The sequence below is a fragment of the Vicugna pacos genome, chromosome 10, assembly GCF_048564905.1.
Source record: "Vicugna pacos chromosome 10, VicPac4, whole genome shotgun sequence".
Classification (NCBI taxonomy): Eukaryota; Metazoa; Chordata; class Mammalia; order Artiodactyla; family Camelidae; genus Vicugna; species Vicugna pacos.
In genome coordinates this window covers 3905052-3977140 of record NC_132996.1, presented here as the reverse complement: position 1 = coordinate 3977140, position 72089 = coordinate 3905052, and the positions used below count along the sequence as shown (strand labels likewise).

General features: G+C 38.7%; 1 protein-coding gene and 1 non-coding gene across 2 annotated transcripts; both read right to left on the bottom strand.

Moving 5' to 3' along the window:
- Positions 1 to 14009: 14009 nt before the first annotated feature.
- Positions 14010 to 43374, bottom strand: LOC102539634 (uncharacterized). Its single transcript, XM_072968890.1, has 19 exons — positions 43301 to 43374; positions 42371 to 42637; positions 40224 to 40286; positions 37202 to 37317; positions 36358 to 36531; positions 35727 to 35961; positions 34652 to 34795; positions 32197 to 32306; positions 31636 to 31731; positions 30015 to 30127; positions 29143 to 29255; positions 25716 to 25952; positions 22315 to 22418; positions 21338 to 21511; positions 19885 to 20119; positions 18838 to 18984; positions 17573 to 17682; positions 15939 to 16042; positions 14010 to 14184 (listed from the first exon to the last, which is right to left on the bottom strand). Exons 1-18 carry the CDS (start codon positions 43305 to 43307, stop codon positions 15944 to 15946), a joined length of 2544 nt encoding a protein of 847 aa, XP_072824991.1. The 5' UTR covers positions 43308 to 43374; the 3' UTR covers positions 14010 to 14184; positions 15939 to 15943.
- A 14164-nt stretch (positions 43375 to 57538) lies between these two features.
- Positions 57539 to 57645, bottom strand: LOC116279327 (U6 spliceosomal RNA). Its single transcript, XR_004188690.2, has one exon. It is a non-coding gene; the product is annotated as a U6 spliceosomal RNA (small nuclear RNA).
- Between the last annotated feature and the right edge of the window lie 14444 nt (positions 57646 to 72089).

The following is a 72089-nucleotide window of genomic DNA, read 5'->3' as shown; positions in this document are numbered from 1 at the left end:
AGCTTCTCTCCTTTGGAAAACAGGAAGCAGATACTGTCTTGTCGTCTTACTGTGACAAATTCCGGAGGATGAAAAGCACACACACACACACGCATGCACGTTTCTTTGTTCTATTTTCCAAGCTTTTTTTTTTAACATAGTAGGTCAAATTGACCCTTATTTGTCTCTGTGTCACCCCTTAGGGACTGAATGGTAGAGGTGCCTCACTTAACTGTCTGCTCAACCCAGGAAATGAAGTGTGAATATGGAAGCCTTGATGGGAGTGTGAAACTGACTGAAAACTGCCAAACAATTTTAAAAAAAGAACAAAAAACAAGATGAAGACTCTGTTTTCATCTTTCCTCTTCTGCTATTTGTCAATTTTGGTTATTGTTTATCCTTGAGATTCATGTGTATATTTTATTTGTTAAATGCACAAGGAACTCTCACTTAAAAAATTTCCTATAATAATAGATAATTGTTTGCCATTAAAATGAAACAATAGAAAATTTTGTGAAATGAAGTAAGATCTTCCAGCTTCTTTAATTGCACACTACAAAGTAACCACAATTAAATGTTTAGCTTGCATCTTTGTGATTTTTTTTCTTATGTGTTTAAAAAACACAATACAATACTGATTTTATTGATGGACGCTGTCATTGGCCTCCTGTATCCAGGCCCTTTGCTCTGACTACAGACTGGCCTTATAACTTGGTTTTGTGACACAGTAGAGGGACATTGTGCAATTCTGAGCCCAGGTCTTTGGAAGCACTGTGCGCTCCTCCCTCCTGGATACCCAAACCTCCATGTGAGTGAGCCTGGGCTAGGCTGCTAGAAGAGTAAGAGACACCACAGAAAGGAAGGGAAGTCCAGTTGTCTCAGCCAAGGTCACGCTAGACCAGCTTTAAGCTTTCCAAAGCCAGATGCTTTCCAAATATGTGAGAGAACTTAGTACTGTCAGTAGAAATGCTTCCCCTACATGCAGGTACCCTTAGACACATGGATAATCCCAGAGACAAGGAGAAACGCCCAGCTAACTGGTCGACTTGTGAATAACAGTAAGTGCTTATTGTTTTAAGCCACTGAGTTTAGAGGTAGTTTGTTACTCAGCAAGAGATAACTGACAAATACATATTTACCTATAACTTCTTTCTTGTATTATTGATAATTTGCTTTTTAAAAATTTGGCAATGTACAACAAACATTTATAAAAGTCAACACATTAAGAACTATCTCATTTTTATGACTATATATTAAAGTTTTGCTAGATTACAATTTAAAAATCTTTGTCAAATTAAAGCATACATATGGCAACTAATCCAGTAGTACAGAAAAATGTATGATTAAAAACCACATTCTCCATTACATCTCTCCCCATCTTCTCTCCCATATCCTACATATCATTTCCCTAAATTATGTATGTTTTTATTTTCTGGTGATGATAATCTTCAGAACTCTCAATAACATGCCCATTTTATTCCTTTATTTTCTGATATATCAAATGCAATGTTGTTGATTACCGCATATGAAAAATGAGATGCAGTTCATTTATACTGCCTCATTTAAATCCTATTCTACCTAATATTTGATGATACCATAGTTTAAAATTTTGATTAATTTTTAAATATTAAATAACCTATTAACCATTTCTTCTTCCATCTGTGTTGCTCAGTAGTTTAATTCTCTATGTAAGCTGATTTTAGTCGCCCCAACACAATTTCTTCCATCTTTACTCACCTCCAATTATGCCATCACTTTTAATCTATATTTTTATTTTACTTTGTCAGCTTATTAAAATTTACATCCACTCCTGCATCTACAGCCAAGTCTACCGTGCTTGTCTGTAAAATAACTAAAGTTAAAGAGCCAATGCAAAACCATTTACAGTATTTTTGGCCATGTATATATTGCAATCTGTCTAGCAAAGTGATACGTTGGGATTAAATTTCCTTCCCATTGGTCCCAAATCTCCCAAATAATTTTCCATTCGAAGAGAATATTTCTAGCCTCAGTATCTACTAACTTACAGTTACCTGGTCTCATATTGTTGGCCTTCACTCCTCCAGCTCCATCTAAGGCTAAGCCATCACTCTTTTCATTTGATTTATTCACTTTCACCTACTCAAGGACATTATTTAACAGTATTCCCCTTGTGCTCTTAACATCGTTAATTTTCCCACTTAATCATATCATTGCTATAACATAAAAGCACATTATAATATCCCATATTAAAAAATAAACTCTTGATCCCACTTCCCCACAACTCAGAAGCATTGTCTGTCCTTTCTGTCTCCAAATGTGGTTTATTCTCTCTTGAGCCAGCTCGTCACCCTTTTCTCTTTACCCCTCAACCAGAACAACTCTTGTTAATGTAACCAGCGACTTCCACGTTGTTAAATTAAATGTTATACCTCAATTGTTATTCTGACCTATAGAAGCATTTCACACTGATATTTGCACTTCTCCCTGAAACCCTTCATTCTAAATCACAGCCCTGTCTTGACTCCCCTGTTACTTCACCGGCTGCTTCTTCTAGTAACCCTTGCCAGTTAATTCACATCTTTCGTCTTTGCTCTAGTTTTTCTCACTTATTTAGCAGCCTCATCCAGTATTTTGATTTTCAGTACTGTTTATTTATAAGAAAGCAAATAAAAATGCTAATCTCTAGCCTAGGCCTGTTCCCTGAGTACCATATTCATACAGCCAGTATCAACTGGGCACCTATTGAAATGTCTGGTAGACATCTCAATTTTGATATCTCAAACCCTACCCCACCAATATACTACCTTCCAAGAATTCAGAGTAGAACACTTTTTTCCCCCTTTCTCAAAACTTTATGCAATCTGTTGGCTTTACCTTCAAAACATGAAGCTTGCTCAAAACCCTTCCTTCTAAGCTATTCTGACTGTATTACCTTCCAAACAAGCAGTATAAACAAACTGTCAGGTTCAAGAAGATACCCTGTTAGGTTTTCTTTGGGATTTTGTTGGGTTTATAGATTAATTTGAGTGGAAAATGGAAATCTTTTCATGTATTTATCTTCTCATCAATAATGGAGGTATAGCCCTTATTTTAGTTAAATCTTCTTTTATGTCACCCAATATTAAAAAAAATTTTTTTCCATGTATAGTCTGCAAATATTTGTTTAGAATTTTCTTTAAGTGTCTTATGATATCTTTTGCTTCTACAAAGAGAGGCTTTAAAGTACCAAAATAACAAAAAACAATACTTCCTAATAAATTGTCTTTCAAATACAAGAATGATATTGAATGTTGTATATTGATTTGATTTCTTGCAAATGTGGGAACTTTATTATTCATTCTAAGAAATTTTTAATGAATAAAAGCATATTTTCCAGGAATAGTGACGGTTTTGTTTCTTGTGTTCCAAACATTTTTGCCTTTGGTCTTATTGTCTTAGAAGTCTAGTGCAAAATTGAATAAGATTATTATTTTTTTATTGAAGTATAGTTAATTTACAACGTTGCATTATTTTCTGCTGTACCATATAGTGGTTCAGTCATACATATGTACATATACATTTTCTTTTTCACATTCTTTTTTTATAGATTATTTCAAGAGGTTGAGTATAGTTCCCTGTGCTATACCATAGGAACTTGTTTATTTTATATATAGTAGTTCGTGTCTGCCAATCCCAAACTTCTAATTTATGCCCCCTCCTTTCTACTTTGGTAACTATAAATTTGTTTTCTATGTCTGTGAGTCTGTTTCTATTTTGTAAGTGAATTCATTTATCTCATGTTTTAGAGATAACACAATTATTTTTATTTAACATTTATTTAAAGACAATGCTTAAGTAGTTTTGCACAAGAGGGCTATAAATTTCCTCACATTTAGTGTTTTTCCTCTGCTGCTATTTTCCTGGTAGGCTTTTATTAGATGCATCCTGTTAGATTAAGGAATTATTTTTGTCTCTGTTTTTCTAAGACTTTTTATGTCATAAATGAGTTCTGAATACTATCGAATGACTTCTAAACCTCTTAAAATGTTACAGTTTTCCCTTTAATCTCTTATTTGAGGAACGCTATCATAAATATTTTATTATTAAACTATAGCTGGATTCCCAGAGTAAATACTAGTTGGTTACAAATAATAATAATGTTTCATACATAGCTGGAATTTCTTTGCTAACTTCTTATTTAGAATGTTTTCATCAATATTTCTGAGAAATAATCCTATATTTTTCTAAATTTACCTCTATTTCTCTAGTTTATGTTTTTAATCAGTTTTGCACTAGCTTTGTATAAAAATTTAAGGAGTATAATATTTTTACTATTTAGAAGTGTTGAAGCAAAATTGAACTCATCAATTTCTTAAAAGTTTAGTAAGATATTTCTTTACAATCATTTGGGTTTATTAAATATTTTTGCACTAGATATGACAAAGAAAAATTAATTTAATGTTTATTGATCCCAGTTAGCTTTTTATTTTTTTATGTATTAATTTTGTTAGCTTCCTTTTTCTAGAATCTCATTTATGTTATAAATGATGTTCTCTTATGTTTTTTCTGTATTTATGTTTATCTATATTTATTGTATCTTCCTATCTCTAATATTCTCTTTGTGCTAATTTTATTATTTAATATCACTCTTGCTGAATATCTACTATTTGACCAGTCTCTTTTGAAGGACTAGCTTTTTTTTTTGGTTTTTCTTTTTTTACTATCTCAATAATGTTTTGTATTTTAATCTTTACTGTTTTCTCTTTTCTATTCTTAGTGGTTTATTATTTTTCTGACTTCTCAAGTTGAATGCTTAGTTCATATGTTTTTCCTTGTTTTTCTATCTGTGTATGCATAAGTTTTAAGTTATATGTTGGTATATGTACATATACACATGTATGTACATGTTTGTATATGTGTACTTTTTAATTTCCAACTGTGTGTAGATGTATGGCTGTCTTTGTGTAACTGGCTTTCTATTATGATCATACAGTAGTCAGAGAATGAGGTCTCTATTTTTTCTCTCACAAATTTAAATTTTAATTTTTATTATTTTTCACTTAAATATCATCAGTTTACAATGCTGTGTGAATTTCTGTACAGTATATTGATTCAGTTACACACATATATATATATTTCTTTTCATATTCTTTTTCATTGCAGGCTATTTCAATATATTGAATATAGTTCCCTGTGCTATTCAGTAAGACCTCGTTGTTAGTCTATCTTATATATAGTAGTTAGAATCTGCAAACCACAAACTCCCAATGTATCCCTCCACCACCCCTTTCCCCTATGGTAACCGTAAGTTTGGTCTCAATGTCTTTGAACCTGTTTCTGTTTTGTAAATCAGTTCATTTGAGTCATTTTTTTAGATTCCATACATAAGTGGTATCATATGGTATTTTTCTCTTTCTGGCTTACTTCACTTAGTATGAAAATCTCTAGATTTATCCATGTTAATTAAAATTGCATAATTTTATTTCTTTTATGGCTAAGTAGTTTTCCACTGTGTGTGTGTGTGTGTGTGTATATGTGTGTGTATGTGTGTGTATGTGTGTGTATATATATATTCCATATATAGGTGATATCATGTGGTATTTTTCTTTCTCTTTCTGGCTTACTTCACTTAGTGTGACAATCTCCAGGTCCATCCATGTTGCTGCAAATGGCATTATTTTATTCTTTTTTATGTCTGAGTAGAATTTATATATATATATATATATATATATATATATATATATATACACACACAATTTTTATTTTATGTATATACACATACGTGTGTGTGTGTGTATACCACTCTTCTTTATTAAACATCTGTTGATGAACATTTAGGCTGTCTCCATGTATTGGCTGTTGTAAATAGTGCTACTATGAACATTGGGGTGCAGGTGTTTTTTGAATTAGAGTCTCCTCTGAATGTGTGCCCAAGAGTGGGATTTCTGGATCATAGGATAAGTCTATTTTTAGTTTTTTAGGAAATCTCCAAACTATGTTTTCCATAGTGGCTGCACCAAACTGCATTCCCACCAGCAGTGTAGGAGGGTTTCCCTTTCTCCACAGCCTCTCCAGCATTTGTCATTTGTGGACTTTTGAATGACGGCCATTCTGACTGGTGTGAGGTGATACCTCATTGTAGTTTTGATTTGCATTTCTCTGATAACTAGCAATATCGAGCATCTTTTCATGTGCCTGTTGGACGTTTGTATATCTTCATTGCAAAGATTTTTTTAGGTCTTCTGCAATTTTTTGATTGGGTTGTTTGTTTTCTGTGATTGAGTTGGATGATCTGTTTGTGTATCCTGGAAATTAAGCCCTTGTCAGTAGCATCTTTTGTAAATATTTTTTCCAGTTTTGTAGATTCTTGTTTTGTTTTACGTATGGTTTCCTTTGCTGTGCAAAAACTTATAAATTTAACTAGGTTCTATTTGTTTATTTTTGCTTTTATTCCTATTGCCTGGGTAGACTGCCCTAGGAGAACATTGCTAAGATTTATGTCAGATAATGTTTTGCCTATGTTTTCTTCTAGGAAGTTTATAGTGTCTTGTCTTACATTTAAGTCTTTAAGCCATTTAAAAAATTTTGTGTATGTTTTGAGGGAGTGGTCTGACTTCATGGATGTATATATAGCTATCCAGTTTTGTCAACACCAATTGCTGAAGAGGCTGTCTTTTCTCTATTGTATATTCTCTCTCCTTTGTCAAAGATTAATTGGCTGTAGGTGTGTGGCTGTATTTCTGGGCTCTCTGTTTTGTTCCATTCATCCATATGTTTGTTTTTGTGCCAATACTAAGCCGTTCTGCTTATCATAGCTCTGTAGTATTGTCTGAAGTCTGGGAGGGCTAATTACTCCAGCTTTGTTCCTTTTCCTCAGTATTGACTTGGGTCTTTTGGGATTCCATATACATTTTAAGATTATTTCTTCTAGTTTGTGAAAAACATGATGGCAATTTGATAAAGTTTGCATTAAATCTGTAGATTGCTTTGGGTAGTACAGCCATTTTAACAATATTAATTCTTCCAATTTAAGAGTCATGGGATATGTTTCCCTTTTTTTAAATCATTTTTAATTTTTTTAATCAGTGTTTTACAGTTCTCCCCATATGACTTTCACCTCCTTGGTAAAGGTTTATTCTTAAGTATTTTATTTTTTGATGTGATTTTAAAAGGATTTTTTTTTGGTAGTTTCTTTTTCTTATATTTCGTTGTTAGTGTAAAGAAATGCAGCAGATTCCTGTATGTTAATCTTGTCTCCTGCTCTCTTACTGAATTGGTTTGTTAGCTCTAGTGGTTTTTGTGTAGAGTCTTTAGAGTTGTCTATAAATATATATATATATACAGAATTATGTCATCTGTTTATAGTGACAATTTTACTTCTCTTCCAACTTGGATCCATTTTATTCCTTTTTCTTATCTGATTGCTTTATCTAGGACTTCCAGTACTATGTTGAATAGAAGTGATGATTGTAGGCATCGTTGCTCCAGATTTCAGTGGGAAGGCTGTCAACTTTTCATCATTGGGTATTATGTTCACTGTGAGTTTGTCATAAATAGCTTTTATTATGTTGAGAAATGTTCCCTTTATAACCCATTTTGACAAGAGTTTTTATCATAAATGGGTGTTAAGTTTTATCAAAAGCTTTTTCTGCATCAGTTGAGATGATCATGTGATTTTTGTCCTTTCTCATGTTGATGTGGTGTATCACATTGATTGACTTACATATGTTGAGCCATCCTTGTGTCCCTGGGATGAATCCAACTTGATCATGGTGTACAATCTTTTTTATATACTGTTAGATTCTGTTTCCTAATATTTTGTTGAGAATTTTTGCATCTGTGTTTATCAGTGATATTGACCTGTAAATTTATTTTTTGGTAGTTTTATTGTCAGATTTTGGTATCAGAGTGATTGTGGCTTCATAGAATGAGTTTGTGAGTGTTCCCTTCTCTTCAACTTTTTTGTAAGTTTGAGAAGTTTTGGTATAAGTTCTTCCTTGTATGTTTACTCAAATTCCCCAATGAAGCCATCTGGCTCTGGACTTTTATTTGCAGGGAGGTTTTTTATTGCTGATTCTGTTTCACTTCTAGTGATTGGTCTGTTTAGATGATCTATTTCTTCTTGATTCAGTTTTTGGGGGGCTGTATGTTTCTAGAAACTTGTGTATTTCTTCTAGATTGTCCAGTTCATTGCCGTGTAGTTGTTCATAGTATGGTTTGTTGTATTTCTGTGTTGTTGGCTGTAATTTCTCTACTTTCACATCTTGTCTTGTTTATTTGTATCCTTTCCCTTTTCTTCTTGGTAATCCTGACCAGAGGTTTGTTGATTTTGTTTACTCTTTCAAAAAAATAGCTTTTGGTTTTTGATTGATTTTTCTATTGTTATGTAAATCTCTGTTTTACTTATTTCTTCCCTCATTTTTATTATTTCTTTCCTTCTGCTGACTTTTGGGTTTTCTTAAATCTTCTTTTCCTAATTGTTTTAAATAGTAGGTTAGGTTGTTTATTTGAGATTGCTCTTATTTTGTGAGGAAGGCCTGGATCACCATAAACTTTCCTCTTAGGACTGCTTGTGCTGCATCCTCTAAATTTTATGTGGTTGTGCTTTCATTGTAATTTGTCTCAAGGTAATTATTTTTAATTTATCCTTTGATTTCATTATTGGCTCATTGGTTTTTTAGCCTGTTTTTAGGCTCCATGCAGTCGTTTTGTTTGTTTGTTTGTTAGTCTTTTCTCATTTGTTTTTTCGTAGTTGATTTCTAGCTTCATGCCCTTGTGATCAGAAAAGATGCTTGAAATATTTTCTACCCCCTTAATTTTGTAGAGGCTTGTTTTGCATCCAAATATATTGTCTGTCTTAGAGACTATCCCCTGTGCACTTGAAAAGAATATATATTCTGGTTTGTTTTTTTTTTTAATAATGTCCTGAAAATATCAATTAAGTCTAAGTGTCCTGTGTCATGTAGTATCTCTGTTATTTTGTTGATTTTCTGTCTGGAAGATCAGTCCAATGATGTTAGTGGAGTTTTAAAGTCTTTAATATTATTGTGTTCCCTTTAATTTCTCCCTATTAGTATTTATTTCATGTATTTAGGTGCTCATTTAATTGGTTCATATATGTTAATGAACATAATATCCTCTTCTTGTATTACTCCACTTATAATTATATAGTGTCCTTCTTTATCTTTCTTTATGACCCTTATTTTAAAGTTTATTTGTTCTGTTATAAGTACTGCTACCTCTGCTTTCTTGTCATTTCCATTTGCATGAAATATCCTTTTCCATCCTTTCACTTGTAATCTATGTGTGTCCTTTGCCTTTAAGTGGGTCTCTTGTAGGCAGCATATTGTAGGCTCTTGTTTTAGTATCTAATCCTCCACTCTGTCTTTTAATTGGAGCATTAATTCCATCGACATTTATGGTAATTATTGATAGATGTGTGTTTATTGTCATTTCTAACCTTATTTTCTAGTTGATTTCATATTTCTTCTTTGTTCCTTTGTTTTCCTTTTCCTTTTTTATTTTTTCTTTTGTGCTTATATAATTTTCTTTTGTATTCACTTGCTTTCTATTCTTTTTGGTTTTTGTGACTGTACTGCATGTTTTTGATTTGTGCTTACAGTGTTTTTCATGTATGTTAACTCTTTACCATGTGTATTCCCTTTAGACTGGTAATCATATAAGCTCAAATACATCCTAAAAAGGATGAAAATAAATCTACACTTTCTTACTCTCCTCTCCTACATTTTATGATTTTGATGTCCTCTTTTACATCTTCATGTTTATTCTTTTGCAGCTCATTGTAATTATCACATTTCCAATTGTGTGGTTTTTTTTTTCTTTTCTATAGATTCCTGCTTTTTTTCTATTTAGAGACTATCTTTCAACATTTCTTTTAGGATAGGTTTAGTATTGATATTTTCTTTTAGTTTTTGCTTGTTTGAGAAATTCTTTATCTCTCCTTCTATTCTAAATGACAGTATGGCTGGGTAAAATATCCTAGGATGCAAGTTGTTTTTCTCTTTCAAGACTTTAAATATATCTTGCCGCTCCTTTCTGGCCAGCATCATTCCTGTAGAGAATTCATCTGATAGCCTTATGGGAGTTCTCTTGGAACACACTGCTTTGCTTCTGCTTCCTTTAGAATCTATTTTTATCTCTAAATTGGACATCTTAATTAGAATAATATATCCTGGTGCAGATCTGTTTGGGTTCATCTTGTTTGGGACCTTCTACACTTCCTGTATTTGGATATCTGTTTCCATCTACAAGTTTTAGATGTTTTCAGTCATAATTTATTCAAATATATTTTTGATCCCATTTTCAACTTCCTCTTCTGCAACTTCTATTATTATTTTTAGATTGTCATATTTTATATTATCCCATAGGTCCTTACATTATTTTAATATTTTTCATTTGTTTTCCTGCTGTTCTGATTGGGTCATTTCCATTATTCTATCTTCTAAAGCACTCATTCTTTCTTCTGCATAATTAAATCTGCTATGAATTTCCTCTACCTTGTTTTTTATCTCAGCAATTGAGTTTTCCATTTTTAATTGGCCCCTCTTTATAATTTCTATTTCCTCTTTATAGTATTTGATATTTCTATTGATCACCTCTTATTTTCCTCAGTTTTTTATCTTTTCCTTTTTGAACTTAAGTTCTGGTAGAATCTAGAAGTCTATTTAATTGTTCATTTTTTAGGGGACCTCTTTGTTCTTTTAATTTTGAGTTGTTCCTCAGCCTCTTCATTTCATTTATATTTCTCTAAATCTGTGAATTTAAGAGTAACTTGCATCTACTTGAAGGGCAGTTTTGATGTCTAAATGTCCCTTTGTCAACTGTGTGCATCTAAAAATTTTGTTGCAAGGGCTGGTTTTAGTATGGCTGGCTGCTACGTCTTTCTCCTGTATGTGCTGACTATTATTCTCTTGATTGGGAGTGTGTTTGGTTTTGTGGTGACTGGAGTCTTCCCTGAATGTTGAGTGAGACCTCCTGTTTGCTCTGTGGTTATCACAGCCCTGTCCAGGCTCATGTCTGCACCCCTGTGTTGGAATAGGTGCCCCTAGCTCCATTTCTGAGCTGTGATGTGTGATGGGTGGGACTGGATAGCTTCCGCTAGGAAAGGAGCTGCGGAGTCTTCCTCCACAGCCAATGTCCACTGGGAAGTGCCCTCTGTGGTGCCACCTGTCACTCATTGTGCTAGCTTACAAAGCAGTTTGTTGATGCTGCCTTTTCCCAGTCACAGCTGTGGGAATGCTGGCATCTTGCCCTTTGGTCACCAGGCTCCACACCGACAAAGCCAACAGTGTAGGTCCACAGACCTCAGGGACCAGGACCAGCCATAGTGCATGTGCCATCATGTGCCATGATCCACTCTGGGCCACAAGGTCAACCCTGTGCCCAGCCCCACATCCGCATGTGCACACCTGCCGCTACACAACTCCTGACCCCACCATGCACCAGTACTATTCTTGGATGTCCCAGTCCACCAAGGCACCAGTGGAGCAAGTCCACCACAGTTGCCTGGGTCTTGACCAAATTCTCGTCCCACCTGTGAAGTCATGCAATTCCTGAAAATGGGTTCAGATTTCAGCCCCGCCTTTGCCTGGGATCCTCCCACCAGTGAATATGCCCCAGCAGAGCAAGCTGAGAAGACTGCTGTGTCTGGATCTGGCCCCTCCCTCTGCAAGATGACATGAGTGATGAGCAATATCTGGGCTAACAGAGAAGTCCGCTGTGGTCAGCCACCTTTCACCCAGCCCCAGGAGCATGCCAGGAGTGGAGATTTCTATGGTAGACTCAGGTTATTTTATGCACACTCCCAACCTCAGCCTGTACTACACTCCCTGAGGCTGCCTCTACACAGTCAACCCGAGTTGACTGGGGCTTGACTCAAATCTCAGTCCCATCTGCAAAGCTGTGCTATCCCTGGGGATGTGTTCATGTTTTAGCCCCTCCTCCTCCTCCTGGAAGCTGTCTGTCAGCCACTGTGCTCCTCCAGGGCAAGCCCAGAAGTCTGTTATGCCTGGATCCCACCCTTTCCTCCACAAGAGTGCTTTAAGAATGGTGAAATATCCTCTGGGCTAGTAGAGAAGGTGGCTATGGCCAGGCTGCATTGTGGCCCTCCCTCCTCGTGCACCAACAGTGAAGCTTTCTAAGGTAGACCCAGGCTCTTCTGCAAACACTCCAGCCCCCTGAGGATGCTTCCGCACAGTCAGCCCCAGTCCCCTCCCCAAGTCCATCCTCTGAAGCCCCAGCTCCAGCACCCAGTCCCGGCCTGCACCAGCCAGCTCGCGTCGTGGGCTAGGAATTGCACATAACCTCTATTCCAGTGCCTCTCTGTTCCCTCTGCCCAGAGGCTGCTGCTTCCTCCTCCGAATCTCTGAAGCCTCCTTTCTGACCCAGCTGACCACCCCAGCGGAGAGGGGGCTTCCAAGGGTGAGGGCACTTTTCCTCCTCCCTGTTCCCTCCCCAGGTGGCAGGTCCAGCCCAGATTTCCTTGCGATTTTTTTGCCTTCTCCCTGGTTTCGTGAATATTTCCCCGGCAGTTCCAATTGTACGAGTTATTCTGCCAAAGTTCCGTAGGTATACTGTGAGAACTGTTCCACATGTAGATGGAGTTTTGATGTATTCATGGGAGAGAGTGAGCTTTGCTTTCTTTTCAGCCATTTTGAACCTCCTCTGTATTTTTGGATCTTTGTGGTGTGCCTTGTGTTTCCATGCGGACAAGCAAAGTCCAGGAAAATAAACATCATAAATCTTTGTAATGTTAGTTAACCCTTACAATTAAAAATTCAACTAACCCTTAGAATTTAAAAGGCATACAATTTCAGTCTCTCCTTTCTTTGGAGAAGCAATGCAGTGCAGTGGTTAATAATGCAGATTCCAGAGCAGGTAAGGTTGCATTCAAATCCTGGTGTGGTCATCTATTAACTGTGTGACTTTGGACACATCACTTTAGCTCCATTTCCTTTTGTTTCTCCCCTTTCCATGAGCATTAGCCCTTGTAGGGCTGGTGTGAGCCTGAAGCCACCAGGAGCCATTGTGGGGAACCTGATAACAGAGGCATCAAAGAGGACAACAAGATACATAAGAGAGAGATTTCCGGTCAAGATGGAGGGGTGGTAGGACCACGAGCGTCCCTCTCCTCAGGGCTATAACAAATCCACAACTGAATGCTAAACAACCATCGAAAAAGACTAGAACCTACTTCCTTTTATCTCATTATCTGTAAAATGGGGATATTAATAGTAATTACATGGCTTTTGTGAGGTTTAAAGTAGTTATTTATATATAAAAAACCCTTAAAATAATCAAAATCTTAAAAATAATCCTGACATACAGTAATAAATATTAACTATTATTGTTTATGTTTGACAACTAGAACATCTTTAATTTTTTTAATTCAGTTCAGTGTGCACTAAAATACTTATTCAGCATTCTGCGTGTATGTAGCAAAAGTGGTACATCCCCTTACTTCGTAGCTCAGGTGTGTATGTTGGCAAAATTCCTTTGCCAACATTCATCCTTCCAGAAATTTTAACATTCATTCTTCCAGTGCTGACACTCCCCATCCTCTCTGTTGTGCTTTTTCTAATGACATTTTTATTTATATACAAATACACTCAGGTTACACCATCTTAAACCAAAATCTCAATTTATTTCAAACAATAACCAAGTGTTTGTTAAGTAATACAATTTTGCTGAAGCTTGGAAGTCTAAAAAGAGATAATCAGCAAGAAAGTGAATTAACTTATAGGCAAGAAGAAAGAAAGATACATAGGTACAATTTGCTAAAATCATAATAACTTGCTGAAGAAAAATAAATGAGTTCATTATGATTTGGGCTAAAGGATAAATTAGAAAGCTTCTTCTGGACCATTCTAGAGTCAGGATTTGATGGATGTGCAAAAAAGAAGCTGACCAGTTTATAGTTCTCATATCCAGATGGGCACCAACTTTTTCACTCTGTTGCTGACACCAAATCATGGTCAGTTTCCTTCACTCAATAAAGTGCAAATATGATATGAGTCATAAAGCTAGAAAATCCAGTTTACTTCTTCCACTTCATTTCCACTCATCTGCCATTTGAGTTGAAATTCTATTCTGTCTTAGAAGACCCCCAAAACACAGTTCACTTGTTTTCATTTTTACTGAAAGCCAGAAGTTAAACATGTGTAATGTACTGGTAATAAATGGTGCTTCTTGAAGTTGATAAAGGGCCAGACTGCCTGTGATTTTCTGCAGAAGAGGAAAAGAACAGAAAGTTAAAGTAGTAATCTCTGGTAGCTTTCAATCCGTACCTTATCATGATGCTTCTCTGATCTTATTCTGTACACTTTTGCTGTTTCCCTTGGCATCTATGTCTTAACCTTTATACTCTATTCACCAAAAAGTACTCAGAGGGATCTTTGCAAAATCTGCCTTAGATTCTGTCATTTCTCTGTTTGAAAGCATTTGAAGGATTTCCTACATGACTCAGGATAAAATATTTTAAAACATTTGCCTTTTGAGCACCATGGCTCATGTGATCAAGCTTCCCACCATTTTTCTGAATGTTACTCTGCCATGTTCCCCACTCTCATTCTCCTTCAGCTCACTGCCTTCTTGCAGTTCTTTAAACATCTTAAACACATTTCTTCCTCAGGGCATTTGCACGTCCTGTCTCCTGTGCTGAGATACTTTTCCTGCATAGAATCACAGGCTCACTCTCCTGCTCTGCCTGTTCTCTGTTCTGGTTTCATCATTTCATCACTGTAAAACAGCCTTTCCTGAATAATGTATCTATAACAATACAGTATCCACCTTTTTGTGTCCCTTTGGCCTTTTTTTAAATTTTTTTCCTTAACTCTTACCACTCTCTGACATATAATATATTTACTTGTTGTGTATTTAGAGTCTGTCTTCACTCTCTAGAGTATGAGCTTTCTGAGAGCAAGGATTCCATTAATTTTGTTCATTGGCATATTCCAAGTATCTAGAATAGAACCTGGAACATACAAAGTGCTTGATAAATATTAGTCAAATAAATAATTCAATCCCTAAATTTGGGTCTATTGGACTAATTAGGCACTAAAAGCTGTTCTTTTGAAGTATCTTTGCACTTATGCAACCAAGGTGTCAGAAACCAGGGGTAGCAGATGATGGGTACATATTTAAAGTATTGAGATAGAGTTTACTATGATGTACAATTTAATTATGCTTCTGAGAGGGAAATTCACAATATTCTTGTAAGATTGTGTGATATAAAGCTGTTACAAGTGAGTCAAGTAATTGTTGGGTCAAAACTTGACATACTCATTCTAAAATATTTTGACCAAAAAGTTGTTTAAATGTTAACATGGGTGATTGAAAAGGTTTCTGGGTGGTAATTAAGAATCTGAGAACTGGCACTGAATGTTCTGTGGTCTACACTGTGAGAAGAGTCAGAGAACCAGAGTTAGCACTGACACAAAATTTGCAGCCCAGGGTGTGTTTGATATTGTATGGTAATGGTAGTCAGTGTCAGTAATGCGACACCTGTACTAAGAGGACCACAGTCCTGCTTTCTCCGGAGTCATCTTCTCTGGTTTCTGTATTTTTAGGATCTGAGGCAATATTTGGTAACTCAGTGTGTGTGTGTGTGTGTGTGAGAGAGAGAGAGAGAGAGAGAAAGAGAGATGAATATAAGTAATAAGAGAAGTCTGAGTACCTCTCTATTTTAATAGCTGCTACCCTTGTCCTTCATTGCTTATTACTTCCTATCTTGGTTTGGCTTGCCTGACTGATTGATTGATTGACTGATTGATAATTATGGAGAAGGAGAGATATCCAAATGCATATAAGTAGAGTGAAAAATAGCAACTAATCACCCAACTACATCAACAAGGAACACAAATCTGATCACGCGAGAAATGGGCTGTCATTGGCCATTGGACCTCAGACCTCATCCTTAATATATATTATATTAAATCTCCCATTTATTTTACCTGCCAGCAACAACGTTTGATACTTACTATTTTCAATTGCCAGGAAAGAGGTAGAAATATCTTGTCATAGACAGTCGTTCAATGGTGGGCATCTGGGCTTTAACATTTGGTTTTTCAAATGACTGTTGTACCTAGAGACAAAAAGAGGTTCTAGATGACACATACTTCGTATGCACTCTCAGGAAACGTTCTGCACAATGAGCCAGAAAATTATTGGAATGAAAGATGTTCCTAATATTGATGGAACCAAGCTCATGGACGTTCTAACTCCCTGTCACTGCCACCTTACCTATTAGAAGTGACACTGAATGTCAGAATATATTCTTTATCTCAGAATGGATGCACTTTATGCCTAATCCAATCTTTTCCAACTGCATTTCCTCTACTTTCCATATCTGATGACTGCTTATCCATTGGTGTCCATTCTTGATAACTGGACCTCAAAGATTCTCTCTCTTCGACCTCCAGCAAGGCTTACTTCTCAACTCAAAAAGGCTTAAGCCCCAGGATTTTGTCCTTAAGGCCTGAACAATGAACAATTTTCACATCCCCACCACCATGCTGACCTTGGAAATCTTTTGCTATAGACTGATCAGTAAGATCCTACTTACCCTAGATCCACTATTTCCAATATTTTCCTAAGAATTCCCTTGAAATTACAATGTCTAAATACTATTTATCCAATAGGACTAAGTTCCTACTCACAGAGACCCTGACTTCTGTTACAGTGTAATCTTCTCCAACTCACTTAAGGTACATCCCTCCTTTCCCACGGGAGTGCTATTCTTCTCTATGGGTTTAGTTTAAGAATAAACACCCTTCCCCACGTTCTTAATACTAATCCCCTCCTCTCTAAAAAAGAGAGAGGGCATCTACCCATTCATTCATGCATTGACTTAGTCAATGAATATTAATTCCCATGTGGCGGCATATTGTGGTGTTGAACAAATCCCTGCTTCATGAAACTTGCATTCAAGTGAGTAAATGCAGGTAAAAAACAAACAAACAGAGTATATATTGGGTGGGTGGTGGTAAAAGCCATGGAGGAAGATGAACTAGGAAGGAAGGGGGAGGTAAGGGATGTCCTGAGTTGGGGCAGGAGAAGCAAGTCTTTCCTTCTGGACCACTCCATTCAAAACATGTTTTCTCCTGTATCCTCTTGCACGTGTCCTGGGTCTTTTTCTTCATGGCTCCTATCACAATCTGCATCACACATTTTTTGTTGCTGTTGATCTACTTGTTCAGTATCCATCTCTCACAAGCATGTTGGTTCTACACAGACTTAGGTCACATATGTCTAATTTAACCCTGTGTGACTGGGATCGAAGTCATTACCAATAGACCACCCAATATATATTTATTTCATAAATAAATCAATGAAACTTAATTCAAGATACTTCCAATTCTTTGAATTTTAAGGACTTATAGTCCATGACATACAAGTTCATATGTTATAATATTTTGTTCTATTTTGATCTTCTGCTGTGGGGCATTGACATCATTTTTTTCTTCCTAAATCAGAATTTGAACACCTGTATTACAGAAACTGGGTACAACTCTTCTGTTTGCCTTACAAAGTCTGTTACTTTCACCTGAAAGGTGAATGATAGTAGAGCCATCCTGAACAAAGTAATTGATTAGAAGAGGAAAGAGAAGCTTACCTTCCTGAATACTTCCTCTAGGTGACAGCGCCAAGCGTATTTTTGGAAGCATGTGATAAGTCGTGTAATGAAGAGAGAACCCTTTGTGATATCTCTCCAGGACACATTATCTATGAAGATAAGGAGTGATAAGCCTTGAGTTGTGGCCTTCACCATTATTTTTTTCCACTTTTTTTTTTTCTCTTTTTAAGCATAGCTTGGGAATTTTCTTGACATGTTTAGGGGAAGAATCTTCCATGAACTCAATTTCCATGAGAACGTTCCATGAACTAAAGGGGCAGCTCACAAAAACTGCAGAACATTACATAGTGATTGCATTGTATTTTGGGGATTGACTTTCTAGTATGTCACTAATATTTATTCACTTTGCTCTGAAAGGAGGCTTGAGAGATAACTGTAATTACCTCATTTTACAGAGGAAGGAATAGGAGCTCAGAAGGATTAAGAAATTCCCCATGTTCACACAAGCAGTTGTTTACAGATTGCATATCATGCTGTCTTTTGCAACACAGTAAACAAAATAAAAGGACAGGTCTAGACTAAACTTTTGGAGGGGAGGAATGTATTTTTGGCATAGATAGTGGTAATGGTTTCACAGGTATGTACTTATCTCCAAACTCATTAACATATATATATATTAAAAACATACAGCTTTTTATATATTATTTATACCTTTATAAAGTGGTAAAAGGACTTAAAATAAAATTTGCAAGTTGGAAACACTCCAATGTAAGTCTTCTTAAGATGATTACCTAGAGGTCAAGGACTAAGCACTGCTCCCTGTTATCAGGTCTAATACCCCCATTGTATCATTTTCTTCCTCTTTTTAAAGAGCATCTCCCTTCTTGCTGACACTCTATGACACTACTCTAACTGGCATCCAGATGGGAAATACGGTAAAAAAAGATGCCTTATAGATGACAATTTTTCAGAAAGAACAGTCAGTCCCTAGGTCCATACAAATTCTACTCAAAACCTTAAATGAAGTTAACTGACAACTGATCATTTGTTTTTAACTGTTGTGATGGTGAAGGGGTTTCCTTGTATTCAGTTGTTCTAATGTTTGCTATACCTTTGGCTCTAAAGTGCAACCAACGTATAATCAAAGTCAATTTTTAAAAGTGGGAAGAAAAGTAGAATATTTTGATAGCACTCAAAATTGTTACTAAATTGTTGCTGCACTGAGACTATCTTGATTTTCCAGAATCAAGCAGGGGTAGCTTCAGACCCACAGATCACTGTCGGCAACTGAGAGACACACGTACGTGGGGTTGAGGAGCAGAAAGCAATGAAGTCCTTCTCCACATGCGTCTTGTAAACGGCATCTTCCTCCAGGTTGTCAAGAGGCTCTGAAGAGCTGTCTGTCAAGCATGCTGGAGGGGCGTCACTGACCCACAATTCCCCACGATTTGCTGTAGAGACATCAACATTCTGTGCATTGTGCCTCCCTCAGCGTGATTATTACAACTGTCTACCTCATTCTTTTACAATGTTTATTCTAACTAGTTTCATACACACACACACACACACGCGCGCGTGGTTGCATCTCCACCCCACCCGCATCTTGCCTCTCTCTAGTGCTGTTGAGCAATGTGCCAATTCATAGTGACGGCGCCATGTCAGTAAATAGTGGCAGTGTGGTAAAAGAACCCACTTGCCAAGAATAACAAAGGAGTTAAAGCCTTATCTGCATAGTCTCAGAGCATAGTTATCACTTTATAGCTGAATTATTTCTGCTTTTCCTCTTTGAACGCTGCACCGAAAAGTGAAAAGGCAACTGGGAGTCAGAAAAAAAAAAAAAAAAAGAAAGAAAGAAAAGAAAAGAAAGAAAAATTTAACTGCAACCCCAAGTTCCCTCATCTCCCTACTCACTTCCCTTTCAATAATGTATGAGGAAAAAACAAAAAAAAAACAGTGCTGCTGTTGCATAATAGCCCCACTTTCAAATGAAATTCTTTTCAAGCCAGAGATCGTCAAAATGTCTGTAAAACATTTACAAGTTTACAAGTAAAGCTGTCAATAAAAGAACTTCATTCCAAGGTCAGCCTATTTGTGTTTAACTTTGATTTGAGGATTCTGGTCTCCTTCACCACTTACCTTGGATTAAATTGAGTGGAAATTTCTCAGCTGTCAAGACAAATTCTTATGATACCAGCCCCCTGGATGGAATTTCCTAATAATTCAGTTCAGATTTTTTTTTTTTTTTTGCACTGGATGGGGTCTAAGATGGTTTCTCCTAGAAATGAAATCTACGTTACAGTCCTCTGTGTGAGTACCTTTATGGCCTCTGAACTTTTCATCTCAGGACTCACCACCTCTGCAGGCCTGGACAATGATGACCTTGGGTTTGTCCTTCAGACTGAGGCAGTTGCGGTTGTTGAAGATGCGGAAGATGGTATCGTAAGGCAGCACATCTGGTTTCTCATCACTGTGCGTCTTTCCGCAGATGCCATCCAGGATGCCGTGAGACATGAGCACCAAGAACATGCTGTCTGAAGACTTGTGCTCTGGGCGGGCAGCAAACCTCCGCAGCACTGATTCCATGTCCTGAAAAAGCCCACAGAGTCTTACTGCAGCAGGACAAGCATTAAAACTAACCCGACCTCCTCCTCTTTACCATGAGCAGTGTCAGAGACGTCTGTGAGTTCCAATCATGGTGCGTCACGCAGTGGTCGCTCTTTCATTTCTCTTTCTATAATGGATCAGTGGGTTCCACTTTCTGTTGTTGATGACATGATGTAGCCTGTCCTTTTGATATATTTTTACCATTGCTTGTTGTCATTAATATATTTTCCCTTCCATCTCTGTTTTTTCTCTCAATACTTAATAAGAACCTTGAATAATAAATGTATCATAATCACCTCCCTTCTAAAACACTTCCCACTGTACTTAGAATAAAATAAAACTTCTGACATATGCATACTTCTTCCTGCTGCCTACCTTCCTCCTTCTCTAGGCTCTAGTCACACTGGTTTTTCTGTACTTTTCACAATGCTAGTTTCATGTGCAGTTCACACTTCTCACTTGTAGTCATCCCTGCTTGGAATGTATTTCATTCATGTCTTTCCAGAGCTAGCTTGTCTCTGATAGTCATATGACAGCTCCTATATTATCTCCTCAAATCTGTTCTCACTGGCCATCTCATCAAATGCTATTACTTCCCGCACACCGGTTTGTTCTTATGTTTCCTTTTTTCCTTTTCACTTGCTTTTCACTTTCTGTTCAATCTTAGAGACACATAGACACATCAAATCTCTGAAATTTTCTGTTTTGTTATAGTTTGATCATCCCTGCCAAGTGAACCTACATCAGTGTGAGCTAGGACCCTTCAGTCTCATTTACAAACCCATCCCCAACGCCAGGAATTGCCCCTGGGATACAGTCAGGACTCAGTATTTCCATGGGGAGTACACGCCTGGTAACATTCATTATTCTGGACTTTTCTGGGGAACACTGGGGCTGAATCTCAGTCATCCCACGTTAGAACTAAGAACTGTGTGGGTACACATGCCAATCACTCTTCATCCAGCTTTAAGAAATTGAGGACATTTGGAGCTGTATGGAGACAGAGATATCACCTCTCCTAATAATCTTGATTTCTAGCACACATTTACACACTTAGACACACACACACACACACACACACTCATACAGAAGTGAGATTGACGGTGGTTAAAGTATTTGCTTAACATTACAAAGCATCCTTGTTAGTAAGAAGCCATGTGTTGAAGTTACGTGTGTTTGGGGTGCACAAGGTGCCCTCACCTTGGCCGTGAGCCTCTCTTCCACATCCACACAGTAGCCAAGGCCCTCAAGCAGCCCCTTCATTCCTATGATGTCAAGGGCAGCCCCGTCCCTGACAGGAAGATGCTCAAACTCTGTATTGCATAGAATGAGAGCCAGACGGGTTCGGTCCTTCCTCTCCTTTATTGGATAGATCTGCGGGAAGTGGATATGCAGTGAGTTTCCTCTCTCTCTTGGACCTTCATACACCAACCGCTGTTGCTTTTAAGGACTCACGTAGCTGCCTCTCCTCTCCTGTACTAGAAGACACCACCTTCCCCTCCTTTGGTAAGGGATTGAGTGGACAACGGAAAGGAGGGTATATTGGAAGTGGATTACTTTTCAGGAGCCCAGACAGGATCCAGATCACATTTGTGATGGCTACGCAAGAATCCAGAAGAGACTAGAACAGCTCCTACCCTTGCCTTCTCCTCTTTCCTCTCCATTTAGTCAAAACTTTCTCAACACTCAAGGTTCAGATCAAATTTAATGAAACCCATGAGACATTTGCCACTGGACCCAGCTGAAAATAAATACACCAATATTCTCTGCCTTGAGGGACATTATTATTTTGGTACCATTTTTAACACATCAACTTCTAATGCTTTGCAGTCTTTAATTTTTTTCATTAGAATGCAAACAATTACTACTCAGCCACATTATCTTATAAATATTTTGATTCTATGACTACAGCTAGAATTCTAATAATAGTCCCAAATATATATATGAAAACAAATAAATGAAAAAAAGAGAGAGAGAGAGATCTGCATTTTATCATAAGATTGGAAGAGGATTGGAATCTGGGTGAGACCGTGTGATTTCCTACTGTTCAAAGCATCTATGAAACAGATTACCCCTGTCCCCAGCCCTGCCACTCTGTAATTAGTGCTTTAAGAAATCGTGTAATTAGTGAGAACACTCGTTTTCTTTTTCTCTATTTAGTGTACAGAGCACAGCACCTCTCCAGCCCTTTCTTTGTACAGTTTCAGGAATTCCTCATGAGGGCAAAGCTTCAGGGTACCTTCTTCTGCCTCATCCGGTCCAGCCTCAATTTCTGCAGGAGCTGCAAGACACATCACACAATATGAATTGTGCTATCTGTCCCGGCGACCCTGTTATCACCTAAGAAAACTGCCAGAGAGGAGAAATCCTGGGAAAAAGGGTTTTAACAAGTAGGGGTCATGGTTGTAGCTGACCTCTAGTATGAGCAGATAGATGTATTTTGACAGAGAAAGAGGGAGAAATCCCTGTTAGGGAAAGCAGATCCACGCAAAAATTGCAGTAATAGATTCTCATAGTTCTGAGGAAAACACCTAAATAAATTTGGGCCCAAATTTAGCACTTCTGTACTCAGCAAAACTAGTCTAATTTTTCCAGTTGTTTTATGTGGACTTTCTATTGTCTCCGAGCAGGAGGACCTTGAGCAAATATTCATCAGAGTGACATCTATTAGAAATACTGTTGAGTCACACGTACAGTTTTAAATTTTCTAGTATCCATATTAAGTAAAAATAGATACATTCAATTAATTTGATGACACATTTTGTTTAACATCATATACCCAAAATATTATCATCTCACCATGTGTTGCTAGCCACAATTCAAGCACTTAAAAGCCACCTGTGCCCAGTAGCTCTCGTGTTGGATAGCGTAACATCCCGAGTGAACTCCTAATTCACACAACATACACAAAATTCTCAGCCCATCTTTTTCAATGGGAGGAAATAATTTTTGTTTCTGACTCATCCTGACCTAATCTCTTGAGAAATGAAATATCTGAAATGGTTTCGTTTTACTTGAGTTTGTGCAAGCGACTGGGAAAGTCCAGAGTCTTCCTGCGGAGAAGGAAGAAAGAGGAAACCCCAAACAGAAATCAGAAGAGAAGTTTCCTAAGACCTAAAGTAACCAGATTTTGGTCTATTAAAGGAATAAACCTTTATGTTGTTACCTGAACCAACCACTACATTGTCTGATTTTATTTTATTTAAATTAGAAAAGCAATATTATCCTGTATAAAATTTTCAGGTTTTAAATGTTATACTTTTTTTTCCTACTTCACTCATTTGTTTCCATCAATTTTTGAATAATTTTTTCTGATAAATGTCTTTCTAAAAAGTATGCTAAAAATCTAAGCTCTGGGGATGCGGCAAATGGTAAGTCTTTAAGAGCACCAAACTTTCTGAACATTTACTTTTGTAGATTAAGCAGTGATACATACTCTCCCTTCAGACTCCAGAACATCCTTCCAATATGGAGATGTCTGAGGTCCCGGCGTAGTCCCTGGTCAGAGGGTATGTTTTGTTATCGAAAGTCTCCTGTTTCCAGGTCATTTACAGGCTTGGCGAACTCTCCAATTTAACAAATGTCATCTCCTCCTGACCATGATGTGTTTATGTGTAGATAGAGAATTTACAGACAAAACTGAGAATTAGGATGTCTATCTTCTATCTAATAGTAAAATTAGCATGAAAATAAGTCCTTTCGTTACAACATAATAAATATTAGAGTGCAGTTCTGATGAGCTCGACAGCACAGCAAAAAGAAGTAAGAAAATGAGGAGTTTAGATAAAGAAATTAATATCTAAGTTGTATCTGTTACCTAATGAAATGCTTAGAAAGCTCTTTAAACTGAAACAACAATGATGAGACTGATACTAGATAAGACAAGGCCGTCTCCCTTGGGAGGCAGAATTCGAGTGATCATCTCTTGAATATTTTTGTGCATATTGAATAAACAGACTGCTTATTAAAATAAACAAATAGATAGCTTGCATTCTTCCCATCCCCAACTCGGTCTCCTTAGCACTGTACTAGAAAGCCTCAGAATTGTATACATTATCGAGAGGACTGGCCAGGGCTTTCACGTAAGTGTGCCCAGCTTCCTGGCCTGCTGGGCCAGTGTTCTCTGGGTGGCCTGGGAGTCCTCTGGAGATTCCACGTAAAGATAGAGCCCCGGGGGGCTGCTGGATGCTTCATGAAAGGGCCCATACCTGCCTCCTGCCTGCCGCAGACTGCTGAGGCGATAGGTTATTTCAGTTTAAGGCCCATTGTGATTCCTGGAGTTGCTAAAATCATTTTGAAGTTCCCATTAATTCAGTTCTGATTCCTACTTGCTGAATTATCCCTGATTTTGGTTTTAAATCCAAATTAGTTTCATCCCACATCAAGTTTAAGAGACAGTAATGAACCTGCACAAGGACCAACCTGGCTGCATCGCAGACATCTATCAGACGAGCAGGTGCTTCCTCCATAGAGAAGGGCTTGTTGGAAAAGCACACTTGAGCAAGTGAGGTCTCTATAGTTATGTTGCATTTTGTTCATTATTGCTTATTATTATTGATGAACTCTAGAATTCAAGACTGGGGTTTCAGGTTAAACTCTATAGCGAATCGAGTCCATCATGGGTGAACTTGGGTCTGAGGTTATTACAGACTCTAATAATGTTTATAATTCAATCCAAGTCAAAAGTTTTGAAAGATTTCAGTATATTGGACACCTGATGGATGTTCTCTTGATCACATTTTGTAACTCACACAAATAAGTAAGCACTGGAAAGATCTAAATATTATAAGCCAAATAATAATTATGGTAACTAATCTTCATTGGGTTCATGTTTTCCATTTGTCTTTTCATTCTGTATTTATTGTGTGCCTGCCCTGTGCTTGGCACTCTGCTAAGAGCTATGACTCCTTGGTGAAGACACAGTTGTGCTCCGGATTGGGAAACTCAGTGGACTATAGTCCTGTCTAATGAGATGGAAAGGCGATAAAAGTGGGATAGATTTGATAAGGGAATCGAGTGTTTCATTTCCTATATCCTAGTTCTGTGAAGCCAGGGGAATATTCAGGTGGAACTGTTGACATGTGTAGCTACAGCTAAAGGTATTTAGAGCTTGAAGGAGAGTTCTGAATGAGAGCTAAAATCTTGGGAATTGCTAGCCTACGCCTGCCATTTACAACCCTAGCCTTACAAAGATGGTGACAAAGTTTCTGAAGGTGTCCCCATGTCACAGATGCTCATGCTGATGCCTAGGGAGCGTTGAGCAACTTGGATGAAGTCACATAGTGTCGAGTGACAGACATCTGATTTCAGGTTCAGGTACCCCTTACTGCAAAGTGTCTGCAGCCAGCTATTACGATGAGTTGAGTCCTATGAAGGACTCAGCTTCTCAACTAATTGGAAACTGGATTCTTTCCCACAAATGACAAGGCAGCCTCTAATAAAATCAGAGATAGGTTTAGTGAAAATTATATGTTAGTAATGAAAGGAGGAGGGGATTATGGAGAACAGTGGAGTGGCTGTAGAGCCAAGTATATTCTGAAAAATTTAAGACATTCCTTGTAAATGAGTCCAGTCTTACCTTCTACACTGGTGGCATTTTTGTCTGTGTTAAGGAAGGTTTGGAGTAAGATTTGACCTGCCTCATGGTGTCTCTGTCGTATAGAATCCACCAAGAATTTTAAATCGTAAACCTTTTTCTTCTCTGCTTCCTCCAATTTCACGTCATTTTTTTCCATGAAGTCCTCTACAAAGCCGGTGAGGAACTCTTTGCCCGCCGACTCCAGAAACTTAAGTGGGTTTTTTTTGTGTTTGTGTTCTGTCAGAAATACAAAATTTCCTTTGATTTGATCTTGTCTCAGTAAAAATTCAGAATTGAAAATAATCTGATGACTCACTTTTCAATGTTGGTAGATTAATATGACACCAGGTTAATTTATTACCCTCTGGATAATCTGAATTTCTGTAGGGGAGTATTGAAGTCAAATTAAGAAGCATTTTGTCGTAATACCACAGATATTATTTGAACAGATAGTGCATGGGAAGGCAGGATGAATCATCAATTCTTAATTAAATCTCTAAAGATAGTTATACAGTTCATCTAGATGTAAAAATAATCTTGACACAAAACGACATATTCTAAAAAATAACCAAAATGTGACAAGACATTGAACAAGAACTTTGGCCCAGAAACACCAGCCTCATTGCTCATGTTATGGTGAAATATTCTCCCAATAAATGTTTATTAAGCAACTATTATGAGAAAGAAACATGGAAATTACAAATCATAACGAAAACGTTACCAAATATCAGTCTGTTTGATAAGAGCTAACATGTCTTACACATTTACGACTAAAAAAGAAATACATACAAAGTAATGTGAATCATTATTATTATTGTCACTTTTGTTATTATTTACAAGTCTCTGCACAAAATAGTTCACAAATATTAATATGCTGGACCCTCACAATAATTCAATGTGATGGTTAATATTTTCCTTATTTTAAAGCTCATTTAAATTAAATGTCCAGATCACACAAATTAGGATTCAGATCGTGCTCTTCCACCATATTCTATGGAGTTAACCATAGCACAGCTTCAGTAATAATAGTTAATATTCATCGACTCCCCATTGGTCTCAAGTGCTTCGCACAAATCGTCTCACCAAAATTCATTTCAAGCTCCGTATAACAGATAGACCAATATTTCTGTGATATAGTTAAGGAAACAGACACAGAGAAGTTAGTTAAGCATTTCATCCAGATTATGTGAATACTGCACATAGTTTAGTAAGGGGGCGGGAAGGAATTCAAACTCAGAATGCAGAGTCCCCTCTTTCAAACTACATTGCATGCGACTTGGTGAAGAGTTACCTGAGAGAATGAAAAGTGGTCCAGGGACTCAGAAAAGACTCGGCTAATTCTTGCAGGTGACATCACAAAAGACCTCTTAGAAAAGGTGACAAAAAACACTGGTCTTACAACAGAGTATAGAGCTAGAACAGAGGGTTTGAAGACTTACAGACAACATGCAGGTTAGTGTCTAAAGCATTCACTTTATCCGAGTCCTGGGTTTCTATTTTATTGATTTCTGCCCTCAACAAGGGTGAGTGTTGACTGAATGAGTGGTATGGGGAGAAATATGGTAAAAACAATAAAAGCAAAGAGTTTTGGCTTCAGATCCTCTTATTTACATGTTCTCATGGCTTCAATTATTCACTTTAAAATAATAAATTATTCCCAGGTTTATAGATTCAGCCCCAAGGTGGATCCTAAAATTGAGGCTCATGTATCCATCCCTTCTCAGTGTTCCCCACACTCGTTAAACTCATTTTGTAAAAATCCGAACTGCTCATTTTTTCATCCATCTGCTGCATTCCCTATGCTGGCAAATGATACCTTACCGTTAAGTACACCAACGCAGCAAAAGCTGGTGCTGCTAAACCTCTTCTTCCTTCTTTATATCTAATTTTCCATCTCACTTCAAATTATCTGCAAAATACTTGCAGAATCTGACCACTTCTCTCATTTCTAACTGCTCGTTACTCCAGTTTACGCCAACATCCTTTCTTTCTTAATGACGCTAAGAATCTGATAAATACACTCCTGTCCCCTTCGAAGCCAGTCTTTACAATGAAGCAGACTCAGGGTTCTGAAATCTAGTTTTAACCATGAGATGTCTCAGCTTAATCTAATCGAGGTCTTCTCATTCAGCCCCATCCTTTCCTACTATACCGACCTTGCTCACTACATTTTAAACACTTTGCCCTTCTTTCAGCTTCTAGAAAGCCTAATAAAGGCTCCTAGGTGTGCAGTTTCCCACACACAACATTCCTTTCATTCCCAGCTGCTGACTGTTCACGTCTCAGATGACACGCCACTTCCTTTAGGGAATTGCCGTGATGCTGAAGGCAGAGTGTGAGAGGTCTGTGCCCACAGGGAAGCTAGTTTCTCCCTAAGCTAGCACGTTTTCCCTTATTTGTGTTAATTAGTTAGCAATGGCAACCAAACTCATGAGTTTATGTTTATCGGGTCTCTTTACATGGTTTTGTCTACTGTTTTTCAGTCTCTCAAATCTGTTATCTAATGATGCCCTGATTTCAATTCAATAACCACGGAGGTCATCCTGCCTGGCTGAAGACGCAGTCGTGAGTGTGGATTTAATTCATTACTCCCCAGCCAAATGCTGTATTAGTATCATGAAGAAGATAAGAAAACAGTCAATCCTTACATCATTTTAGGAGCTTAAATTAAATGTGTAAGGTGAGACATAAACCCTGGAAAGAATTCTACTACAGGGAAAATGAAAGAAATAAAGAACCACAACAGAAAGGAAGTATGAGTGGAGGGAATACAGTAAATATTTTTTTTTAATGAAGCTGAAATCATGCTTCAGAAGGGTTAATGGAAAGTGAGTAAATGTATTTTGAAAGGTAAGAAAATTGTCTGACAAGTTTAGACTTCTTTTTAAACGGCAATACAGAGCCGTTGCATGGTCCTAATTAAGAAGATTGCACTAGTAACTACTAGAATGTGAGAAATGAAAGATAGCCAACTGGTCATCATGCCTAATTATGCCAATCTGAAGGCAAACCCAGACCAGCTACATAAGAATTATCTATAGATCTTGAAAGGCTACGAACGCTTATGGTCTGTTTATGGTTGGGTAATCTGGGATTAGGGAAGGGGAAATAATCCATTTTGTTTCGTCTGTTTTCGGTTTTGGTTTTTTGTTAATGGAGGTGCCGGGGATTGAACCCAGGACCCTGATGCACGCTAAGCATGTGCTCTACCACTGAGCTCTACCCACCCTCTAAGTTTGTTTAATGTCTACAGATTATCCAGATACGTTTTAAAATTTAGAAACCACTGATCTAGTTGACCCTTTTCCTTTTCAAATGAATCAGATGAAGCCAGAGAAGTGCTGTGACATGCCTGAATACTAGCTGCATACACAGCTCATGACTCCATTCCTAATGCTTTTCAGCTTCTATCTGTAAGCTGTGCAACCTGAAAGCAGCATGCAGGATGGATTGGAGCTTAAATCCCGGAGCAAGGGAGACCAGTTTAAAAACCGTGATAGCAGTCCAAGAAGTACTGCACCAGAGCACTTAGCACCAGGGCTGGAAAGGAGGGGAAAAAAAGGAGTTATTTTATAAAGCCCAAGAGTACAATTCAGTAGAGGAGATGGCAAGGGAGGTGGGAATTCCAAGGCTCACTGATCTGATTTGGGGAACAATGTTGATGGAATCAAGAGGAAGCTGAGACTTCAGAGTACATTTAGACATTTTCAGAGTTTTCTCAAACACAAATAACTTACTCTGTTTGTCTTTACCAACCCCCTACTTTGATTCCCAGAAGCTGCAAAAAAGGAATTAACTTCCTCCTGGCTCTGAGATATCCGGAGACCATACTGTCTTAAGTGTCTCTAAGGTGGTGTCCCCCAGTTCAAGCTACCCAGAGCTAAGAGGGAGACAGATTCAGCTTGCATGGGGTTGGCTCACTTCCCTTTTGACATCTCTGCCTGTTACAGAGCAATGGATAAAGTGTCTTCTGAGACCCAAGTTCCTGACCCCTGGCGAGAAAAGGACCCCTACTTACCAGCCATAGGTAACAGCCTGAGTCCCTTTCTGTTGTCTTGAGAGGAGCACAGGCTTGAAAATGAAAGTCACTGAACATTTCCTTAGTTGGGGGTGGGGTGGGGGGGGTGGGGGCGGGGTCATCTAATCGTAGGCTGGGAAAGTGTTGCTCAGGATTTCTGGGCTCACTGTCGGGAAGTCCCCTGTAGTCAGCAAGTGGATTTTCCAGCCCTTTGGCAAGAAATATTTCTTCCTTTTGGAAGGAAAAAATAAAATGAAATGACAAAACATTGTTTAACCTACGTTGGCACCTCTGACTGCTTTTTCCCTCTGTTTCGTTTTCTTTCCTGATAGCTCCACATCTCCTTTTCTCTGTCCTTCTCTTTCTGATCGCTCAGTATTTCTCCTCTGTTCACCTAAAAGTGCAAATCATGAAGGAGTTAAAACTAACAAGTCTCCTGTCATTTCCGGATAAGGGCTTCCCAAAAAACTTGTTTCCTGTTTTCACTGTGCTGATCACGGCAGTATCGTCCCCTCCCCACTTCCCTATTATCTTCAACTTTTATTGAAGTAAGTTCTGAACCTTCGGCTCCACTCCTTTCATGTTTTTTCTTTAACTGCCTAAGCTTCCTTTTAAGATTTAATTTTTACTGAAGGTGAACAGACTATAAAAACAGTTTCAGGCTGCAGTAGAACTATTATGTGATAGTACAAAAGAGATATATCCAGAAGTACAGTTAGTGAAAGGAAAAAAAAAAAAGGACTGTGGCATGCTCAACTTTGAAGGTCTTCAAAAGGTCAGAAACTCGCCTTCACTTTTAATAGGTTAGCCTTAGAAAAGGCTCATATTTGCCAGGTGAAACAGTAGTAAGTTTAACCTTGCTAAGTGAAAAATTTCACCCAAAATTTATTATCACCGCACTACACAGGGACATTATTTTGCCTACAGCTCATTTATTCATAGGGTGTCAAGTACTGTCTGCTAATTTGGTTTCATGTTTATTCACTGTCTTGTCTTCTCAATGAAACTGTAAACTATTAGGCATCTGGAGTTGAATCAATATACTTTGTATTCCTGAAATGCCTTAAGGAAGGGCTAGAATTATGTAAATGGTAGTCATGGCTTTGTCAGTGATAAACCTGGGGATTTCAAGTAAGTTACAGATCACATTACCTTTTCTGAATCTCTCCTGTTGAGCTTCAAATTTTTTGAAGTCAGGTATCTACTGTAATTTGCATGTCTGTCCCTAAAGCAGAAAGTTTAGCAAATCATTTCTAGAAAGAAAGAATGTTGCTATTAGCCAGTTCAGTTCGTATGAAGTCTAAAGACTCTAAATCCATTACTTGCTCCAAATTCCACCCCCTGCCTTCTCAGAGTGGTGAAGGGGGAAAAAAAAAGAACACGACAGACAGCCTTTCATGTTTATCTCAGATTTATTGAAATGTTTAAAGAAATGTCTGCTTTCTGCATACACGATTCCAAAACAGGTACAGAATGACAGGAGTCCTGGCTTTCTGTAGGAAAAGGATACATAAAAAAAAGTAAAAAATAGAGTTCCACTAAAAGAAATGCAAGTTGTAAAATCACTCCACTGAGGGGTTACAACCACTCATAAAAGGAAAGTCTATGATATGCCTAAATCTTGGCCTTCTGAGGTGAAAGGGAGGAACATTTAAACTGAGGCCACTTCTCAATCTAATCAGGTAACTTTGAGAAAAGGCCCCCTAACTCTGCTTAACTCTGAGAGAAATGCAATGTGCCCTGCACTGCACAGCAGAAAGGCATCCTTTCATTGCCCTCTGTTTCTTATATTAAACTTTGAGACCTAAACCAGGGAGAAGTTCAGCACTCTTCACCCAGCCTCACCCCAATCCCACCACATACACATCCACCCACAGACGCTGATGTAACTTACGAATTTTAATATCCTGGAAAGAGGTAGAAACATCTTGTCAACGTCACTCTTTCAGTGGTGGGCATCTGTGCCTTGCCATCCGGCAGCTCAAATGAGAATCGAACCTAAAAGGAAAAGAAGGTCTGTAGATTTTTTTTTTTCTGAGTGGGGGGATTTTCATTTAAGCTGGAAAAATTGCAAAAAATGAAATAGCAAAATAAGTGATTAAAAAAAAAAGGTGTGCATCTGTCAAACTCATAGCAATAGGCATATCTAAGAATGGAATGACCACACTTTTAAAACCTGCTGCTGACTCCGATAGTTATGGACACAAGCAACTTAGACACCACTCACTTGTCTATTCAGGGCAAGAGGGGAGTTAAAATAAATGACTGCTTTCTAGGGGTTGTTTTCTAGATTATAACAGCTTGGAACTAGCTTCCAGATTTGCTGACTCACCAAAGAACCTCAAAACCCATTTGCAAAGAAGGGCTTTTTTAGAAGATAGACATATCCACAGCTGCTCCCTAGGTTTCCCACTAGAATAGTCAAACAGGGAAGGAAAGCGTGAGGAGTATTCAGGGCCTTACCTTTCGGAAAATTTCCTCCAGGTCACAGGACCAGGCATGTTCTTGCAGGATTTTGATGAGTTTAATAATAAAAAGAGAGCCCAAGATGGGATGTCGCCAAGAAACGTTATCTGTGAAGAAAGCACATTCCAAATTTCATGCACGGTCTTGCCTGCCCACAGTGATGAAGCCTAAAGATTTCTGTTCCAGCTGAGGCAGGCTGTTGAGTCCATGCTGTTCCCTACATATTGCATGTCATTTTTAAGTGATTATAATCAACATTCAGTGTGTATATTTTCACTGATACTTGACAATTGTTAAAGTCAAATGAACTATGGTGTTTACAGTACAGATGTTAAGTGGCACGGTCTCTGAGCTCAGGGATTCCCAAATCTGATAGAGAGGGAGAGAGAGGCAGAATGGGGTGGAGGGAAGTGATTGGGCTTTGAGGAGGAAATACCTGAGTGTGGATCCCAAGAGTGCTACCTACTGACTCCAGTGAATTTTACACTCCAAATGCAATGGACTTGACTGCAAAGGGGAGGGTAATCTTTTCTGCCCCAAAGAGATACTTTAAGATTAGATGCAATGCATCACAGGGGCCTGGGAGAATGTGAAATGTGTAATACCCAGTCTACACAAGGTAATTACATTAATAGTGTTTCAATTTATCTACTGTATAAATAATTTAATTAAAATCAAGTAGCATTGACCATGAGGTATTTAGACAAAGAAAATATTCACTAAATATGAAAATGGTACCAACAGAAAAGAATTACACACCTAGGAAAGATGTAAGGGGGAAAGATAATATTCTATTGTTCTATTGGGGAATAAACAGTCTTATGGAGAAGACATAATGAAAAAGAATAATTATACAAAATAGAACAGACACAGAAGTCATGAAGCCATTTTAAAATTACGCCAAGAACTATATAACAAAAAGTATTAATAGCTGTGTGCATTTAACCATGGTCATATGCCTTAACCAAAACTTTTAGCCAATAAAATGGTAATAAAATGTATAATAATAATTGATTAAAATCCTACCTAAAACTACAGCTGTCTTAGGAGGCTGGTTCCAGCTAAAGGAAGTGGGTGGCGGAGAGTTGCAGGCAGGTGTCTGCAAGTTCTTTGTAAAATTAAGGGAGTGGATGGTCACTTTTCTTCAGGAGAGAACTACAATGTCCCTGAGATTAATGGTAGAGAACGCGAAGCTAGGTTTACTAGCGGAAACTGAAGACAACTGAATTGGAGACTCTAAGAATCACCTGGAAAGGAAGGGTGGGGAAAGTGAATGAAAGGAGACAGAAATCAGCAAGACGGATGTCAAGAAGCCAGGGGCCAATGAAGGGCTAATGGCCAGAGGTAAATCTCTTGTGGAAGGCTAGGATCAAAGGCTTTTAAACAACAGTTAAGCCTAATTTTGTTGACATCTGTTAAATATAGTCAAGCTGTAAATGTGTGGGAGTTTTGCCTAGTGTCACTGTTTTTGATGGTTGAAAAAAACTAATTGATTTCTACATCAAGACATGGTCAACACAACGCAAAAGCAAACTATCTCCGGAGAGATCGTACCTCAATATAGAAAATAATGTGTAAATTAAACTATGTGATCAGAGGCAAGGCCTTAAAGCCAGAGGTAATCAAGAGAATATTAATGTCTAAGAAATTCCAAAACATAGTGGGTGAAAGAACTCCAAAAAGTTTTCTTTAAACCTTGAGATGGAAAGTAACTCAAGGTGAAATCTTGAATAGATTTACGCCTTATTAACAGCAGTCAGTTAATGTGTGCTTTACTCTGTCGTGCTTAATCTTTCATACTTTTATCTCATGTGATTCTTACGACAATAATATTTGTATCCACATATATTAGTGAGGAACTCAAAGGAAGCCAAGAGAGGCTAAATAATTAAAACTGCTGTACAAAGTACTAAATGGCAGAGTCAGACTACAATTGATAGTCCTCTTAATCCAAAATCTAGATTTAGAATCAGGTAGGTTCCTTCTGTTTCATGCACTCCATACTTCTAGTTGAAGCAGCTTTAAGTTAGGGATTCAATACGCCTTGTTTGCTTTTCTGCCTCCCCCTACACCATCTGTAAATACCATTATTCTACAAAGACAAGTCTAGGCAAATTGAACCACGGAATTATCCCAACACTGCAGACCTTTTCGGATGTGGAGTCAGTTTCTAATTTATTTCGGTATAGATACATTTCTGTTTACCCCTCACAGTTCCAGGAAAATATTTTACACCGCATGCCTTTACTAAGTACTAATTTAATAAAAATACATGTACATTTATTTTGTCACTATGGATAAGGGGAATTGAAAGGAAAACTGGGAGGAAGGCTTGACTTATTCTTCAAAAGTCTCATAAAAAGCTCAGTACAGTTATCCACACTCTAACAGGTAAGTGTGAGTTTCTGCATTGGTAATGACCAGAAAGATACCTTACACAGATACTGATTACCTGGTGTTGAAGAGCAGAAGGCAATAAAATCCTTCTCCACGTGGGCTTTCTTAATGGCATCCTCCTCAAAATCTTTTGGATCCAGTAAGTTACTTTGTCCGGAAGCTTCTGCTGAATCTTTTAACCACACCACCCCTTCCCTATCTGGAAAGATAAGATTTGATTTCTTGTAACTTCCAATAGCCAAGAGAACTACTTTCTTCCCTAAACATCTAGTCAACTATATTTATTTATTTCTATTTTCATTTTTAAAAATTTTTATTGAGTTATAGTCAACTTACAATGTTGTGTCAATTTCTGGTGTACAGCACAATTTTTCAGTCACACATGAATATACATATATTCATTTTCATATTCTTTTTCACTGTGAGCTACTACAAGATCTTGTATATATTTCCTGTGCTATACAGTATAAACTCATTTATCTATTCTATATATACCTGTCAGTATCTACAAATCTCAAACTCCCAGTCTGTCCCCTCCCACCCCCTTCCCCCTGGGCAACCACAGATTCGTATTCTGTGTCTGTGAGTCTGTTTCTGTTTTATATTTAACTTCATTTGTCTTTTTTTTTTTAGATTCCACATATGAGTGATATCATATGGTATTTTTCTTTCTCTTTCTGGCTTACTTCACTTAGAATGACCAGGAACATCCATGTTGCTGCAAATGGCATTATGTTGTCATTTTTATGGCTGTATAGTATTCCATTTACTCAACTATATTTATTAATTCACTTATCACTATCTTTCATTCACATGCAGATACACACATGCATCTCAAAATCTATCTTCAATAACTCTTAACTTCCCTAAACTTCCAATGAATTCCAACAACGTCCCACCCCAGTATCAAAGTCTTAAGATTAAAAATGTTCTCTCTTTGCTTGGAAATGGAACAAATATCTACAAATGAATCATACTATTCAAAGAAACTACAATCTTGTTTGGTGACAGTAGGCATTCTTTGACATGAAGGAGCAAACCCAAAGGAAAACTGAAAAATACTGGATGCATACAGACGATGAGATCAACACTTGAATTCATCTTGTGTTCTAACAGACGTCAACACTCACCACCGCGGCAGGCCTGGATAATGATCACCTTAGGCTTGTCCTTCAAACTTGGACAATTCATGGTGTTCAAAGTTTGGAATATCGTGTTGACATCTAATACATCTGGGACTTCTTCAGAGTATTTCTTCCCACAAATGCCACCCCGGATTCCATGAGACATGAGCACCAGGAAAGTACTATCAGAGGTCCGGTGTTCTGGGCGGGCAGCAAACGCTTTCAGCTCTTTCCTCATGTCCTGGAAGAGACCATACCACTGAGTTTGGACCATGTGATTCATTATCATGGCCCCTTGGAATCCAACGAAGACACACTTAAGGAATTCATAATATGAAATGATGAGATACAAAAAGAAAATTTGAGTTTTGGTTCACAGAAAGGTGAAAAAGTTTATGGGATGTCATTCAGGGACTCCTAGTAAAGAGAAAGGGCATTATTGAGTTACTAGAACACTTCCCAGTTAAAAATTCCATCAGCCTCTTGCTAAAGTTAGAATCATTAAGTACTGATTAAGAGTAAATTTAGATTTTAGATTATCAAGAGATTTAGTTTCTGGTGTTACAACCAATCTTTCTAACGTTCTTTAGAAATGTAAAGGGCATGACTATTGCTTCCACATTATGGCAGACTTTACCAAAGCAGTGAGATTTTCTTTCACATCCACGCTGTACCCCAGACCTTCCAGGAGCGTCTTCATGTCTCTGATATCAACATGAGCTCCATCTCTCCTGGGAAGACTGTCAAACTCTGTGTTGCAGATGATGAGGGCAAGACGTGTGCGGACCGACCTTTCCATTATTGGGTAAATCTGTGAGAAACGCAGATTGGGTCAATAGTCTTGTTCTCTTTAATTTAATATCCATCTTGAGGATTAAAGACAGCTTCCCCTCCCTTCGTCCACTGCAGAAGCCTAACCTCTTGGAACACGGATTAAAAACAGGAAGAGGGAGTGAGTCCCATCATAGGAGAGGGAACGGAATTTGTAATCGCCCAGATAGCAGCCGAGTGCTTGACTGAATTACTTCTTACTGGGAGAGATGAGCAGGCTTTGAAGCCGTAGTGACTTAGTTCTAAAACTGAGTCACTGACTTACTGGTTTAGCCAAAATATTTGACAATTCCTACCTCAGTTTTCTGATCTCTAAAATGAGCCATTTTCAGAGTTCAAGGTGTTATTACATAGAACATCCTTAGAATAATGTCTGATTCATACCAAGCATTAAAGAGATGCTATCGGTGTTATAATTATAATTGTTTACTCAGAGAATTGGACCAAATGTGGCAGTCTCTACTAAGCCTGGAATTCTAGAAGATAGGAATCCTTTATGCAATGGAAGCAGCAGGATGGTATTCCAGAACCTCTCAAGGAAATTAGCTCTAAGAAAGAACCAATACAAGAAAGAAAGAAAGACAATTCTAAAGTCTGGAATTGTCTCCAGTGTGTCTTTCACTCCAGTCCTTGTGTTCTGAGCTCAGCACCTCCGCTGACTTCTCGTTCCATATCTTCTCGGCTGTTTCCGCGGGGCAAAGCTTGAGGCTCCCTTCTGGCCCTGAAGATGCAAACCTAACCGGGTTGTCCTGTACTGCCTGAGGCCCTGCAAGAGACCAGAGTCATTATGAATAGGGTCCCATTTAATGTTCCTCCTAGGATCATCTGTGTGTGAAGCCACAGACAAGGAAATTAAATTCTTCGGAGGACTATCCTGAGCTAGTTGATAACACTGTTGAATGCATCACTGCTAATACACACTGGGATACATTCCAGACCAGAGGAGATGCCCAGGGGTGTGATAACAGGGACCCACCTTCGTCTCTTAGACTTGGCATTTTACAAATATTTTTGATTTAAACATTGAAAGGGGTTGTTCAAGAACATGCAAAGTAAAACTCTCTGAAAACAATATGTTAGATAAACAGTTAAGATACAATTGTATTTCGAATAATTTAAAGCTTAGGATAAAATTTAATGGAGGTAAGCCTTAATAAATAGATTTCAATGCTTTTTAAATATATGTTTATATGTCTGTTTATTTATTTACTTGTTTAAAAGGCATGATAGTGCGCATTAGAGATTTGAGAGAAAGAAAGAAGGAAGGAAGGAGAAGAAAGAAAGAAAGAAAGAAAGAAAGAAAGAAAGAAAGAAAGAAAGAAAGAAAGAAAGAAAGAAAGAAAGGAAGGAAGGAAGGAAGGAAGGAAGGAAGGAAGGAAGGAAGGAAGAAGAAGAAAGAAAGAAAGAAAGAAAGAAAGAAAGAAAGAAAGAAAGAAAGAAAGAAAGAAAGAAAGAAAGAAAGAAAATGAACCTTTGGCCTACACTTTAACATCTCTCTACTGTGTGTACATATGAAGAGGAGGATATTAACTATATGAACTAGAATGAACATGATATAGAGTGATAAGTGTTAAAATAAAGGTGCACACTTAGAAGGATTCATAGCACTAAACACTGATTGCACAGGTATATGAGGAGAGGTTTTCACAGTGGTTTACATGAGAAAAGCCTTGTGGATTTATTTGATCACAAGTTCAACACCATCCAACAATGTGGTGTAATTGCAAAAGAAATTAATAAAATCTTTGTTTCAAAATAGAAATACATTTTTCTCAGTATCTGGGGGATCCTTTAGAAACTAAACTATTCAAAAAAAGAACATGATATTCAATTTTGAAGGGGGAATTTGAAGAAACTGTAGTACATGCAGTTAGGTAAACCAAGGTAGCGTGAAGTGCGTTAACTGTGGAAAAAGAATGGATCTATTTGAGAAAACTATAGTGATCATTATATGAGGAAAAAATGTTCTATTTCTTCATAAAAGAGGCTTAAGAATAATAGAAAAAAATAAATATAAATATTTGGATTATATTAGAACTAATTTTTCTTAGGGCATTTGACTATATAGTAAGTGTCCCATCCCATGAAGTTTCTGAGAAAACATGCACCCTTGATGGATTCACTAGAGTAATTTCTAAACTTGGTGGAATATTTTCTTCCCTGGCCTCTAAATTTCTTACAAATATATTTTTATTCTAAAAGAAAAGGGTCACTTTGGGATTAGTCCACAATTGTGGTTGAAATACTGTTTCAGGGCAAGTAAAATACTGATTATTTTGGTAAGCAAGAGGCTGAGTTTGGACAAAAATAAGGTTTGCTAATAAGAAATCTAACACATGTTAACCTTCTCAAGATTCAGTAAAGCTGAGACCACCATTTACAGGCCAGAGCACTGAAATGTTTTTAAAACTTCCTTGTCACCTGGGACCCAGGTATTTCCAATGCCACTTTCAATATTATATGGAATGAAAAGCTTTGTGTTCACATTTTGTGGCAGAGACTGGCTAGCCATTCAGGGTACTTTTTCTTTTTCCTGGTCACACAGCTAATCTATATTGCCAACCAGTCCGGCAGTTAAGTGTTGCCAAGTTCTAGACCATGGGATGCAGGCAGAAATATGGTATGATGCACTCAGGCCCAACGCAGCAAAATCGCTCACAAATGATCTTCCATATTCACTCCAATACCATTAACTGGGTGGTTATTACCACAGTTATTCTGGCTTCATGTGCCACAGATATCAGAGCCATCGGATGGCAGAGGCTTAGGTATCTGAATTAGCACTTGGAGGAGAACCACATTCTGATGGAAAATGCCCATTTTATAATTTTCATGAATTTGAAAAAGGTTTCTGTCATAACTGAGCCACTATAAATATTTGACCGTGTTAACAGCATTCCATATCATGTTAAGGGATGCAGACATGTGTTGTGTCATCTCCATCCCTAAATTTTTGGCTGGCTTTAATTTGATGGTGGAGCTCCTTAAATACCTATTCATGTATGATTCACATACTCACAAAAACACATTAAAAGCAGGAGCCTTGTCTGTTTTGTTCATTACTCTCTAAACAGTCCACAGAACAGGCTCTGTAATACCGTTGGTGTGTATAAATGTTTTTCTAATTGAATAGTAAATAATGGTAATTCTGGCCAAAGAATTTAGTGGAAAAGTCTTAACAAGTATTTGTTTTACGTACATTGTAAGTCAACTATTAGGTGTGATCTATATATAAATCCGACATGTCCAACTTCCTCATAAAGTATAAAGTCTTATGAGGGGAAAGGATGCATTTAGTTTTTTAAAAATTACAAGAAAAATGTAGTAAGCGTTATGGCTGGAGAATTATGCAACACTGCAGAATGGGGGTTCTGAAGTCTAGTAGTAAAGGCAGAAATGGAGAGACAGATACAAATTTGAGATAATGAAGTGTGGCACGCAAATGGTTAGTCAGGATTTGAATACAGATTCGGAATTTGTTAATATAAACATGATAATGAGGCTGGAGGAACAGCATCTGCTAAGCAGAATAGATTAAAAGGAGAAAAAGGTACAGAATCACTCCATGAGAATTATCCATAGCCCCTCAGCCTGGATCCATCCCATTACTCTGTCGTTGAGGTCAAGGAAGGTAGGGTTCAAAGAATGATATTGCTTTGAAAATACCATTACCTGGGAAAGAACTAACCACTGGTTGAGGTCTTGGTGGAGTAGGAACGTTTCCAGAATGGGAATCTGAGGAAAGATGAAAGACATTGAAATAGTCACTTACAACCTCTGAGCATGCTTACCCCGATGTGCTGGACACTCTCTGCGGAAGATACTTTCCATGGGCCTGGATGCTGTTCACGATGTGACTTTCCCGAGCCACACTCATCGCTGGCAAACAAAAGCCTCCGCACGTGAACAGTCGGACTTGTAACACCAGAGGCGGAACGGAAGCGTCTGCAAGTGCCTCCCTTGATTTCGACTTTCGACGATGAAAATAGCATTAAAACAGCTTCCGCTCTATAGCCACGCCTGTTTCAAGGCGGCTCCTGAGGTGACTGCCGCCGTCTGACAGATGGGCACGCAGAGTGACGCGGTCCAGCTCGGAGCTTGCCTGGACCTCAGAGGAAACTAAGGAGAGGTATCTCTGCTGGGACCCTTAGCCATGCCGAGACTTTTCACAGCAGAAAATGAGGTGCGGGGACCCATTACCTGCCCCCAACCAGTGCTAAGTAAGTTTCCTGCTCAAAATCTGCATATACTAACTAATATACATAAAAAGATAAACAACAGGTTTATACTGTACAGCGCAGGGAACCATATTCAATATCTTGTATTAACTTACAGTGAAAGTGAATATGAAAACGAATATATGTATGTTCCTATATGACTGAAGCAGTGTGCTGCATGCCAGAAATTGACACAATGTTGTAAACAGACTATAACAATCAAAATACATATATGGAATATATAAATGTATATATAGAATCAGAAAATACATATATAGAATCAAAATATATATATATAGAATAAATAAATCAAAATATATCTAGAATAAAATCAAAAAATACAGAAAAAAACATATAAGCAAAATATATAGAGAATATATAGACAGTAAATCAAAAATATATATCAAATATATATAGAATAAGTCAGATCAAAAAATATATAGAATAAAATATATAGAGTATATATATATAATCAAAATATATATCTATATATAGCAACATATTTATCAGAAATATATAATATTAATCAAAAATATATAGAATGAAATAAAAAAAGAACAAGGTATATCTATACATATAGAATCAAAATATACAGATAGAATAAATCAAAAAATATCTATAGAAAAAACTACATATAATAGAACAGGAAAGTGACAGAGCCAGGCTGTGAACATGAATGTCTTGGCTGTCAGTGCCGGTCGGTCCATCACTAAGCCACTCTGCCAGCCCACAGAAGGCTCCATGCAACTCTGCATGTGAGGGGAGCCCCAGCCACCATCTCTGATCGGCATTTGCCCTACTCACTCAAACCTATTAGTATTTTCTCTGGGGTATTAGTATGTCCATTACGATTGCTAATCCCAAGGACAAGAATTGAACTTAAATGGAGTGAAGGTTTTATAAGGATCTCAGTGTAGCAACACCCACCTGAGAAGCTTATTCCAGAAACCTTAAGGACTGTCATGAGCCAGCAAATGAAAACTACTCCGAGCCTTTACCTCATAGCACCTGTTGAGCACTGAATTTCTACTCTGGGTGTTCCACTCTCACTGAAATATATTTTTATTCCTTCTGGAGAGCAAAATTTTAGAGGATGTTGCACAAAATATTGCATGATAGACCTTAAATCTTTGTATCTGCTTACTACATACATTCTTAGCAATTTCTAGACTCTAACTAACTAACTAACTAACTAAATACATACATACATTACATACATACATACATACATACATACATACATACATACATAAAGCAATAAAATGCCTTGCCAAGAGAACCGGAGAATATAGCATGAAGATTTTCAAGACGGTTTCCATGAACTTCACAAACAAGCTAAAACATATTCAGAGTAGGAAATGAGCTTTCATCAAAAGAAGGTCCCTGAAGCCAAAAAAAAAACCCCAAAAAACAGGAACAAAGAAGAAAAAAGACGCAGGGGGCCTGCAGGATAGCCGCCGATACATAAATGGGGCCTTGAATCCAGAGGTAAGGAAGCCGTCTGCCAATGGAGTCGTCTGCTAACACGGCCAATGGAGGAATCGGCTGGTGGGCATACGACACAGGGACTCCGTGAGCTCGAGCCTGCGCCGCCGACCTCACCTGGGGAGAGCTGCAGCACGTCTGCGAGGTGGGCGTCGTCCTCGCAAATGTGATTGACACAGACCTGGCAGGCCCGGGGCCCCTTGCGAATGACCGCATCCAGCAGAGCTCGGGCCTTGTCCATAACGGTAGCGTTTTCGTCTCTGATTTTTTCCATCTCCTCCTGGCTCAGCACTTTCTTCTCCAGCAGCGCATCCAGCAAGGCGTTCATGGTGCCCGCGCCCACGGAGCGGATAAACAGCCTCCTCCTCTCCTTCAGGACCTTGTCTGTTGGAAGCACAAGGATGACTCACGCTGGGAAAGGCAGCCTCATTTTCCCCTCGTCTCAGCAGCAGCGAGTAGCGCCCTTCAGGTTTACTGGGCAGAGCGCCCCTCCGCGCACAGTGCGGTGACCCCGAGGACGCCCACGTCTCCTGCTCTTGCCTCACTATTCCTCACAGATGCTCAGGGAGTGGTCTCGAGGCGGGAGTCACTACCTCCAAGTTACTGCCGGGAACCGGGGATCATCCTAAACACGCCTCATGTCTGTTCAACTGTGCACGGTAAAGAATAAAACAGTGACAGTTCATTTGCTTTGGGGACAGCAGCTCGTGGTTCCCATTCTGTGACAGTTCTGCACCCTCTGTCCGATCAGGACATGAAGAATTCAGTTAAGATTGCAAAATGACAGCAGTGTAGCAGGGAAGCCCAGTTCCTTTTTGACTCTCGCCTTTCCTTTCTAGAGACTGGGACCTCTGGGCCCCTGCCGTCCTTCCCTTTACCCCCGTCCCGCCCCCTCTCTTTGCACCCCCTCTGCTCTGCTCACTGTTATATTCACAGAACTTAATCATGGCTTTCACAAAACAACAGCCCTTCCAAAACTACTTCTTCCCCAAGACGTGTCCTTTTAGACAGTAAAAAAAAAAAAAAAAAAACAAAACCCAAACTCACCAGCCATGGCTTTTCTCTTTTAGCCTTGTGTGGTATGAAACTGAAAGCGTGTTCCACCTTCCTTTTCAGCAGGGTGCGTATGCATTGAGAAACACCCACCGCGCATGCATATACATGACTTTATTATTTTTTTTTCCAAAGAAATAATCAGATTGCTGAAAGTTAGATCACATCAGGGAGAGTATACTTGGGAGATTTCCTTCACCAGAATTTGAATCAGCTCACTGCAGGAAGAGAGTGGGGCTTAGAGAATAAGAAAAGAAAGAGAAAGTGTTCATACAGTTAAACTCGCACAGTAATGACCCTCCTATTCATTAGGAAGTGTGGTCCGTAAGAGTAACTAGTCCTTCGGTATCTCCACCCACCAAAACACCACAGACAGGTTGGCTTATAAACAAAGGAAATGTGTTTTTCACAGTTCTGGAGGCTGAAGTCCAAGATCAGGGTGCCCGCACGGTTGGGTTGTGGTGAAATTCCTTTTTTGTGTTGCAGACTGTCAACTTCTCACCGAGCCCTCACACGGCAGAAAGGGCGAGGTGTCTCTCTGGGATCTCTGTGATCAGGGCGCCAGTCCTGTTCATGATCTGCGCTCACGATCGGTTCAACACCCGGAGCCCCCACCTCCACACGCTGTCACCTTGGGCTTTAGGCTTTCAACATGTGACTTTGGTGGGGACACACAGACGCTTGATTTCTAGCATTGGGAGAAGCTGAACCACTGGGACCCATGCCCCCCATCCCATGGCTCTGGACCATGTCCTGGGAACTATGTGTCCCTGTGCTAGGAAGGGAACTTCCTGAAAGTTCTACTAAAAGAACTTCCTAAAATTTCCGCTTTTAGGAAGGAAACATTTTTCTCCACAACCAAATCTAACACTCTTCCTTTTCAGGTGGTTCTGCTTTGAGGGACATGATAGATGCTAAAAGCACAGACTCTGGACTCAGAAGGTCAAATTTAGCATTTTAGCTATCCATTCTTGGATAGCTAAATTTTTTTGTGCTTTGGTTCCTCTATCCCAAAAACACTTTCATTAGTAGCAAATACCTACTGAGTTTTGAGCGTTTAGTGAGTGAAAATGTGAAAACTGCACAAAACATTGCCTGACACATGGTAAGGACCTGATAAGTGGTGTGATTGTTTTTAATATAAATATGTCACACCAGAAAAAGAGCCAAAGTTAATTCCCCTTTTGTGCATCTCATCTATTTATTTATTTAGCAAATAATGTGTGGATGACCTGCTCCGTACCTCTGTGCTAAGGGCCAGGACTCAGCCAAGCGAGACAGTGGTCTCCTACCCCCATGGCCTCACCTTCGAAAATGAAAACACAAACATGAAATTTAATATGTGTAACGGGGATATTCAGAACATTAGATGGGGTAAGTGCTGAGGAAAATAAATTAATTACAGAAGTAGGTTATAAAATATTGGAATACTAATTGATACTGAAGATGGAGGAATCCAAGAAGGCACAGGAGGTCACTGCTTTTTGTAAACACATGTGCAATCAGTTATTCCAGAAATAAACTCAAGGTGACCAATTTATCTTTCAGATTTACTTGAGGAAAAATAGGCCAGTAACAAAATGCGGATATCAGAACTTCATGTTTATTCATTTATTACTGAAAATACCATGGGGATTATTACCTTATTATCTTAAGAGAATGAGGACCCAGAGTTACTAAAATGCTCAGTGATGTGTGTATACGTGTGTGTGTGCATACATACACACGTGCATGAAATATCTAAATTAAATATTGACAGCTCTATTACTATTGTTTTAAAACTATGCAATTAGAAACAGACTTGCCTTTGGGCCTGTGGGTACCAGTTTTGCTCCCTGCACTCTAAGGCCACGTGTGTGAAATTATTTTAATTAGAATAAAATGCACTGTGTTGATTTGAATCTAAGCGTTTTCTCCAGGTGGCTTTATCTTTACTCCTTTGCTGTAATTACTCAGTCCAGTTTGCTGCACCGTCTTGTGCTCCTTGCCACAGGGAGACACTGTACACTTCTTCCTTTCCATTTTTATATTTATTTGTTGATCCCAAACGCCTTAAGGACTTCACACAAGGGTTCCGCCACCAGCCAGGGCCACACGCCACTGAACTGAGGCATGCTGAGGTGGTATTCGGGCTACAGGGGATGGCCTGGGAATGTAAAACCATAATTACATGATTAATTGATTATCCCATTGATTCCAGGAGGCTCAGCAGAGAGCCGCTACAGAGCAAGGGTTCACTGTTTCCTCAAAAATGAAGATGTTAAAAACCGGAAACATCCCAAATATCCATTATAGGTGAATGGCATGAGTAAATAAATTGTGTTAAATGCAGATACTGGCATGCGACTCAGCAATTAAAAAAGGAACAAAATATGCATACATGCAGAAACACAGATAAAAACATTATGAATATCGTGAGTGAAATAAGCCACATACTCTTATACAATAGAATGCTTGCCCTATGATGCCAATTATATGAAGTTCTAGAATAGGAAAAATCATGTACTGTGAAAGAAAAAGGATCACTAATTGTCTGAGGAGGAGGTGGAGGGCCATTCAACGCAAAGAGCACGAGGGGACTTTCTGGGGTGATGGGTGGTATACCACGACGTACATTTGCCGTTGATAATCCAACGGTGTCCTTAAAAGAGACATATTTTATTTTACATAAATTGTGCCCCAGTAATATTGAATTTTAAAAACTGAAATCTATTGTAGTGATAGACTAAAAAGGGTTTTCTTTCCGTTTTGTGTTTTTCTTGATGTAATCAAGCTCAAATCAGTCAAAACCCTGGTAAAAGGAAGAGGATCCTATAATGACTGAAATGGAATTATCTGCGGTTGGATGAGGATTTGTAGACAGAAGGCAAATAATGATCAATTTATCAACTAATATATGGACCCAGAAAGTAGTAATACATACCTAGAGTGTTATATAGGGATAAACTGGGAGTTCGAGGTTTGCAGATACTGACAGGTATATATAAAATACATGAATAAGTTTATACTGTATAGCACAGGGAAGTATATTCAAGATCTTGTCTCAGCTCACGGTGAAAAAGAATATGAAAATGCACATACATATATTCATGTATGACTGAAGCATTGTGCTGTACACCAGAAATGGACATGACATTGTAAACTGACTATAAACTATAACTCAATAAAAAAATTAATGCAGCAGTACAATTTTAAGCAGTGTTTTAAAGGAAGCATAGTAATTTTTTTAAAAAGCCCTTACACGGAAAGTAAAAGATCCCTCTGCTTGTTATAGTTGTGTCATTTTTATCCGTTAGACATCCACTTACCCCTACAATTTATCTATTTCTTATTCTTCTTTATGTTTTTAGGACATTTGTGATAATGCATCTTAATGAGAGTACTAACCAGCTATAACAGGTTGTTTTATCGGTTTCTTATTTAAAACCTTCCCTTTCGTACAGCTTATCCAAGTGGACTTTGAGATTCAATAGCTCTAAGATCAACTTGCGTTTACTAGCTGAAGATCTTGGACAATTTATTTAACATTTCTAAATTTCGGTTTTCTCATCTGTATGGAGGAACTCATAATCATTCTTATTTTGTAGGATGGCAGGGTGTGTGCGAAGACCATACCACAGTGTCTCCCTGTAGTAGTCATGTGTTATATTCCAAAAACAAGGTAATGCCAAAATATGCCTTGTAAAATGCTTCTCAATTTTTCATGTGACTTATTAGACAGCCTGCCATAACAACTGTGCAAGTGAGGTTAAATGAACATTGATTTTATTCTACAAATAAGATCAGGTAAACAGTTCAGAGACTCGGAAGCCCAAGTTTTGCAACTTGGGTGAGAAGCCCGCTTTCGTCCCCATCTACCACTTGCTCTGTGTGATGCGCCACTCCCCAGCTGGCCACTGCTCAGGAAACATGGAAGATAAAAGCAGAGAATTGAACTATGCACTTGTCTTTATGGAACTGAAGATAATTTAGGAAGATAAAATATAAGCATTGATAAGAATTATAGTGGTGATAAATGAGGGCATAGGTAAACGTGCTGTGAGGCATCAGGAAGGAGTCACTTAAACATGACCTGAAACAATCGAGGAAGCACGCACAGGCTCGCAGAACAGGCTCTAACGGCAAGAGGGGTGGGGCTCGGATTGGTAATAGGGGAGAGAGAACGTAACTCACTCACTGATGCATTTCTGTGTTCTAGGTACACAGTGACATCCTTTCACCCACTCAATACTGCTGAACAGTTATTACTAGCATCTCAGTTTTAAAGACCAGAAAATGAGATTCACCGTGGAGAGCTCCCCTTGTCAATAGCAGAGTCCATGACCGCAAAGTATAATTTGGTTGCTTTACTCTAAAGTCCATGATTTAAAAAAAACAAAAAAACGAAAAACAAAACAGCTATAGAGAATAGAAATGTGAGACCAGAGCAATCCAATGAGAAGAATAAAAAAAATTTTTTTAAGCCAAAGCCAGAGTCAAAGAAGAGGGAAAGTATATTTTATTTTTTTTAAATTTTTGTTTGAATCAAAGGATGTTTGTTTGGGATCAGCAGAAAGTGTGGTTTGAGACAGAGATTGGATCTAGATTAAGACAATTTGTAACAAACAGCCTCAGTGTGGAATTTTAAACTGATGTGACAGGAATAGGGAGCCAATGTAGCTTCTTGAGAAGGAGAGTCAAATGAACATATCTCTAAAGTAGCACATTTATATTCAATGTTTAAGAATTAGACGTTGAAATAAGTACTTAATCTACATTGGTCCTGGTAGTGGAAACTCTTGAAAATACTGATATTTAAGTTGACTCCAGATTATTGACTTCAGAAGCTCCAAGCATAAGGCTCCATGTTTGAATATACAAACATAATTTTAGGTGTTTTTTGATATATATCCTCTATTGAGTATCACTGCTGGATGTCCTCATCTAGCACCAGAGATAACTGGGAGCTCTCTGAAACCCACATCCACCACCGCATTGAGAATTTAACAGCACATGTTCTTTGAGGTATTGAAACAGGAACTGGCCCTCAAGTAGCCAGGGCACTCAGGCCCACGGATGGGATTGGAGCCCCTGGGAGCTAGGGTTGGCTGGGAAGAGAAGCTGCAGACGTTGTGAGCTGGAGAGGAGCAGCAGCCGGGAGGGGCGTGGTCTCCTGGCATCAGATTTCTATTACAGCAGTATCATAAAAATGCTGACCTATGGAACCTGCACAAGGTGGAAGGCGGACCTGGGAATAGCACTGGGGCCAAATCCCTGGGGAGGAAATGCATGAGGTCTTGAATCTGGTCTTGTCACCTGGCAGCAAAAGCAGAAGGAATTATTTTCCAAGTTTGGCCCCCAGGCCTTTTACTCAGAATAGGAACTGTACTAGCAGGTAATGTTCATAAACACACTAGAAAGCAAACCACTGTGAGAATATATCAGAGGAAACAAGAAACTCCAAATTTATGTCCCCGACGACATGCGGATACTGGACTAATCAGACACAGAGTATAGAATGGCAGTGTCTGAGGGATTCAAATAAAGGAACAAAAATCAGTTATTTTATAATGGAGAATGATCAGAACAACTTAATGAAAGTAGAACGTATATAAAGGACATATATCAAATGCAATTAACAACAGACAGGTTATAAGGAAGACACACATTTGTGAGAGCATAGGTGATCTGGAGACACACAAACAATTTATCTTGAACGCAATAAACAGAGATGAGGAGCTGGAAATTGTGAAAGATGGATTCAGACATATGAAGGATGGAACGAGGAATTCTAATATATATCTGACTCAAATCCCAGAAAGATATAATTGAGAAAATGGAAGAGAGACAAACTTTTACAAGGAATTTTCCAGAACGAAGGAAGAATGGGTCCGCTGAATGGGGAAACATGACGTAACTCAGGACAAATCCAAAAGATGACTGCCTTATAACAGCCCTCTGAGTTAAGCATTCTTCTGGGTTGAATTCTCTACCACAAAAATACATGCTGAAGTCCTAACCCACTGTAACTCAGAATGTGCTCTTTTTTGGAAAAAGAGTTCCTGCACATGAGATGAGGTCATATTGGAGTAGGGTGAACCCTTAACTCAGTATGACCAGTGACGTTTTAAAAAGAAAAGAGACTCAGAAACAGAAAGACAGCACCACATGTGAAAATAAAGACACACAGATGGAAAGCAGCAAGAGGATATTGAAAGCGGAAATTAGAGTTATGCGCTGTGAGCAAAGAAACATCAAGAATTGTCAGGGACAAAGCCAGAAGCTGTCAGAGAGAGCATGGCCCTGCTGAAAACTTGGTTTAGGGCTTCTAGGCTCCAGAAGCGTAAGAGAATACATTTCTGTTTTAAGCCTCCCAATTTGTGCTGCTATGTTCCAGCTGTCCTACAAAAGGAGCACAGGTGTTGTTGCTTCCATTTTGCAGATGAGAAAAGGCTCAGAGAGATGAACTACTTGGTGTCATGAGTGAGGAGCAATCTCAGCTCAGGGATGTATAATCTAATAATAGAGCTGAGATCATATGAGTTATAACAGAAGTCAAAAATCGGTGGTCCACAGACTCCATCATGAGCAAAGATGTGTTTTTGTTGAACCTCACAGATATGATTTCTTTTGGCATTGATTATTTGCCAGACATTAAAAATTAACAGATTTCAAATCAAATTTTGGAATGCAGTTCTCTCTTACCTGAATTTCCACATGACATTAATTACCTGGAACCACGTTCGTAATGCTGCATTCATACACTCTCCCGTTTTCCCTGTGCCTACTTAACCTCATTATCTTAATTTGTGTTTCTTACCAAGCTTATGGACTGTTTACATTTTCAACCTCTGATGCAGGGATCAAAGGCCAGATTTTGGACTCAGCCATTTCCTAATAATATTAACACTTAACATCGGTATAATAATTGGTGTGATGATTATCCAACTCAAGTCTCAGTTTCTCTGCCTATAAACTTTCTGCCTTTGAGAATTTGTTGGATGGGTTAAATCTAATGCTTGAAAACCAGTGTCACCTGTTGAACAGTGAACATTCAGCAACGTAATTATTACCTTAATATAATTCTTCAAGTATCTGTAATGCTAGTAGAAAATGAAAAGTGCCATAAGAGAAAAGTTTGCACAAGAGAAAAACAGTGTGTTTTTGCAAGGAGTTCAAAAGAGTGAAAAATTACAACTGTTACAAGGGTGGAGGAGGGGGGTGTGGAGAGACATGGAGATTATATTGATTGAAAAAAGAAAAGAAATTTAAAGGCCAAATAGTATTACATAACTTTCACAAGCAATGTTGTACGTGATGTTAATTTGCACTATGAATTTAAGGAAATCACTATCATCACATGCCACTACCCCTTTGCCCACCTGATTTGAATGGTGCAGTGTTGGAGAGTTCCTTGCATGTGGCTAGCCATTGTACCTCAGGATTTTTTCTGCTTTGCTTCTGGAGTTGTTCGCCAAAATACTGAGGGATGCTCAGGTGTGATCTTACGCACCTAGAACTTTGGGCTTGGTTAGGGCCTGCCTCTGTCAAACATCAACCGATGGAGGGCAGTAGCCAGTTGATAAACATCCTCCAATTTCCCGCCTTCTCAGATGGTAGATTCTACAGTGTCCCAGAGGTTCCCCCAGGAAGAACCTGGTTCTCCTTCTCTGGTTGCTCCGAGTAGTAATGAATTCATTGATGCAATTTTTTGGGGTGATTTTCTCTTTTTCATTGCCCTTTCCCACTCCCTCACTGCTGTTTTCAGGCAAGGCCTCCAAATAAGCTACTTGCACACAAATGCCTGACTCTGTATCTGCTTCCAGGGGCATTCGAATTGAGACAATATCTAAATCACCATCACTACCATCATCATCACCACCCCCACCATCATCATCATCACCATCACCACCACCACCACCATCATAACCATCACCACCACCACCATCATCACCATCACCAGCACCATCATCATCATCACCATCACCATAATCATCACCACCATCATAAACACCATCACCACCACCATCATCACCACCACCATCACCATCATCACCACCATCATCATCATCACCGTCACCACCACCATCATCATCACCATCATCACCACCAATATCATCATCACCATCACCACCACCATTATCATCATCACCACCATCATCATCTTCATCATCATTCTTGTTGTTATCATCAACCTTAATTGAGCACTTTCTGTGTGGGAAGTATTATGTTTCATTTCCTTCATATATATCTCATGTAATCCTTACTACACTGAGATTGGTAGTATTAACTCTCCTCACAGATGAAAATCTCTAGCTAGGGTTAATTACACATATAATCATACATTTAATAACAAGGTGGATTTGAATACATATCCAAATTATTTTAACTCCCTAAATCCAACTTAGACAGACTGATGATGGATCTGGGATACTAGATGGATGCTAGGTTCATTTTTTAATTTTTTAAATAGACTTTACTTTTTTAGAGCAGTTTCAGATTTACAGCAGAATTGAGCAGAAATACAGAGCTCCCACATAGCCCTCCCGAACCACACATACCACAAAACCACCCCTACCCTCAACATCCCTCATCAGTGTGGGATATCTGGTACAATCAATGTAAGTTTACTTATTTTCAATAGCCTGTGCAACAACCTTTTTACCTTAGCTTTTAAAGCCTGAAAATATGTTTCTAACGTGTCTCATCAGAGTTACTCCGCACTGCCCTCCACAATATTCATATTCACTAACTTTAGGCAAACCAAGCTGCCAAATAATCCCTAAAGTATTTGTCTCGTCTGCTTAGTCAGACTAAAAGCTTCCTGTTTTGTTTTTTGGGTTTTTTTTTTTTGAGTTTTGATTTGTTTTGCTTGAGGGATCTCTACATATTCCTCTGTGATCCTTCACTACTCCTTGAAGAGGTCATTAAATGATAAGTGAACTGAGTGTGGCAGGAATGTGTAGGCTTATTTTCTGTGAATAAGTGGTATTGGAGATAACTCAGGAAGGAATACATAAAACAATATGGAAAAGAAATCACTGTAAAAACGAAGACACTCATTTCAGCTGTCTAAATGTCTTCACTTGGGTCTTCATATTGCTTGGCCTCCTGCTCCTTCTTTTTTTGGATTTATTGAAGTCTGGATATTGGTGACCTCAACTCATAAAAACTGTCTAGAAATCTAAGTCCTTGAGACTGAAGGGTAGAAAGCAAGAAAAACCTTCCTCCCCTGGGCTTTGTTAATGGAGTCATCTGGGTCCAGCAAGGAAGTAATCCCAGGTAGTCTAGTGACTTCTTCACCCATACATATTCTTTTACAGAGAAGAGCGCATTTACTGAAAAATAGATGCACTGCAATTTCACTGAAAACATCAAGAAAACATCAGTGTAGTCATCCTTATACATTTTTTCTCATAGTCTCCTTTTCTTTCCGTCATTATCCCCCACATCTCTGTCTTTCTCTTTTTCTTTCTCTCTCTCTCTCTCTCACACACACACACACACACTTTATTCACTCACAACCCACTTCCTCCAACCTCCCACAAACAGTCAAAGCTTTATTTCGCTTCTCCTTAAAAAAGACTACTCCTTAAAACAAAACCAATTTATCCCAATAGGCTTTGAAAACAGATTAAAAAAACTAATTGTTAAACATTAAAATATTTATTAAATATTCATCTCCTACTTGCTCAGTGACTTAACAGCAAGATAAAAGCAATAAGAAAGTAAGTTCACAAGAGGCACTGAACAGTTTTTGACCTTTATCAGTCTAAGTACCATTGAGTCCAGTGAGAAATACTGGATGATAACAAGATATTTGAAATTCTTCCCTCTTAACTAAAGCAACACAACAGTTACTCAGCAGTAGGTCTCAATGATGATCTTCAGTTTGTCCTTAAAATTGTCCTTAGAAAGTTCCTCTTGTTTCATATTTGGAAGGCTGTGATACAGGCATCAAGTAGATCCCTGATGGTGAGTCTGTGCTCATCCTGGCAGTACTAGAATTACCTGTGGCTCATAAGAAATGCAGAATCTCAGGCCCCACCCAGACTTGCTGAATTTGAGTTTGCATTTTGACAAGATCACCAGGTAACTACCTTAAATGTATTTGTACATTTAAGTTTTGAAACAGTGCTCAAAGGGCTTCTTCCCAGTGACCCTCTCTCAGCTATTACAAGATATAAATACAAGAAAAGTTGCCAGCAGAAATCCAAGGTTCTGTGCAGGCAGCAAAAAACTTAAACTGAAGTCACATCTTGAAAACATTCCAAGGCTACTGAATTTGAATTCAGTTGAAGTACAGCCTACTCATTAGCACAAATTGAATGCACAATAAATAATCTTAAATTAACAAATCCTTTCCTTTATTCTCAAGTTTCCTCTTATCCATTTTCTCATTGACAATTGCATTTCCCATTAAAGAACTCAAAAGACAAAGAATTAATTTGTTTTAGGGTATACTGGGATACAGCAGGAAATAACATAAACTTGGAGGACTGGGAATTTTTTTTTCTAGTCTAGAAACCTGCAGAAAAAAAGGGAGAGAGGAACAGTTTGGCAAAAGCTACCTTAAGCCATTTCCTGAAATAATAATAGACTATTAGTCTCCAGTGTCAACAGTATATACGTCCTAGGATACTTCATGATGATTTCAGGTCAGAGTCACTTAAAGATACTGGTGCATTCAGTTAATCCAAGACTTGATTTCTTCATATTTGATCATCTCTGCTAAATCAGAGTCTGATCATTCCCAGTGATAGACAACAATGTGTTTGTCAAATGGCTCTGTATGACCACATAACAGTCTGAATGTAATATCCTTTTCATCACAAAATTACCCATGCTTGATTTTTTTAAACAGATATGAGGAGAACACACACACACACACTCACACACACACACACACACACACACACACACAGACAAACCAGAAGCTAAATGCAGTTACCATCATACGGTGGTCCTTTAGGACCCAGGTTATCATGAATTGCATATTGTACTCTAGCCATTTATGTAAGTTGCCAACCACAGCTATTGCTACCAAAGAGGCTTTATGAAATCTCTAGAAATCAGTTAAGAAGTTATAATACCCCAAGTGAGTGCAAAGTCAAGAATAGCTACCTTGAAATGGGTAAGGGAGCTGTGGCGTTTTATTCATGATAGCCCTTTCCTCAAGCTGACGTGCCTCAGTGTGATAGGAAGAAAGCACCCAGCTCACAGACAGGGTCTCTCCCGGAGGTGAGAGAGGAGTGGAATGTGTAACTAATATTAAAGGCTTTCTGGGGACTTCCCAAGGGACCATCTGCTGTCTTGTCTGACTTGGAGCACTGACAGGGAAATAGAATACTTTGGATGCTTGAGGGCCCTTGAGAATAAAGGAGAGCTCAGTGACTTTTTACAGCACCAGAGAACCTGCAGTGCTGCAGGCAGACACTAGAGAGAAGAAGAGATTATGACCTCTTGAAAAAAGAAGGCCGCAAACTCCTCTAATTCAGAAATTACACACATAATTCCAAAGAAAACACATCCCGAAAAAGGTTAGTGATGCCCCTAGAATTTCTAGCGGGGCTGATTGGTGAAGGCCTTCTCCTATCCAATCTTAGGCCATAAAAGCTGAGAGCAGTGGTTGTATTTTGCAAATGCCCAAATCCCAAGGGAAAAAATAAGGCATACAAAGAAACACGGAAACATGGCCCAATCAAAGGAATGAAATAAATCTCCAAAAACTGACACTGGAAAAGGGAGATCTTTGAATTACCTGACAAACAGTTCAAAATAATTGTCTTAAAGAAGCTCAATTATCTAAAATAAAGCAAATTGAAAACTAAAGAAAATCCAGAAAATGATGCATGAACATAATGAGAATATCAACAGATAGAAACTATTAAAAAGAATCAAACAAATTATAGAGCTAAAGAATGCAATAATTGAGTTGAAAAATTCATTCAAGGAGTTCAACAGCAGACTTGATTAAAGAGAAGAAGGAATTAAACTCAAAGATAAGTCATTTGAAATTCTTAAGTCACAGGAACACAAAGGTAAAAAGAAGAAGAAGGAGAAAAAGAAGAAAAATGAAGAAAATCTCAGGGACTTATGGAAAATCATCAAGCAGATCAATATACACATTATGAGAGTCTCAGAAGAGAGAGACAAAGGGCAGATAGTTTATTTGAAGAAATATGGCTAAAAATTCCCATATCTGAAGAAGGAATAGACATCCAAATTCAAAAAGCTCAGAGGATTTTAACTAGGATAAGTCCAAAGAGACCCACACCAAAAATTCTGTGGCACTAAATGCTTTTTCAGTTTTATACAACAGCACCACTATCTAGACTCAAAATTTTTATCATCCCCAACAAAATCTCTCTACCCAAGTTAAACAATAACTCTGCCTTACACTCTTCTTGCAACCCTTGACAACCTCCATTCTACTTTCTCTATGAATTTGCATATTCTAGGTACACCATATAAATGGAGTCATACAATAGTTGTCCTTCTGTGCCTGATTTATTTTAGTAAACATAATGTTTTAAGGCCCATTCATCTTGTAGCATATATCAAAATATCATTCTTTTTATGACTGAATAATATTCCATTTGTGTTTATACCATCTATTGTTTACCCATTCATTTGTTGGTGAACACTTGGATTATTTCTACCTTTTAGCTTTTGCAAATAATGCTGCTATAAACATTAGTGTACAAATGTATATTGAAATCCATATTTTTCAATTATTTTGGACATATACCTAGAAGTGGAATTGGTAAATTATATAGTAGCATAACATTTTGAGAAAAAACTGAACCATTTTCCACAGTGGCTGTACCATTTTACCACCAACAAAGCACAGGTTTCCAATTTATCCTGTGCCAGTATCTGTTATTTTTCATGTGTGTATGTTTCTGTTTTAATAACCTACCTATTTTTGTTTTAGTTGAGTTTTAGAAGTTATTTATATAATCTGAATATTAGTCCTTTATCAGATATAAGATTTGCAGCCATCTTCTCCCATTATTTAGTTTTTTTTCACTTTGTAGATTGTATTCTTCAAGGCATAAAACTTCTTAATTTTGATGAAGTCCAGTTTATTGTTTTCCTTTTACTGCCTGGTCTTCTGGTAACATGAAGTTGTTTCTAAATGCAGTGTCATGAACATTTTCTCCAATGTTTTCTTTTGAGTTTTATAGCTTTATCTGTTAAGTTTATTTTAATTCATTTTGAGTTAGTTTTATATATGGTATAAGGTCATATGGAATAAGTCCAACTTTATTCTTTTGCATGTGAATATCCAATTTTCCCAGTACCGTTTGTCCTTTCCCCTTTGAAAAGTCTTGGCACCCTTCTAGAAAATTAATTAACCATACACATAAAGATTTATTTCTGGTTGCTCTATTCTAGTCCATTGATCTGTCCTTATGTCAATACCATATTGTTTTAAGTTACTATCGCATTATAGTACGTTTCAAAGTAGGGAAGCATTAGTCTTCCAATTTTATTCTTCTTTTTCAAGATGTTTTGGCTATTTGGGGTCCCATGTAATTCCATATGAATTTGAGGATTGTTTTCTCCATTCACTTCTGTAAATAAAAGGCTATTGGAATTCTGATAAGGATTGTATTGCATTTATAGATCACTTTGGGTATTATTGACATTTAACACTATTAAGTCATGAAGACGGGCTGTGTTTCCCCTTACTTAGACCTTCCTTAATTTCTTTCATCATTGTTTTGTAGTTTTCAGTGTACAAGTCTTCATCTCCTTGATTAGATTTATTCCTAAGTATTTCATTATTTTAGATAGTACTTTATATGAAATTGCTTTCCTGATTTTTCTTTTCATGTGTTCATTGCTGGTATACAGAAACATAACTAAATTTTGTGTGTGTTCCTCTTGAACCCTGCAATTCTGCTGCATTTGTTTATTAGTTCTAGTAGATTTCTTGTGAATAATTTGGGATTTCCTATACATAGGATATGTCATCTGTGAACAGAGATAATTTTACCTTTTCATTTTCAGTTTGAATGTCTTTGTGTTTTTTTTAACATTTTTTATTGAGTTATAGTCAGTTTATAATGTTGTGTCAATTTCCAGGGTAGAGCACAACTTTTCAGTTATACATGAACATACATATATTCATAGTCACATTTTTTTTAGCTGTGAGCTACTACAGGATCTTGTATGTATTTCCCTGTGCTATACAGTATAATCTTGTTTATCTATTCTGCATATGCCTGTCAGTATCTAAAATTTCAAAATATGGAACTCTTCATGTATTTGTGTGTCATCCATGCGCAGGGGCCATGGTAATCTACTCTGTATCATTCCAATTTTAGTATATGTGATGCTGAAGTGAGCAAAACCTGATATCTTTTTTTTAATTTTTTTATTGAGTTATAGTCATTTTACAATGTTGTGTCAAGTTCCAATATAGAGCACAATTATTCAGTTAAACATGAGCGTACATATATTCATTGTCACATCTTTTTTCGCTGTGAGCTAACACAAGATCTTGTATATATTTCCCTGTGCTATACAGTATAATCTTGTTTACCTATCCTGCATATGCCTGTCAGTATCTACAAATTCTGAACTCCCAGTCTATCCCTTCCCACCCCCCTTCCCCTTGGCAACCACAAGTTTGTATTCTATGTCTATGGGTCTGTTTCTTTTTGATTTCACATATGAGCGATCTCATATGGTATTTTTCTTTCTCTTTCTGGCTTACTTCACTTAGAATGACATTCTCCAGGAACATCCATGTTGCTGCAAATGGCATTATGTTGTAGGTTTTGATGGCTGAATAGTATTCCATTGTATAAATATATCACAGCTTCTTCAGCCAGTCATCTGTTGATGGACATTTAGGCTGTTTCCTTGTCTTGGCTACTGTAAATAGTGCTGCTATGAACTTTGGGGAGCAGGTGTCTTTTTGAAGTAGGGTTCCTTCTGGGTATATGCCTGGGAGTGGGATTCCTGGGTCATATGCTAAGTCTATTCTTAGTCTTTTGTTTTCCACAGTGGCTGCACCAAACTGCATTCCCACCAGCAGTGTAGGAGGGCTTGCTTTTCTCCACAGCCTCTCCAGCATTTGTTGTTGGTGGACTTTTGAATGATGGCCATTCTGACTGGTGTGAGGTGATAACCTCATTGTAGTTTTGATATGCATTTCTCTGATAATTAGTGATACTGAGCATTTTTTCATGTGCTTTTTGATCATTTGTATGTCTTCCTTGGAGAATTGCTTGTTTAGGTCTTCTGCCCATTTTTGGATTGGGTTGTTTGTATTTTTCTTATTAAGTCATATGAGCTGGTTATATATTCTGGAGATCAAGCCTTTATCGCTTTCATCATATGTAAAAATTTTCTCCCATTCCTTAGGTTGTCATTTTGTTTTACTTATGGTTTCCTTTGCTGTGCAGAAGCTTGTAAGTTTCATTAGGTCCCATTTGTTTATTCTTGCTTTTATTTCTATTGCTTGGGTAGACTGCCCTATGAGAACATTTTTGAGATGTATGTCAGATAATGCTTTGCCTATGTTTTCTTCTAGGAGATTTATTGTATCTTGTCTTATGTTTAAGTCTTTGATCCATTTTGAGTTTATTTTTGTGTACGGTGTAAGGGAGTGTTCTAGCTTTGTTGATTTACATGCTGCTGTCCAGTTTTCCCAACACCATTTGCTGAAGAGACTGTCTTTATTCCACTGTATATTCTTGCCTCCTTTGTCGAAGATTAGTTGACCAAAGGTTTGTGGGTTCATTTCTGGGCTCTTTATTCTGTTCCATTGATCCATATATCTGTTTTTGTACCAATACCATGTTGTTTTGATGACTACAGCTCTGTAGTATTGTCTGAAGTCTGGGAGAGTTATTCCTCCAGCCCCTTTGTTTTTCTTCAGTAATGTTTTGGCAATTCTAGGTCTTTTGTGGTTCCATATAATTTTACCTCTTCATTTTCAGTTTGGATATGTTTTTTTTTTTTCTGTCTGATAGCTGAAGCTGGAACTTCCATTATAATGTTGAATAGCAGAATGAAAGTTATACACTTCCATTTTTCCTGAGCTCAGTGGGAAGGCTTTCAGTCTTTCTTTGACTATGATGTTAGCTGTGGATTCTCCATAAATATACTTCATCATACTGAGAAATTTTCCCTTTATTTCTAGTTTTCTGAAGAGTTTTTTAAAATAATAAAAGGATATTGGATTTTTTCATATGCCACTTTCTGTATCAGTTAGGATTATCATGTTTTTCTCCATTCATCCCATTAATATGGCATATTATATTGATCAATTATTTTTTTATGTTGAGACATTCTTACATTCTCAGGATAAATCCCTCTTGGTCAAGGTGAATATCACTTTAATATGTTGTTGAATTACATTTAATACTATTTTGTTGAGGATTTTTACATCTATATGAACAAGGGATATTGCTCTCTAATGTATTTAATGATGTCTTTATTTAGCATTAGTATTAGAATAATTCTGGTCTCATAGAATATGTTAAAAAGTGTTCCTTCCTCTTTAATTTTTTGAAGAGATTGGTGTTAATTCTTTTTTAACTGCTTAGTGGAATTCATCAGTAAAGACATGTGGTCCAAGGCTTTTCTTTGTTGTGAATGTTTTTCACTGTTAATACAATCTCCTCACTAGTGTAGGTTTATTCTGAATTTCTGTATCTTCATGATTCAGAGTTATTGGGTTGTGTGTTTCTAAGAACGTGTCCATTTCATAAGTTATCCAGCTTGCTGTTGTACAATTGTTCATAGTGCTCTTTTATAAAACTTTTTTGGTCTCTGTAAGTTATATGCTCACTTTCATTTTGATCTTTTTAATTTGTGCCTTCTTTCTGTTTTGTCAGTGTAGTTAAAGATTTGTCAATTTTGCTGATCTTTTCAAAGAACCAAGGTTTTTCACTGATTTCCTCTCTTGACTTTCTATTCTACTCAGTTATCATACTATTCAGCTCCAAAATTTCTTTTTTGGTTCCTGTTTTTATAATTTCTATCTCTTTTTTTAATACTCTCATTATGTTCATCTGTCTTATTTATGTCTTTTCCCATGTCTTTCTTTAGTATCTGTGCATCTTTAAAACAATCCTTTAAAGTCTTTGTCTAATAAGTCTGCCATCTGGGCTTCTTCAAGGATTTTTTTTCCATTTATTTTGTTCCTTTGAATGGCCTGTGCTTCCATGTTCCTTCATGTGCCTTGTGATATTTTGTTAAAAATTGGATATTTGAATTTTATAATGTAATGACATTAGGAATCTGATTATCTCCTTATCCCAGCATTTGCAGTTGTTGTCAGTGTTGTTATTATTGCTATGATTATTTATTATCCATTATTATTGCTCTTGTTTAAATCTGTCTTTGTGTCTGAGATCAGCCTAAGGTGAAATGCTTAAGGTCTTCTTCTCTGGTATTTTGGGGCCCTGGGAACAGGTGGTGGCTTTCTAAATTCCCTCATATTTGAAGTTGCTTTTTAATGTCCAAAAAATAATAAATGCAACCCCTTTAAATCCGGAAGCCACCTCAGTCCATGGGGATTGAAACAATAACATTGAGCTTCTGTGCCCACTGCTCGATGATCCAAAACAGGGATGCACAGTGAGACCACAAAACACTGATGTCTGGAGGGCAAGGTGAAGTTTGCCTGTGGGTTCTGTGGGTGTTGCCCTTGTTCTTCTAGAAAGAATTTCTGCAAAAGCTGTAAAAATCATGGCATAGAGTTGTAATGCCTAGTATACTGGCTGTCTTGCTGGTCCCAATATCCTATATCACCCTAGAAACCATCACAGAGAAGAGTGATTATTCTTTTGAAAGATGGAGGAAAACTTTGTAAGAAGATAACTTCGCTTTTAAGAGTTACAGTTTTGTTCAACACCTTGTTAACAGAGATGAATTGTCAGGCAAGAGACAGCTCCTTTGTCAGGGAAGTTATCTGATTATGAGATCTACGCACGATTCCAAAATGCATGCATGTGACTCTTCGGTGAAGACTAGAAGGAAAGGATCCAATAATAATCTATTGATCTACCTCAATTCTTGGAATTCACTAAGAATCCTCTTTAAATCTAGTCTCTTATTTATGAGGATTGTCTGGCTAGTTGCTGAGAATAATGGGGGAAGTGAGTTTTGTTTTGGGTAAGTACCTTGCTCCCTGAGCTTACTGAGATCATCCTGGTGCCTTGCCATTGGTTCCCTTTTTACTTTATATCTCATTGTGATCTTGTCAATTCCCAAGATGTTAACTGATAGCTTCCAACGTTACGCTTCCAATTCTGATGTCCAGACTTCTGTAATCCACCATCTTCTTAATATCTACTCTTGTACACATAACAGGCATCTTAAAATTTAATGCATCAAAACCCTTGATATCTTCAGCCATCCTAGCTGATTTTCTCTCATGTTTGCTTCTTAATAAATGACACCACTGTCCACTCATTTGCCCAAGTTGAAAACCTAGGGGTCTTCTTTGATTCCACTGTTTCCCTCAACCTCCACCCATTTCACCCACCCCCACCCAGATCAACCCTAACGGCATTTCCTGTTAACTGTACCACCAAAATGTACACTACAGATCAGTTCTCACCTTCCCAGCGCTACCCTCCCACTCCCAGCACCTATAGTCTCCCATACAGATCACTGAAATAGCCTGAAAACCGATCTCTCTGGACCTGCTCTCATTCTACTGTATTCCACTGCCCTAATAGTAGCGATAATGGCTTTTTTCAAAACTTGTATTTAATTTTTCTTTTAATCGCGGTACTAGGGATTGAACCCAAGGACTCGTGCGTGCGCTTTATCACTGAGCTATTTCCCTCCTCGAGAATGGCTTTCTAAAAGCTATGTAGACTCTCTTCCCTCAGTTCTGATGCCCATTCAGTGTACTTCTGCACTTGGTTCACTATCTTTGAGAACAAAGATCCTACAAAAATACCAGTATAAATATACTCAAGAATGAACCTTAGATCATATTCATAGGTGTCTATCAGATGATTTTATGATGCCTTCTCTAAGGAGAAGCTTACGATATCAGGGATTTCTCTGTCCTCACAATTAAATTTACCATCCGGTCAGTTACATTGGCACTGAATGAAACAGTCCAATTGCTTCTTACTCCACTTAAAATTATATCCACATGCTTTAACATGTCATTTGAGGAACTGTATGATCAAGTCCCTACCTAAACTTTGACTTTATTTCATTCTTGCTTAACATATATGATTTTTCTGTGCGTTTCTCAAACACCTGTTGCTACCTTGAGACTTTGTACTTACTGTCCTCTGTGTTTATGTTGTTTTTTTCATAGATCTATGTAAGATTGAATTTTATTACTCACATTATTTGCAAGAGTTTAAGTGACTACTAATCCAGGAAGCCTTCCAGTCATTTTCTATCCTAACCTATCCCATTATCATCTGTTTTTTATAACTTTTATCCTTATCTGCAAATATATAATTTTTTAACTTCTAATTGCCATCCCATCTCCCCTAGAGTCTAAAATCCATCTGAGTCTTATTTTAAAGTTACATTTGCTCAAGGTGAAAAATAGTGTTTGGCAGTAGTTACTCAAAGGTTCTGTCGAGCGACATGAACAAATGAATTAACTGATAAGCTCAAGAACTTCAGGTTAAATTTTGACCTAAATTGTTTTACAAACCGAGTCTCCCACTGGCAAGGTACGTTGCAAGCCATCTGGGTCTTAGTATCGATTTAGTACAAGGCCCTTGAGATGAGAGTAAATGTGTTCTCCTAGAAGAATCCCAGAGCAGCTGAAGCATCTGGAGATGTGCAAAGTGGGATGGAAGTTGAGACTGGAGAGGTAGAATGTGGGCCAGGTTAGGAGCCATGGGAGGTGGAAAATAGAAGGGAACAGTGTTTTAAGTTGTGGAAAGCTGTTGTACCGAGTACCCTGTTTTACACCTGTCACCCTAACTACTGCCGGGAGTATTTAGTATCTTTTATGAAGCAAGACGTCTTTGGGTTTGGCACAGTGAAGACTATGAGAAACTTTTCCAAGATTTTTAATTTTAAAAGGCAGGAAAAAGAATGACAATTTGCTTATGCAGAAGGTGAAGTGGGAGGAAAGGGGGCAGGGCACAACCACTGAAGGAATGACACAGCCATTGAGGAAGGACACACTGGTTAGAACCAAGACGGCAGAAGGTCTGACTTCCTGTGGACCTTGAGCCTCATGGTGCTCCCACAGGCACCATGACGGTTCCCAGGCTGACCATAAAAGATCAAAAAGTGGACGGGGAGCATTTCTTGGAAATTCTCACCCCTTCCCTGAAGTTGTTGGAACAATCCTTCTACCCATTAGCATGTGAAATTACCGGGCCCATAAAACCTAACCACGCCCACACCTCGTGGGCCTCCTCTGTAGCTCTCACCTTCTCAGATGCTCTCACTCTGTCTGTGGAGCGTGTATCTCCTAAGCCATTTTCCCTTCTGAGTGAGGCAGACTGCACTCTGTCTAAGGAGTGTGTTATCTCTCTGAATAAACTTACTTTCACTTTACCACGGCTTGCTTTTGAATTCTTTCCTGCGCGAGGCAAGAACCTATTCTTTCCCAACGAACGGATGGCAAGTTGGTTCTCTCATTACTGAAAACTTTGAGTTGTATATTTGGAGGGAGGTGGGCATGTTGCCGGAGAAATGGTTTAAAACATATCTAAATCAAGCAAGTAGAGAGAAGGGGAGGGAGAAAGTACTTCTAATTTCTTTTCAAGAGCCTTCATGACCCACGAAGGGCTACTGTTGTAAACAGCTCTTCGCAAGAAACCACCTTCAGCAGGAAATCCTTTTTGCCTGTCACTTTAACAACATTGTAACTAACTTTCAAATCAGCCCACCCCACTTTCAACTCTTTTGATCACATAATGCTTTGCCTAATTGGTAGGTTTTTGTTTGTTTGTTGTTTTTTTGTAGATCAAAAAGGTAGGAAAGAAGAATAAGTAATTAACAGATGACCAGACTTCTTCCCTATCTTCTCCCTCCGTAATCTCAAGAATGAACTGTGTACAATCTATTCAAATACTGATGTGCACTTAGGATGCTTCCATATCTTGGCAATTATAAATAATGTTGCTGTTAATAGCAGGGTGTATGTATCTTTTTGAATAAATTTTTGTTTTGTGCTTGGCATTATTCCTTAGATAACTATGTAAGTTTAAAAAGCTAAAGCTCTAAACGTTCTTAGAAACAATGAACAGTACACATATGTAAATTTTAAAATACACGTGCAGTGAAAAAAAAAAGATCTATCAAGCTATGAAAGACACAGAAGAAACTTAAAAGACCTATTACTGAATGAAAGAAGCCAGTCTGAAAAGGCTACAAACTGTACGATTACAACCAAATGACGTTCTGGAAAAGGCACAGCTACAGAAGCAATCAAAAGATCGTGTTTTCCAGGGGTTTGGGGAGAGGGAGGGAGAGAGGGATGAACAGATGGAGCACAACGGATTTTTAGGGCAATGAGATTATTCTGTATGATACTATAGTGGTGGCTACATGTCATTATGCATTTGTCAACGCTTATAGAATGTACAACATCAAGAGGCAACTCTAATGTAAACTACAGACTTTGGTTGATAATATTGTGCCCATGTTGGTTCATCAGTTTTACTAAATATGCCACAGTGATGAGGGATGCTGGGGGTGAGGGCGTACACACGTGTGGGTGGGGAGGGCCCTATGGGAACTCTGTATTTTTTGCTCAATTCTATTGTAAACCTGAAACTGCTCTAAAAAAATTGTCTATTAAAAAAAAAAGTCATGAGAGGTTGACCAGCCTGCGTACAGTGGAGGATGGCAAGGACTCTGACGTCCTATCTCAATGATTAAGTGAGATTACTTCCCCTTTCTCCTTTAAAGCTTTCACAGCTGAGCTGAATCTTTAGAGATAGTCTTCGGAGGACACTGAGTCCACCATCTCCCCGGATTGCCAGCATTCTGATTAAAAGCAAGTTCAGGGAGATTAGAAAAAAAGCCTTTCAAATTATTTCTGTGGGACTGAGTCATTATACTCTAATATCCTCTTCGATCAAACCATGAGATATGGTCGAAACAGGAAGCAGAAACCTGGAAGAATTTTGCAAGGACAAAGCAAAGGAGAGCAGAGAGAACAGGCCAGCATGATCTGTGGCGAATGAAACGGAGCCTGAGGGTGAGGAGACAGAGGTTGAGGCTGATGAGTCATCTATTAGCTGGCAAGTAAACAAGAAAGGAGATATTGGGTACAAAGTTACAAGGGCGAGATGGGACGTCCTTTAAACAGAACTGAATAATCTTACCTGAAGAATGGAATAATGCTGTAAGCAAAGGTGGAGGTCTCTTTCGCAGATAAAGTCAACTAATATTTGACCGGCATAGGACCCTTCGTGAATTACACAGCCCATCAAAGTCAGGGGCTTTGGTTACAGTTGTAACATTTCCCTTTTTCACTAATTCAGTCTCCTCTTGGCTCAGCACCTTTTCACTCTGTACATGATTTTACTAAGTTATTAAATTTGTCCTTATATACCAAGTTAACAAATATTTTTTATTTTCTCCATTATTCTCTTACCTGTTGGAAACACAGAAATGTTGAGACTTACAACCATCTTAAGAATAGCACTCCATCACCTCAGTAGCTGGGTTCTCTTTCTTCTATATTACTTCTTTAATCGCTAGGAGGCTCAAGGAATGACTTATTTACTGAATCCAAGATCCTTCTCACTTTTTCTAAGTCCATAGATGCCCATTCCCATAATTCTAACCCAACTAAGTCAAAACAAGGCTGTACTTAACCAATCCATTCTTCCACTTTGATGAGTCACCAGGCAGGGTCCAGGGAGCTTCCCTTGTGCTTTGATGCATATGTCCACAAAATCAGGATCAATAATGCTTACATCCATGTCATTTTTTGTTTATCTTATTTAGGGACAGCAGCCCTTGGCAATCCTGCCAATGCAGGTTCTGAACTTCAGTCATGCATGGACATTTGAGCGTTCGGGAAGACCCACAAAAAAACCTCCTTAGACAATGAGGTCACAAAGCTTTCTGGCATTTTCCCTCTGAAGTGCCAGGAAAATCCAGCTGATCACCCAGGTTATGGTTTCTCATACCTCATAGCCTGAAAGAATATAGGTCAGGGAAGAATGCTCCCTTTTTCCTCCTCTAGCTAAATATTGCTCACACGGACAATAGGGTCCAGTGAAAAATTAAAAGAGTCAGTATCATCCCCCAAATATCTCTCCTAAAGACAACCTGATAAAACAAAACAAAACCAAACTTCCCCAACCGCTGTAGCTCTCTTCTTATAAGTCAGAAAAATAGCGAAGAAAAATTTCTCAGAGCAATCAGCATCTTCCTGTTAAGACAAGGCGCGCTCATGTCTTGGCACGTAACTATTGCATTGCACACGTGTATGGCTATCTATAGGCATGCCTTTTTCAAAAAATGAGATTGTTTTTATGTCTCGAGATTTCTTCTTACGAAAGAATGAAGTCGCATTTCGTAGGTTGCTTTTCACTTTTGTGATTCTTCCTTTTGTCGTGCAGAAGATTTTCTGTTTGATGTAGTCCCACTTAATCATTTGTGTCTCTGCTTGTTTTTGCTTTTGGTGTTGTGTTCAAAAAGTCATCGCCAGTGCCCAAGTCAAGGAACTTTCTCCTTGTTTTCTTGTAGGAGTTTTACGTCTTACATTGAAGACTATCCGTTGTAAGTTAATTCTTGTGAGTGGTTTCAGATAGAAACCTCATTTCATTCATTTGTATATGAATGTTCAGCTTTTCCAACACCATTTATGGAAGAGCATATATTAATCCCATTTAGCATTCTTGACTCCCTTGTCAAATATTACTTGACTGTATACGCGCAGGTTTATTTCTGGGCTCCTGACTCTGGCTAGTACCATAAGTTTGGATCACTATAGCTTTATAATATAGTTTGAAATCAGAAAGTGCCATCTTTACAGCTTTGTTTTTCTCAAGGTTGTTTTTGCTACTTGGAGTCTTTTGTGGATACATATGAATTAAAGGGGTTAATATCCAAAATATATGAGGAACTCATGCAACTCAATAGCAAAAATCTTGCTGTGGTGATAGATTCTTGCCCTGTCAAAGAAAGAATTCAGAAACAAGACACAGAAGTCAAGAAAGCAAAGCAAGGATTTATTAAGGGATAGATATACGCTCTCAAGGAACTGCAGGCAGACCCAGGTGGGTAGCTGCCCCGAGTATCTTTGGCAAGCTCGTTATATGGGAGTAAAAATGAATGCACAGAATATTCACTGGTGGGGAGGGGTTTGGGGTCATCTTTCCTGATCCTCATCCCAGCTCCAGCTTCCCAGGTGGGGAGGAAGGATTTTTCATCCTTATTTAGTCTTGATTGGGAAGTTGGATGAGGTTATAATGAACAAGAGGTTACATTTGGACAGAGGTCATAATGACTAAAAAGTTACCTTCAGATGGTGGGGATTTCGGTCCTGTCCCACCCTTCTGCCTCCAGGACACTTGTCAGCCCTGAAGGTATGGTTTGGGGTTTTGTCTTTTGTTTTTTGTTCATCAGTGCGGAGGCTCCTGTTTCTCTTGGTCCGTCCAACGACCGCTGTTGTTCACAAGATGTGTGGTTTTTGGCCTTTTGGCCCGTGTAACCCTTTCTTGGCTCATATCTAGCCACCTGCCTTCTCTAACATTTCCCTCTCAAGGAGTCTGGACATTTAAAACCTTTTAAGGGGAAAAGGACTGATGGTCAGTCTTTGGTAACTACTTCAAGCTGAGCATAGGCATCATCCCTACCTGTGAGTCCAGATCTCCTGCTTTCTGTCAGATGGGGGTCTCAGGGTGGTTCACAGTGGCGGGGTCGGAGTGAAGGGATAAAAGGAGGAAGCAGCCACGTCCAGTGGATGCTGAAAGTCTTCTTCTTCAGGTGGGATGGGTTGAAATCCTTGCGTAGTATCACCTGGAGATGTAATTTTTGGAGTCTGGAAGAGGCAAACTTAACAAGCAGGCTAAATAAGCATAGGCCAAAAATAAATAATAGGATTATCACCACTAAAGGGCAAAGGAGTGATAAAAGCCAAGTTAAAGATGGGAGGAGCCCCTCCACTGCATTCCAGATTGAATGGGGAGTGGCTCCCTGTCCAAAGTCATGTAGCCATTTGGCCTGGTTGTGTATTTTGGCTATATCCACCTGTTTCTCTGGTTAGATTTGTCCATGTGCAATATGTTCTATTAATAACTCCACATAGCCCACCTTGTTCGGTTAAGAGGTAGTTTAGAGCCGGTCTGTTATCCATAACCACATTAGCCAACGAGGCTAAGGTCTTTAGCTTATCAACTGCATCCCCAGTTGTGGAAGCCAGTTGGCTTACTGCAGCAGAGAGATTTTTTTACAGCAGACTCGTGATAGATGAATCTTCCCCAAGGGGCAGGGACTGCTGTAGTGGCCCCAGTTCCAACCAAAATAAGTCCAATTGCTCATTTTTGTTAATGAATGGGTTCTGATAGTTTATAGAGAATGATCGCAGTGGGGATTAGGTAACCAAAGGAGCATTCCCCTTGATGCCAGGGGTTTTCTAAACAGGGGCAGGCTCGTGTCAGTTGAGAGGTGGGGCCAGAGGGGTGTCCACATTTAAAAACACGTCCTAGTGGAGCACAGAGTCTTTGGGGCATTGAGTTGTTAAGAGTTAGGAGTTGTTGAGCCCAGCGAAGTGAGGACTACTTTGGCTTTTGACATAAGGCCATTTAGTTTGCCACTGATAAGAGGAAATCAACTTGACCTAGAAAACATTGACTGAGAAGGAGTAAAAAGGGAAGAATGCTGGCTCCCAGCAGAGAGCTGGTGGCTGGAATTTGACCAGCCCAATAAGCACATTTTCCCTGGCTGTTTAAGGTGATGGGGCACCAGAAATCTCCTTCTGTATCAAAGAACATGGAGAGTGCAATTACTTCGGGTATATGGGGTTTGGTTTAGCCGTGGTTGGACCCACTCGGGTGCCTTGATTTGTCTTTTTCTTAGAACAGATAAGTCACAAGAGAAGCATGGTTTGTTCAGTTCCGGGAGTTCGGGAGATATTAAGGTGTTCCCTTCCCAGGGCTGAAGTGTAAAACAGGGTCTGTAAGTGTAGAAAGGATAAGGTAAATCAAAGGTAATCTCATTATGACAGCCATAAAGGGATTAAAAGTGGAGGGAGAGGTATGTGCAAGGGTGAGGATGCCTGCTTATCTGGGGAGGTAAACTTAAGCCTTCTAATTGGTTCACAGGGGTGCTATCAAAACCAGTACAGACAGAGATTCCTCTCAGGTAAAGGTAGGGAGCTAGGGCGACACTTGTAAAAGATTTTGAGAGCAAGAAGGAGCGTGAGGAGGACAATACGAACCCAAGTCCACCAGAGCATGTCACTTAGTTTGAGGGGGGCTCGGGTACCAGAAGGCAAAGGGGAAATGGTGGCTGTCTGTACTCAGCCTTGGGTAAAGTTTCTTCGTCCTTCCTTGAACAAGAGCATCAGGTCTTGAAGAGGCTCAATCGTCCACCTGGTTGTCCTCTTCTGGTTGTCCAAGGTCTTCTGTGTCCTGGGAAGACTCCGGGGGAGGGGTAGTTTTAATTCTAGGAAGGTTCACTCGACTAGTGATGCCCTGAAATTCCACTGCAGCTGGAGTGATGAGGAGGACCTGGTAAGGCCCCCTCTGCTTGGCAGTAGTTGATCAGAGGAGGACCCATCTCCCCATGTTTTTAGGAGGACAGTCTCCCAGCTGAACCTGAATACAGACTGTTTCTTGGCTGGGGGCCGGCCAAACCTGATCTCCATACTCCGAAGTCGCCTTTTGGCCGTGTCCCAGAATAACTGGGTACTTAATGAGCCCGCTGGTTTCAGAGTCCACCAATAAAGCAGAAGATAAAAGGGGTCTACCAAAGTCATTTCAGAGGGGCCGTAGTCCTTTTGAGGTGCCACCCTGATTCTCAGGAGGGCTGTGGGTAAAAGTTTTGTCCAGTGTCTCTTGACAGAGGATTCTTTTCAAAGTCTGGTTTGCCCTTTCCACTTTCCCAGATGCTTGAGGGCTCTAGGCAGCGTGGAGGTGGCAGCAAATGCCTAGGGCAGCCGAGATTTGTTGCATAATCCTAGCCACAAAAGACGGGCCATTATCATTTTGTAAAGACCGAGGGAGTCCGAACCTAGGAATTATTTCTTTTAATAATGCCTTTATAACCTCCTGCGATTCCTCTGTCCTTGCTGGAAAGGCTTCCACCCACCTGGTGAAATTGTCAGGAAAAACCAGGAGGTATTTACATCCCTGGAGGATGGCGTCTGGGTAAAGTGTGCCTGCCGGGCCTCCCCGGGTAAGTTCCTCTCCTCTGGGTGGGCTGGAGGAGGGGTGGGGGCCTAAGTGTCCCCCAGGGTTGTCGTGGTAGCACGCATTACAGGCACTAGTAACTTCTAAGACAGTCTGAGGGAGGCCTATGGCAGGGAAAACTTTCTCCATCCGCCTAGTCAAAGCACCCCTCCCAAGATGAGAACAGTCATGGAGTGACTTCAAAATTTTCCGATGTAGTGCCCTGGACAGCATTACTGTTCGTTCCTTAGTCCAGCAGCAATCAGACACCCCTTTGGCGTCCCCTATTCCTAGCCCATTTTACCTCCTTGTCTGTATACTGAGCTGGTGAAAGCAGGCTAGGGGGTGGCATATGAGGGAGCAGGCAGCTTGGGTTGAAGGGGTTTTAAGAGCTGAGCTCTTTGCTTCTTGGTCAGATTATTTCCTGTTATTAAGTCCCAGTTTCCCTTCTGATGTCCCTGGCGGTGGGTCACTGCCACCACCTCGGGGTCTCGTATTGCGTCTAGGAGCTCTAAGATCTCCTGGCAGTGCTGGACTGGGGAGCCCCGTGCAGTCAGGTGTCCCCTGTGTTTCCCAGTGGCAGCGTGCGCATGTGGCACCAAAGGTGCATGCTTGGAACCTGTATGGATGTTGAGCCTCTTGTCTTTTCCTAGTCTGAGAGCTCGAGCTAGGACTATAAGCTCAGCTTTTTGTGCCAAGATCTGGGGTGGCAGGGCATCTTTGATCTTATGTAAGTCTGCTACAGCATACCCAGCTTTCTGGACACCGTCTGTGTGTAGTTACTTCTATCAGTAAACCAGACAGCATCAGGGTCCTCGAGGGGCTGGTCCCTAAGGTCTGGTCTGCTAGAGTATGCATGTTTGATGGTCTCAGTGCAAAAATGAGCCAAATCTTAAGGACTTTCTATTGGCATAAGGGTGGGTGGCTAGATTTAAAGTCTGACATATTTTAAGAGTTACTTCAGGAAAGTCAAGAAGGAGGGCCTGATATTTTGTGAGGCATCCCCCAGTCAGCCATTTAATTTGCCCTTTAATTCCTTTTTTTAACACTTTTTATTGATTTATAATCATTTTACAATGTTGTGTCAAATTCCAGTGTAAAGCACAATTTTTCAGTTATACATAAACGTATATATATTCATTGTCACATTGTTTTCTCTGGGAGCTACCATAAGATCTTGTGTATATTCCCCTGTGCTATACAGTCTAATCTTATCTATTCTACAATTCTGAAATCCCGTCTATCCCTTTCCACCCTCCACCCCCTTGGCAACCACAAGTTTGTGTCCTATATCTATGAGTCTGTTTTTGTTTTGTATTTATGCCCTTTAATTTCTAATACTCCCTGTACCTGGTGTGGGGTTAGCACTTCCAGGGACTGGCCCATGGTGACTTTTGCAGCCTCTTCAACCAGCAGGGCTACGGCTCCCAGGCAGCCTGGCCAGCCTGAGCCACTGGGTCCGGTTGCTTGCAGAGGCAGGCCAC

What these genes read in the sequence shown, in the direction of transcription:
- LOC102539634 (XM_072968890.1), bottom strand. An exon ending in TGTCCAGGCCTGCAGAGGTG is followed by an intron (nt 18,985 to 19,884) that starts GTGAGTCCTGAG and finishes ATGTCTCTACAG; the next exon opens with CAAATCGTGGGGAATTGTGG. An exon ending in TAGAGGAAGTATTCAGGAAG is followed by an intron (nt 16,043 to 17,572) that starts GTAAGCTTCTCT and finishes TTTTGTCTCTAG; the next exon opens with GTACAACAGTCATTTGAAAA.